Consider the following 72,089-nt stretch of genomic DNA (forward strand, 5'->3'; position numbering starts at 1 on the left):
AAGGGATTTTAAAACACCAGTTCCAGTTAATAATGCGCTGAGAATCATGGGATCTACTCCAATAGTAGCTGAACCTCCCAGAGCTGGGGTGTATAACATGATTGTGAAGGATGCTATCCTGGACACTGATGTTGTGGCATGTACACTTACTGCGAATTCTTTATGTGCTAAAGTGCTAGTAGATTCGGGAGCAACTCGATCATTTATTTCTCAAGATTTTGTTGATAAGTTGAATTGTCCAGTTGAATTGTGAAATGAGATTATGACTGTAGAATTAGCAAATCGAGAGCGTGTATCTGTTAACCAAGTGTGTACGGACTGTGAGATTGATATTTCTGGCAATAAGTTTTGTACTGACTTGATACCATTTAAGTTAGGAGAATTTGACATTATTTTAGGAATGGACCGGCTATCTAAGCACGATGCTTAGATAGACTATCGTAACACGAAGGTAAGTTTAAAGACACCGGACGAGAAAGTGGTGACGTTTAAAGGTCAAAGGCGAGCAAAAAAGTTCTGAACGATGATTCAAGCTAAGAACTTACTGCGACAAGGATGCGAGCATTTCATTGCTTCTGTGACAGATAGAAATCAAGAGCCGGAAAAACTCGAAAATAGTCCAGTGGTCAATTAATTTCCAGACGTATTTCTAAATGAGTTACCAGGACTTCCTCTAGATAGGGAAATTGAGTTCGCAATCGACTTAGCACCTGGAACGGAACCAGTATCCAAGGCCTTCTACAAAATGGCGCCGGTTGAAATGAAGGAACTAGCAAAGCAATTGTAAGAGTTGTTAGAAAAAGGAGTGATTAGACCCAGTGTGTCCCCATGGGATGCACCAGTACTATTTATTAGGAAGAAGGACGGAAGCATGACACAATGTGTTGACTATCGAGAACTCAACAAGCTTACTATCAAAAATAAGTATCCATTACCTTTAATCAACGATTTATTTGATCAGCTGAAAGGGGCAAAGTATTTTTCTAAGATTGACCTGAGATCCGGGTATCACCAACTGAAGATTAAATCTGAAGACATACCAAAGACAGCTTTCAGTACAAGGTACGGTCATTATGAATTCTTAGTGATGTCTTTTGGATTGACCAATGCCCAAACAACACTTATGGATTTGATGAATAGAATTTTCAAGGAATATTTGGACAAGTTTGTCATTTTGTTTGTAGATGATATTTTGATATACCCGATGTCAACGAAAGACCATGCGGAGCATCTAAGGATAACTTTGGCAATTTTGACAAAGGAAAAGTTGTATGCCAAGTTTTCAAAGTATGAGTTTTTCTTATAGGAAGTTCAATTTTTAGGGTACATAGTAAGTAATAAAGGGATCAAAGTCGACCCAACGAAGATTGAAGCTATTATAAATTGCGAAAGGCCAAAAATACCAATAGAAGTGAGAAGTTTTTTTGGATTGGCAGGATATTATTAAAGATTTGTTCAAGATTTCTCGAAACTAGCGACACCTTTGACAAAGCTTACCAGAAAAAATGAGAAGTTTATATGGAACGAGAAGTGTGAAGAAAGTTTCCAGGAATTGAAGAAGAGATTAATCACGGCACCTGTATTGTCACTTCCATATGATCAAGGAAATTTTGTAATCTATAGTGATGCTTCGCATAAGGGATTAGGTTATGTTTTGATGCAGCACGATAAAGTTATTGTATATGTGTCTAGACAATTGAAACCTCATGAACAGAAGTATCTTACTCATGACTTGGAACTAGCAGCAATAGTATTCGCCTTGAAGATTTGGAGACATTATCTATATGGAGAAAGATGTGAGATTTACACGGATCACAAGAGTTTAAAGTATATATTCACTCAAAAGGAACTTAATATGAGACAGCGAAGATGGTTGGAGTTGATCAAGGACTATGATTGCACTATCAACTATCATCCAGGAAAAGCAAATGTACTGGCAGACACATTAAGTAGAAAGGAAAGATTGAATGTGTTAACAGTACTAGAGGAGTTATATAAGGATTTCAGAAGTTAGAATTGGAGGTCAGAATTTGCAAGCCTAATGAAGCAAAGATGTATAGTATGACCTTTCACTCAGAGTTGTTAGAGAATATAAAGAAGCGTCAAGAAGTAATGGATCAGGATATCAATTGTTTGGTGGGAGAAGAGTTATGCACTTAAAAAGACGAGCAAGGTATTCTCAGATTTTCTTCCAGGATTTCGATTCCATCAGTGACGAAATTGAAGAATGAAATTCTGCAGGAAGCTCATAATTCAAAGTATTCAATCCATCCAGGAAGTACCAAAATGTACAGAGATTTAAAGGAAAATTATTGGTGGCCAGACAGGAAAAGAGAGATTGCGGAATGGGTTAGAAAATGTTACACGTGTCAAAGAGTTAAGGCGGAGCATCAGAGACCAAGTGGACTATTTTAACCGTTAGAGATTCCAGAGTGGAAGTGGGAGCACATTGTTATTGATTTCATAGTCGGTTTACCAAGGGGAAAGCCAACCATGACTCCATTTGGGTTATACTGGAAATACTAACTAATTCAGCTCATTTTCTGCCTATTAATGAAAGATTTTCACTGGATAAATTGGTTCACATGTATTTAAAAGAGATAGTAGTTCGTCATGGAGACCCTGTACCTATTTTATCTAACCGAGATCCACGATTCAGTTCAAGATTTTAGAGAAGTTTTCAAGAATGTTTGGGAACCAAATTGAACATGAGTACAACTTATCATCCACAGACTGATGGCCAAAGTGAAAAAACCGTCAATATAATTGAAGACATGTTACGTGTTTGTGCAATTGATTTCAAAAGAAGTTGGGACGAGCATTTGCCCTTAGTAGAATTTGCTTACAACAATAGCTATCACGCCAGTATCGGAATGCCTCCCTACGAAGCTCTTTATGGACGCAAATGTCGATCACCAGTATATTGGGATAAAGTAGGAGAACGTAAGATACTTGGACCCAAGTTAGTACAACAAACAAAAGAAGTTTTCGAGGTTATTAAGAAAAGCTTAATTGTAGTGCAGAATCATTAAAGGAAATATGCTGATCAATCCAGGAAGGATATGTAATTCGAAGACTGTGATATAATCTTGTTGAATGTCTCACCGTGGAAAGGATTGTCTAGATTTGGAAAGAAAGGGAAGCTGAGTCCTAGATACGTTGGACCTTTTGAAATTCCGAAACGAGTCGGCAAGGTAGCATACGAAATGGTGTTACCCCCGCATATGGAACATTTTCATAATGTTTTTCATGTGTCAATGCTTAAGAAGTACACTCCAGATTCTAGGCATGTGATAGAATATGAGCCGATAGAACTTCAGGCAGATTTGTCGTATGTTGAGAATTTGATAGAGATTCTAGAGAAGAGAGAAAAAGTGTTAAGAAATAAAGTTGTAAATTTAGTAAGAGTATTGTGGAGAAACCCAAAGGTTAAAAAATTAACCTGGGAACTAGAAATGATATGCGAGAAAAGTACCCTAATTTGTTTACTTAGGATATTCTGGGGACAGAATCCTTTTAACGGGGTAAGGATATAATACCCTGGATATATCTTGAAATTATTTTTGTCAATAAATAATTATTATATGATTATTATATGAATTTTGGTGAATTATTTGATAATTGGTATTGATGTTTGGATCTTTATAGGTGATAAAATTTGAGTATTTTAATTTTTATATGTTCAAAATAAAGTATAGATAATTTGGATATTTTTCTATTAATTTATATGTTATTATATGATTTTATAAAGGATTTATAGAGTTAATAAAATATTTTTCAGGTAATTATAAACTAATTTGTATAACCGGGAATTGTCCAAGTTCAACCGCTTTTACGTTTTTACAACCCGGAAGTCTCGGGAAAACTCCTTCCTAACCAAATTTGATTATTCCGAGAATTTTCCGTGTTTTGACTTTTTTTATCTGGAGTATAGTTTTACTCGTGCAGCTCCCGGCGCAAAAATTTTGATACAATATTCATTTCGGTAAATCAATAAAAAACCCGTATTCTCGAGGAACGAGATATTTTGATTAAAATATTACATTATCTTCTCGTAGGTTGTAAAACAAAAAACCCAGTTTTGATAATTATCCTAAAACTGGTACTAAATTGGATCGATTTTATTATTACTTAGCGGCTAAGTAATCTATTTTTATATCCGATATGATCCAATGGGGTACCAATATTCCATAAGTATAAATAGCCCTTACCGTATTTTTTTTTTGCCACAGAAATAAAATTTTATTAATACTTCAAATCATTCGACAATACATCAATAAACTCCGAATGGATATTATCCACTCTCCATACACGATCAGAAATAACACAAGTATGCCTCGCTAAATAGTTAGCCACCTTGTTTGCAGACCGTTTGACAAACTTTAAAGACACATTTCTATCTTTTAACTCTTCTAGTAATTGTTTGCATTGAGCAATCACCCTTCCAAAATAAGACAGCATGACAGAACCACTGCGAATAGCCTGGACACACACGAGGCAGTCTGTCTCAACCACTACCTCCATCCAACTCTTCCTCTTTATCCAGCTTAGTGCTTCCTTAATACCTAATGCTTCCACCACTTTTGAAGCCAGCTGCCCTCCCTCACACCTGGAAATTGCCTCTATTAACCCGCCCTCATGATCACGAGCCACAACAGAAAAACTAAAGCACTGAGAGTTATCAAAGATAGCAGCATCCGTATTGACCTTAATCATATTATCATTTGGAACACACCAGTGCTCATCACCATCAATATGAGTCATAAAACCAAGAGATGGATCAAAAAACTTGTCTTGAGCACTATGCCATTGACTAAGGATTGAAACTGCTGACTCTACTATCTCAGAAACCACCATGCCCTTATTATTCCACACCAAAGCATTCCTTCCTTTCCACAGAGACCAACACAACATAGCCACTAGTTGTAAATCTTTACCTCTGCAGACTTTAAAAACTGAACTAATCCATTCAAAAAATGAATAAAAGACATCTACTGTGAACCTGATGCCTAAATTATCCCAACATGACTTTGCAAACGAGCAGCTGATAAAAGAATGACATACACTTTCCTCCTCTAAGTTGCACACTGGACAGAAAGCATTAACAGATACCTTCTTAACCCTTAGTTGGTCTTTTGTTGGCAAGCAGCCTGTTATCGCCCTCCAGAGAAAATGCTTGACCTTCGATGGAATTTTAAGATTCCATAACTTTCTCCAGAACCCCGAATTGTAACTCACCTAATAACCTCCTTTAATATCCTGTAACAGCAAGTACGCACTCTTAACTGTATAATTTCCCATTCTCTCCTTACACCAGTACCAAGAATCCACTCCTGTAGATTGCAAAGGGATACTCATAATCAGATTAGCATCTCTGGTGTCAAAAATGTCTGTGACTACCTCTTCGTCCCAACGTCTTTGACCTGGAACCATTAAAAAAGAAACCATTTGACCTTCTATAGACTCGCTAGTCGAATAAACATATGGATCCTCTTCATTAGGCAACCAGGGATCTAACTTGATACTCACCCTAGAACCATCTCCCACTCTACGATACATCCCTCTTTTCAACAAAACTTGAGCCTCCAACACACTACGTCAAATAAAACTCGGGCTGTTTCCCAACCCATTAGATAAAAAAGTACCATTAGGATAGTACCTTGCTTGAAAAACTCGACTCACCAAACTCTGAGGGTTCATAATCAGCCTCCATCCCTGTTTTCCCAACCGAGCTACGTTAAAGTCGTGTAAATTGCGAAACCCAAGACCACCACTACCCTTACTCTTACACATACGCTCCCAACTCATCCAGTGAATCCCCTTATTCTTCTCAGACGAACTCTTCCACCAAAACCTACACATGATCTTCTCCATATCTCTACAAAGCTCCAATGGCAATAAAAAAATGCTCATAGCGTAATTAGGAAGAGCTTGAGCCACTGTCTTCAATAAAATCTCCTTCCCGCCCTTTGATAAATACTTTTTATCCCATCCTTGAATCCCGTTCTGCAACCGATCTTTCAAGTATCCCAAAATAACAGACTTCTTTCTCCCTAAAATGTTTGGCAAACCCAGATAATGAGTATTATCGTTCACTTCATGAAAGTTCAGTACTTCACAAACTTTTTCCTTCACCTCCGACTTTGTATTTCTGCTAAAGAAAATCGAAGATTTTTCTCGATTAATCTTTTGACCTGAGGCTGTTTCAAACTTAGATAGCATGTCCACAATGTGATTAGCAGAAGCTTCATTAGCTTGACAGTAAATGTAACTATCATCTGCAAAAAACATATGTGATAACGACGGAGCCCCTCTTGCTACTTGAATCCCTTTAATCAACCCCCTTCTTTCATAATCTCGAATAATAGAAGTAAATCCTTCAGTACACACCAAGAATAAATAGGAAGACAGAGGATCTCCCTACCGAAGACCCCTCTGTGGAATGATATCACCAAACTCCCTGCCAGCATGACTAATTTTGTACCTTGCAGAGGTAACACATGCCATAAACAAATTCACTAATCTACCTACAAATCCCAACTTCGTCAAGGCTGCTCTTAAAAATCCCCATTCTACTCGATCATATGATTTGCTCATATCTAACTTAAGGGCCATCCAACCAGTTTTCCCTTTTTTTTCCTTTTCATGTAATGCATCACCTCATAGGAGATCATGATATTATCCGTAATTAAACGACCTGGAACAAAAGCACTCTGAGATTCTGAAATAGCCTTATCCATCACTCCCTTAAGTCTGTTAGCCAGCACTTTAGACACTTTCTTGTAAACCATATTACACAACGAAATGGGTCTAAGGTCAGTCATATAACCCAGACTTTTCTTTTTTAGAATAAGCACAATATTAGTATCTGTTAAGTGCTCATCAAAACTGCAAGTTAAAAAGAAATTTCTCACCAGTTGAATGATGTCGTTCCTCACAATATTCCAAAATTTTTGGTAAAAAGTTGGACTCATACCGTCCGGACCTGGAGACTTCTCTAGATGCATATGAAAAAATGCATGTCTCACCTCTTCATCATCTACAGGTCGAAGCATTTCCTCATTTTGAAAACCTGTTATCTTCAAAGTCATACAATTAATCACTTCTTCCCACGATGTATCTGAGGACTTGAATAAATCTTCAAAATACTCTACCATAGTATCTTGCAGCCCTGAATCCCATTCCACAACCGGCCCCTCACTGTTATGCAGCCTACTGATATGATTAACTTTCCTTCTGGTCTTAGCCGTTGCATGAAAATATTTGCTATTGCTATCACCTTCCCTAATCCACAGTTGCTTCGACCGTTGTTTCCAAAAAACTTCTTGCTGAATATAAACTTCTGACAAGTTCTTTAACTCTTCATGGTACTTTCTAACAGATTCTGGATCCCTACGCCCCTTCAAAATTTTCAAAATCTTTTTAATATGACTAATACGCCTCTTGAAACTGCCAGTAACATTCTTACCCCACTCCTGAAGCACATCTGAGCATTTAGATATTTTAATTTGGAGAGATTGCCCCTGATATAAACTCCATGAATCTTCCACCAACTTCCTGCACATAGGTTCTCGAATCCAAGCGTAATCAAATCTAAACCTTTTAACTGAAACCGAATGAACCTGAATAAAAGGTTCAAACAAAATAGGACAATGATCTGAGGTCGTGACTTCCAGGTTTGTTAATCTCGCATCCTTATAATGATTCATAAAGTTTCTTGAGATCAAAGCTCTGTCTAGTCTAATTTCCACCCAATTAGCAGACCCATGCCCTCTTTCCCATGTAAAAAGGTATCCTCCCATATTCATATCAGTCAATTCGCACCCTTCAATGACCTCTTGGAAGCCTTGCAGTAACCAACTTGGATATAATCGTCCATCTTTAATTTTTTCTTGACTTAAAATATTGTTCATGTCCCCTATCAAACACCAAGGAAGAATAGACTGACTAGCTAAAGACCGAATCAAGTTCCACGTCTCCCTCCTTTTAGCTCTATCTGGCTCCCCATATATACCCATAACTCTGAAAAGTTGCCACCCCTGCATTAATATGTTAATGTTAATATGATTTTTGCTAAATGAATTCAGTTACATCTCCTCCTTATTATGCCAAAGAAAAGCAATACCACCACTATGGCTGTGGCACCCTCCAAACCCGGGTCAGAAGTTTGGGGTCCACACACACACCTTATTTACAACCTGCTTATAACAATAATAAAGATAATAATAATATGCAGTGACCCTACTTACCAACTACCACGGACAGCAACAGGTTAAAGTATGCATACAAGCCAAACACATCTACTTATATTACAAACCATTCAAATCCCATCTATTCAAACTCGAAACTGAGTATTAAACATTATTACAAACTTTTACAAACGTAATTTATCCCAAAAGAAGCCTACTAGCTCAGCTTCCTCAACCTGAACCCTAGCTCTCGCGCTGGAATGGGGTTCCTCGCTATCAACTGGTTCCTTTTTAACTGGAAAGAATATAAACAACATCGCACAAATGAGCTAACTAGCTCAGCAAGTTACAATGACAAAACTGAGAATAATGATCATCAGGTAAATATGGTTATGATATCAAATGTACAATGGATTATGATTCAGAATTGGATATTATATTTTCATTTTAAAAACCAAGGTTAGGCTGCTGATCAGTCACGCACTAACCCCGAGCAAAGCACACAGCACTGCTCTAACTACTGGATCCAAGGCACACATTGGCCTAACTTCACCATTATATGGTCTGACCACAAATTTGGTCCACAATTTTATAAAAACAATCCAATTCTACCATAATAACAGAATAAACAATAATAAACAATAACCAGAATCATTAACAACATTTGATGTTCCATAATGAAATGGTTTTAATCTGCATAAGGATCAAAAGAGCATTTTCAAAGTTTGGATGCTAGGTAATGAAAGAATTGGATAATAATGAATCAATGTTTCAGGGTTTCAAGGATTTGGTCTTTCAAAGCATAAAGTACAATGGTTTGAGTATGTAGGTAACTCGATTCAGTGTATAGTATTTAGTTTGTATGTATTTGTGGAGTAGTATCATATATTTGAGGTTCGTGATTGGGTATACAACAATCAATGGTCTAGAAAGAATCAGGTTACGGCTCAAGATCGATAACTAGAATCAAGGTTTAGGGTTTAGTGCTTCCAAGCACTTGCAATATAAAACAGGAATATCAATCACGATAATATCTCGAGAAAGGTCAGAACACTTGCCTGATATTTGTTTACTACACTGCACTCATTTCCAATCCCAACCGTCTTACTCCTCAACTACCTGTTTCCCTTTCCTACGCCTTGCCTCTTCTGCTCACATATCATAAGCATCTATCAATAATCAACTCATACGATTCTATTCAACACATACTTCTATCTACCCTTCGTTTCACCCAAATCTGATTAACGGATTGAAAGTTATGCAATAAACATGTGAACATCGAATACACAGACCGACAGTCAACCAACAAGTCACATATAACACATAATACGTCACATAATCAATGATATATCATTTATAAAGAAGTTTCGGGTCATAAATAGGCTTCCAGGTATTTGAAATGATTTTTAAAATATTTTTCGGAATTAAAACGGGTCATTGGATCAATTTCGGGGTAATAAACAGGGTTCGGTTGGCCAATTCTGGCTTCGAAACAATTTTATAATAATTATCGAGCCTTGGAAATAATTTAAAATAATATTTTAAAGCTCGAAACTATTTTTCGGAATTTTTAAATCATTTTTAAATAATTAAATCTAATTAAATAATTAATTAAAATCAATTAATAATTAATTAAATCAATTAATCAATTAATTTTCGAATTAATTGACCAATTAATCAATTAAAAATTAACTGAAATTAATTAACTAATTAATTCAGATTTATTTTCGAATTAAAAATAAATTTCGGAATTAAAATAATAATTTTTGGTATTTTCAGAAATTAAAACGAATTTTTAAATATTTTTAAAACAGGAATCCAACTTTTGCAAACTCTGGAAAGTTCAGGGACTGAACTTCATCGTTTTCAAAAGTTGGGGTACTAAACTGCAATTTTCCAGCCTTTCACCGGAAAACAGTCCGGTTCGCCGGAGAACTCAACTCTGGCCTCCTCCCACCACCACAAACTCCAAATTTAATCTATACTTCACAAGGAACACAACCATACCATCAATTCATTCCAATCATCCCGGAGTTAGCCGGAAAATGATCAAGAAACTCGTCGGTTTCCGGCGAGTTCGACGAAAACTTTAAAACCTAACTCCCTCTTCTACAGACCTCGTTGATTCATGAAACTTGTACGACTGGATTGCAAATTTCATAGAGAACACAACCCACTATACCACGACATCTATCTATTCCGGAATAAGAAATCCCCAAATTTCAATTAAGAACATTCATACGGGTTATAAACCCTAATTTTAAAATTCGAAAATCAAACTCAAATTTGAACATGTTATTGAACTCCAATCAGACGTATAATATATCAAAATCATCAGGAAAACAAGCTCTACAACATGCAATCATCAAATCATACAAACAATCATCCGAACAAAAATTCATATTTTTAATAAAATTAATTCGAAAATAAATAAAAATATAGAAAAATATCCTTGATTTCTGCAGTAAAACGAAGCTCAGAATCTGGTAGAACACTTCAAAACCTTTGGATTAAGTACTCAAGCTTTGAAAACAGAGATCGGTAATGCCTTCGTTTTGCTGTTTGATTCTTAGAACAGTTTATGAAATTATGGGTTTTCTCAGAAAATTATATAATTATCTGTTTGCAAATGATTTTGATACAAAATAAAATACGGAAAAAGGCTATTTATAATTACGGAAAATTAGTATCCCGTTGGATCATTCCGGATATAAAACGGTACGTTTATTTATAAAAACTGATCCAAACGGTATCGGTTTTCGGGATAATTATCCAAATCAGTACAATTTGTACTGCGGTCTTGGTCTCAGCGCCTGGTTACACGTACTACGAGGTGATAATTGGGATAGTTTAATAAAAAGCTCCCGTTTATCGAAAATACGGGTTTTATTGATTTACCGAAATGAATATTGTATCGAAAATGTTGCGCCGGGACCTGCACAGAACAAACCGTACAGCGGATCGAAAAAGTCAAAACATGGAATATGCTCGGAATATTACAATTAGGTTAGGAAGGAGTTCTCGGAAGAGTTTCGGGTTCCAAAAACGTAACAACAGATGATGTCGGTTGGTTCCCGTTTTTATAAAATAGATTTTAAATACTCGGAAAAAGATTTTATAAATTTCATATAATTCTTATAAATTCATAAATCAACATAAAAATGATTAGGAAGATATGACAATTATCTATATTTTATTTTGGGCATATAAAAATTAAAATACTCAATTAATATTATTTTTAAATATCCAAACACAGATAACACTTAACAATTAATTCACATAATGAATACTGAACACATATTAATTATTTAATAGCAAAATAATTACACGATATATCCCGGATATTACAATGGCCCTGAGCTTCCACCGTAATACACCATCAAAGCCTATCGAATTCTTAATCTTCTCTACACTATCTTTCTTACATAAGATTTCACACAAGAACACAAAGTTGGGTTTCTTTTGGAAAATCATTTCCTTAAGGAATTGAACCTTCCGCAAGGTCCCAAGCCCACGACAATTCTAACTTATTAGACTCATAATGATAGGCGAACTCCATTCTCGGAGCCCGCCTCTTTTCCGTTTTTTGAAACTTCAGTCTCTTTTGCATTTATGTTCCCAATATTTTCCATATATATTACTTCATCCTCATTTGTGTCTACTCCCAGGTCTGTATTCAAGCCCAATATGCCTTCCTGACCCAGCCCATCATCCGTTCTCCTTTTTTTATTTTCCACAATAGCTATTCCTTTTTTATTGGGACATCCCTTATCTATAGCCGTATCCTCATTCAAATTGCCATATTTCGCGCTAACAAACTGATTCCGAAAATTCCCTTCCCTCCCACGATCTTCTACACCCTTATTTTTCTCCTGAGAATACTGACCACCATTATCGTATCCTTGATTCACGCTACCTGTAACAACTCCTTTCTGCGTCCTATCACCGCCTTCATACGAATTCCGATAATCTTCTTCTTCTCCGGTACGCAACCACCTTTCACCGATTAATTTAGTTTGTTTCCTAAATGGTGCTTTCATCCAGATTCCATATGGTTTAGTGATCTCACTTTCAGGAGTATCGAACAAACGACCACAGTATCGATCCGAATGCCCCAATAAGCCACATATAAAACAAAAAGTTGGAACATTTTCGTACTTAAAATTAATCCAGAACCACTCCTCCCCAGCTTTACGCACTTTCATATGACGTTTTAGAGGCTTTGACAAATCAATCGTAACCCTCACCCTCATATATTCCTTCCATACTCCATTAAAATTCTTTCGGCAGGATTCCACATACGTACCAATATAATTCCCCACCTCTTTGACAACTCTCTCTGACATAAAACCTGGCTGCAAATCATATATTTGAACCCACAGATCCAGTGCATTTAACTTTACATATCGTCGATTTTCCCCATTCTGCATACGACTAATAATTAAGGCCTTCCTATTAAACGTCCATGGACTCCCATCAATCACCCTTTTTATATCTATCTCATGATAAAACTGAAGCAAAAACAGATTAACATCCAACTCTCTGATGAAACTCCCTTACCAGGCTTCCATAGTGCTGCTAACGTTTGTTGCATAGCAGGGAAATCAATTGGACCTTCAGCGATAAAACGACCCACTAAACATAACTTTGCATCGAAACTCTGAGACTGCTTTAACTGCTCCTGTCCCCCAATGTCCTCTAAGCCAATCCATCCTTCCTCCTCATCCTCAAGAATGATATTATTCATAGTTTGTGTTATATTATTTATCGACGCCATTGAAAATTGTGAAAGACAAAATGACAATAAAACTAAGAAAACTGTGGACACCAAACAAATAAACGAGAGAGACTATTTGACCATGTCAATAGACAAGACTTCAGAAATAATTTTTAGGTGAAAAATTCGTACCTTAAATAGAATGCAGTTTAATGAAAAGTATCAAGGAGATCAGCTGGGAGACACCCTTACCGTATTTTATTCTACACAGATTACCATAAGCAAACAGTTAAATTATATAATTTACAGAAAAAACCCTAATATTCGTTGTATTCTTCAAAATCAAACCCAAAAAGGAAGGTGTTATCGAAATTGAAATCAAGCGTGTGAGTAACCGAATCGAAGCTTGTGAAAAGTACTTTCAAATTCTACAACTTGTTTCACTGCAGAAATCAAAGGTATTTTCCTACTTTTTTATTTAAATTCGAATTAAATTATGATTAAAATATAAATTTTTAATTTTGATATTTTTTGTGTGATTTGATGATTACATCTTGTAGATAATTTTATTCTGATCATTTTGGTCTATTATATGTTAAATTTGGAGTTCAATGACATAAAGAAAACCGAGTTTGATTCTCGAATTATTAAAGTTAGGGTTATAAGGGTATGAATGTTCTTAATTGAATTTGGGCATTTTTTATTCAAGGTTTATTAGTTTATTTGGTTTATAACAATGAATAGATCGTATAAAAAGGAAATGGATGGTATAAGTTTGAATAACAGAGGGTAAGTATTCGATTTTCCGGATGATACGTCGAATGTTTGCACGGATTGTTAGCAGAATTGGGCTCCTGGGTCATCAAATAATAGTTCCCGTGATTCTTATGCATTTTTAGGTGTGTTTGCTGGCCGCCGAAATAGCTCCATGGCGGCAGTCATGGAGTTCCGGCCGACGTGGTGGAGAAGAAGGGGGATGGTAAAATTACCATTTCACCCCCTATTTTACAAAAATCACGTTTCTGTCCTTGGAGTTTTCAAAAATTACATTTCATTTTAGTTTATTTTCAAAAAATTAATTTTAATTATTTAAAATTCCAAAATTCATTATGTTTATTCTTATTCTGAATTTATTAATTCAAAAATAAATCTGAATTATTTAATAAATTAATTTCAGTTAATGATTAATTATTTAATTGGTCATTTAATTTAAATATTAATTGATTATTTAATTTAAATAGTTATTAATTAATTTAAATTAATTATTTAATTAGATTTTATTATTTCTTTTGATTTAAAAAATTCCGAAAAATAGTTTCGAGTTTTAAAATATTATTTTAAATTATTTTCAAGGATCGATAATTATTAGTAAATGATTTTAAAGTCAGATTCAGGTACTTGAACCTTTTTATTTATTTATGAAATGGTTTGTTGACCCATTTTAACTCCGAAAAATGTTCAAAAATCGTATTAAATACCTGGAAAATCATTTTAACCCCAACTTTTCTTTGAAAAATTATTTTTATAGAATATCTTACCTACTATCTGCTAATCGGCTTATGTGAATATTATTTGACGGTTTTTATCGTAACTTTCAATACCTAAGTCGGATTTGGGTGAAACGAAGGGTAGATAGAAGCTTGTAACGAATGGAATAAGATGAGAATAAGTATTGATACATACTTGTGATGTCTAATAGAGGAAGCGAGGCATAGAAACGGAAAGCAAGTGGTCAGTGAGTAAGGATAAATAGATGAATGCTAGTGAAGTGAAAGTGGATTGAGATAAGACAAGTATTTCTTGAATCATCCTGATATATATTCGGAATAGTTCTGTTTTATACTGTAAGTGCTTTAAAGTACTTAACCCTAAACCCTTATTTGATCTTTGAGCCGTAAACCTTATTCTTTGTAAACCATTGATTGTTGAATCTCCATATACGAATCACATATATACACGATACTACTCCATAAATACATATATACCCTACACAGATCATTGAAATGGTTTTGTTTAACATTCCAACCTTCATACCTTATACATCAGAAGACTAATCCTTGTAACCATTAAACCTTTGTTCTTCTATCATCTTATTCATTTACAGGCTGGAAGCCAATCATTGTACCTACCCTGTTATACCTTTATGATGTTTACAAATGACCCTATGCTTTGGGATGAATGTTGTTTATGATTCTTCTTATTGATTTACATTGTTTATCATATTGTTATTATAGAATTGGATTATTTTTAAATGTGGACCAGATTCGTGGTCAGACCAGATTCGTGGTCAGACCAGATTCGTGGTCATGTTAGGTCAATGTATGCCTTGGATCCAGTATATAGAGCAGAGTTGTGTGCCTTGATCGGGGTTAGTGCGTGACTGATCAGCAGCATAACCTTGGTTTTTAAAATAAAAGTGAATATCCAATTCTAATCATTGATTATCAAGAAACTCGATTCCTTATATCATTTCAATTGATCATTGTTTAATCTCAGTAATGCCACTATGACTTGCTGAGCTAGTTAGCTCACTCTTCTGAATATGTTTATGTTCTCTTTAGTTAAAAAGGAAATAGTTGGTAACAAGGATCCCCAGAAAAGTGTGCGATCTAGAATTCTAGGTTGAGACGGATTAAGATAGCGGAAGACTTTTTTTTATTTCAAGTTTATAAGTTTGTAAGAATGTTTTATTTTCAGTTATAAGTTAAACTAGTTGGGATTTGGTCCATATAATATAAATAAGGTTGTGGCTTGTGTGCATACTTTAACCTGTTGTGATCCGTGCTTATGGTAAGTAGGGTCATTGCATATTTTATTTTCATAAATAGGTTTATATAAGGTGTGTGTGTTGTGAACCCCAAACTTCTGACCCGGGTTTGGAGGGCGTCACACAGCTTCTAAGAGCTTTTCTACTTCTTGGTTGATAGCTTCCTTCTTTTCAGGGGTAAAACCTTTTTTTGCTTCACGGTCTTTCAATTTTGATCCACGTTCAACTTCTGGGTGATCAATTTCGGATCTATACTGGGTATATTTGTTGCCGACCATGCTAACACATAATTATTTTCTTGTAAGAACCTTACTAACTTCCCTCTAAGGGGTTCCTCCAATGATGCTCCAATAAAAGTCACTTTCTTGGGGTCCTCGAGATCCAAAGGAACCGGGATCAAGTCTTCGGCTGGTTTTCCTCGCTTCTCGTCACTCTCACGGATATCCAAGTCTTCAATAGGCAAGATCTGCCCCTACTCCATATGCCCTCAGTGAGGCTACATAACAGCTTTTGGCCATCTTCTGGTCTCCCATCTCTTCTCATATTTGGTCTCTGATCGAATACTTGATCACAAAATGGTAGGATGAGGGGACTTCCTTGAAGGCATATATTCCTGTTCTTCCCATGATCGCATTATATGTTGATCCAGCCTTAACCACCACAAAGTTTAGCATCTGAATGGCCTGTCTTGTCTCCTGTCCCATTGTTAGACACAGCTTAATTATCCCTTCAACGGGATGTTTCCTATTATGGATGTTATGACAAGGGGATCGTCATGGGAAATTTGACCCCTTCCAAGTCAAAATCGTCAAATACCATTGCTACTCATGTCCTAGTCCTTTTTGGAGCTTTCCCTACTATATGCATTACTTCTCTAACATAAGTTTTCCTTCAGTTTTTTGATGAACCAGCAATAGTTGGTCCTCCGAAAATTGTATTTATCACTAGTCTTCAGGGTTGAGGATTTCTCCCCTTATCATCCTAATCCCTCCTACGATCATCAAAGTTCCTTCTTCCAATATTGTTTCTTTCTCCTCTTTCTCTGTCTCTAGTATACTTACTCATTCTCCCTTTTTGAATAAGGAATTCAATTTCATCCTTCACTTGTCGGCATTCATCGGTGTCATGACCAACATCTTTGTGAAATCTACAATATTTGCTTTATCTGACTTTGAAGGATCAACCATCAGGGGTTTAGGCAAAAGAACATCCATGTCTTTCTCAATTTCCATCAAGATCTGGCTCCTAGGAGCGTTCAACCTAGCATAACCAATAAAAATTTATCCAGGCCCTCCCTTCTTCGGGGTTGAGTCAATGTCTTTCTCAACTCTAGGATACTTGTCCTTTGCATTGTATTTTTAATTTGTTTTCTCTTCTTGCTACCAGCGGGCTCCGTTGAGAATTGGCTAAGTCGAGAATCAGGATCTATCTAACAATCATGATATGATCAACTATTATGATATGATTATCCGTTGGAAGCTTCATTATCATCCGTTGACAATATTCAGTCATCCACTGATATATACAAATGATTATCAGTTGAAGCTACAACATATATCCGTTGATCAGGCTATCCCTTGAGAATGAATTGGATGATAAGTCAAGACTGTGAGATAAATCAGAAGGTGCTGATTTATAGGATCGTAGTTGATTTAGATATGTATAGAAACTATTCGAATAATATTATAACATATCTTGTAATTGATAGAGGATTGATTGTAGCTGTGTAGTATATAAACACAGAATAGGTTAACACTTTAAGTGTGGAACTCGAGTATTCGCATAACCTAGAAGATCTTATGAATATTGTTCTTGGGAGAGTTTTGTAACAGTTTATTAAAGATCAATATAAACTATTATTTGATTCATTAGTTCTTACTTTACTTTCATAATACATTGATTTGTTAGTAATTATATCCAACCCCCCTAAAACAAGTACTTTACTGGGTAACAAGTGGTTTCAGAGCGGTCAAATTAACTGTTAATTTGCAAAGGTCAAGATGTTTGGAAGTAAGTATGAAAGCATGATAATTCTCATCCTGAAGAAAGATGATTACTCTACATGAAGAGTAAAGATGTTGACGTTCCTTGAAGCTATTGATGATGCATATGTTGATATCATTAGAATATGACCTCCATACACTATGGAAATTGTAGCTATGACTGTAGATGCTCTTGAAAACTATGTCAGGAAGGAAAGATCAAAGTGGTCAAATCCTGAAAAAGCTGTAATGCTTAAGGATATTAAAGTCAAGAATATTCTACACAATAGTTTGGACAATATGATGTCAAACAGAGTGATTGCCTGAAAGACTGCGAAGGAGATATGGGATGCCTGGAAGACATAGTGCCCAGGTACAATGGCAATGAAGAAGAACAGAAAAGCTGTTCTTGTGCAAGAATCTGAGCAATTTGATGCCAAGACTGATGAGTTAATTACTGATATATATGATAGATTTCAGACAATGTTGAATGATCTATCATTGGTAGAAAAAGAATATGAAAGAGAAGACTCAAACACCAAGTTTCTGAGAGCTCTTCCAGAAGATTGGGATACCCAGGCCTCAATAATTAGGCACCAATATGATCTTGATTCTCTGACTCTGGATAAAGTGTGTGGGATGCTGAAAACTCATGACTTGGAGATTCAGCAAATGAAAAATAGAAAGGGACAGAAGATGATAACTATGGCTCTTAATGTTGAGAGTCATAAGGGCAACGAAAAGATGAGTGAGAGGTCTAGGAGAAGGAACATTGCGGAAGAGTTAGATACTGATGATGTATCAGATGCTGACACAGATACTGATGAGGATTTTGAGATTGATCTGGATGATTCTCAAGTTGTTGAAATGGCTGCAATGCTTGTGAAAGACTTCATAAGGATGAGGTTTGCAAAACCGCAGAGGAAAGGTGGTTTCAACAAAAGGTTTTTTGGTAATGGAAAATGCAGGTTCAGAAAGGGTGATGGTCAGTACACCAAGGGAAGGAAGGTTGACAAGACCAAGGTGACATGTTACAATTATAATGAAAGGGGACATCTGGATATTGAGTGCCCCAAGACAATTGGAAAGACTTTGGTCACAAGAAACTCTAACAGAGACTGGATAAACTCATCAGGAACTGACAAAGATGATGAAGGCTATGCACCCATGGCAACTCATTGAGAGGATGCCCCTGGAACGGATAAGGTACTTTCAGTTATATTCCCTGTTGATACTGATAATTTATCTGAACTAAAAATTTTCTTATACTCTTTGCATGTTACTTTTAAAAGTAAGACTATTGAAAGTGTTAGTTTGATTGCTGATAATAAGAGGCTGAGAGAAAGAAATGATTTTTTGGAAGCTGAGTTAGTTTGCATGTATGAGAATAAAAAAGCATGTAAGAAGGCACAACATAAGAAACTCAGATGAACATCAAGTATGCAGGACTAGAGAAAGTTCTATAATAAGAAAATGAAGTGTTTAAAATATGGATGACTTCAGGAAAGAATGTTCATAATTTCATCAGTAATAAAAACTGGAAAGAATATCTAGGTCATAATAAATTTAATGATAGAAATATCAATAAATCCATTAATAACACTCTGTCTATGAAGTTGGCACTACCTCTAAGAATACTGCTAAAAAGAAAGCTGAACTTAGAGTCCTAAAAAGAAAGAAGATCCTAAAATGCAACAAACGAAAAGCAAAAATATAGGACTTCTCTCTAAGAGTCGGTTAAATAGGAAAATTTGTGAGGTAATTTCTATGACTCCCAAATCTAGGTCTAAGAGAGGTAGATTCGGAAAACAAGGAATAAACAAGGCAAACAACTATAACTACATTCTTGATGCTCCTAGGAAAGCTTGTTTTAATTGTGGTAATGCTAATCATATTGCTATTGATTACAGGATGCCTAAAAAGAAAGTGTCTAAGATTCCTGAGTCTGTATTAGTGGTAGATTAGTACTATACAAATCAAAAAATCCTTGTTTCCATTATGATAATAGTTGGAATTCTATTTACACTTGTAAAGATTATCATAGTTTGTATCACAACAATTTTGATTCTTTACTAAAGTTCAATAAAATTGATGCTTTAAATAGAACTGCTAAACTGAATGTGCATACATCTTATAGAGTCAAAAATGTCAAGACAAATCCTTACAAGAAGTCTGCTAATGTAAAAATACGTAAGATCTCTAAAAGGACCCAACAAGTGTGGGTTCTTAAAAATTCTGACTGATTTCCATATTTATTATTATAGGGAAACAAGAAGAATGTGCTTTTCTTTGATAGTGGATGTTCAGCACATATGACTGGAACTAAATCCCTGTTGTCAGGATATGAGGAGAAGGCTAGCCCAATGGTTATTATGGAGATGGAAATCTAGGAAAAATAATGGGATATGGCGATATAATCATTAGAAATGTCATCATCTCAAATGTAGCTCTGGTAGATGGAAGGAAGCACAACTTGTTGAGCATTAGTCAAATTACTGACAGAGGTTTCTACGTCGCGTTCTATGATACGCACTGTGAAGTAGTTCATAAGATCACAAAGAAAACTGTCTTCAAAGCTTACAGATATGGAAGCATTTATGAAGCCAAACTTTATGCAAATACTGATGGCCCTGAAACTTGTCTGGTAACCAAGGTATTAGTAGATGAAAGTTGAAATTAGCACAAGAAGCTTTCTCATCTCAACTTCAATAATCTCAATGACTTGGTGAGAGAAGAATACAATCATGAAAATGTTGTACTTGTGGACTAAAATCTTAAATCAGGAAAGAAGGCAAATCCTGATGATAATACACAAGTTTAGGGGAGAAACGTAAATCTATCAGGAACTGATAGCACAGTTACAAGGGGGTCTTTGCATGGAACTAATCATGTAATTCACATTACTAATAAATTGTCAATTTCTAACAGATTGGTCAATAGAGAAAATATTCTTGATTTTCCCAATAAATAATCAATGCAGATGCTGAGGGGGAGAAATCATGATTAAATTCTTAATTTTGGATTACAAATTTTATCTCAGTAAATGATGGACAAGACATGATTTTTTTTAAAAAGGACAGTAATATTATTTCTTTCATGATTTTAATTGTTATAAAGTTGTTTTATTCTCTCTGAGTAATCAAGATAAACTTATCATCAGTATTTGTTTTATATTGGGAATAAGATCATGTAAAGAGACTTTGCTTTATTTGCCTAGATACGTGTAAGATTATGCATGCAGTATTCATTATTACATGGTTAATCAAAGGTGTCTCTTTAGATTTTTCCATTAGGATTTAGCTATAAAATCAATCTTCCTATCTCTTAGAAACCTCACACATTACTCAAACGTTTCACTCTCTCTACATCAAAGCTCTAAATCAAAATCTCCAAATCTTCACTCATTATTTCAATGGCTCACTTCTATACTAAAAAATATGGAGTATATTTGTCGGTTCTTAATCCTGAAGAAGGAAGACTTTATATTGATCCTTTCGGACTGAGAGTCCTAATTAATGGTCAAATTTTTCACCCTGCTAAAGTTCCACATACGATTTTTAATCATCTTTGGTGGGATGATCAGCTTGAGTTGCATCTTTTTAAATTAGACGTTCATTACGAAGAGATGCGAATGGCTGAGGAGGCAGAGCAAAGTCGACTCGAACTCTTGGAGTTATAAGAGAACATTATTTCTCTTACATCATCCATCTCTCGCATATACTGTAGGCGAGAGATGAAAAACAAGGAGGACAACAAGAAGGCGAAGGAAGAATAGTTATAGTTCTTAGGAGTTAGGATTACTTTATTTTGTAGTCTCTCTTGAATTTAAATATTATTATTAATGAAAATTCTCTGTTGTTTACTATCATGTCTCACTGTCATTACTGTTCTTCTTTTGATGTTTGCATGTGTGAATACTGTTGATTTCATATTTTTTGCTTAACATTCATATTTCACATGTGTACAACTAACTATTCTCAAGCTATTTTAATATTAACGAATAGATCAAGCACACAGGTTTTTGACAGGATTCAGATGATATTATACAGTATTTCCTGATAACAACAAAATGGTATTGGTTACCCTAGGTTTTACAATTTATTTTTACTTGTCTTTTACCTGTTGAAAGTTTTGAAAAAGATGAACTTTTGATGATCTTTCAAATCAATTTTAAATCTCTCACTGATTTAGAAAAAAGGAAAGATACTTTTAGAAGAGGAACAGTTTTACCACGAGAATTATGGGTGCTTTTGTCTAACAAAATGCGTCAAAAATATAGTTTTCCAAATCCCGACACTGTGGGACAGGGCATATCCAACCTTATTCCTGACCAAAGTGTCTAATTTTCTTCCATTAAATCAAAACACTCTATCACCTCTGGCAAAATCAAAGAGAATAGCTAAGACTGATGTGTCTAAGAGACAATCACATCTAAAGGTTGGTCCTATTCACCTAAATCTTTGGAGCACAAAGGTGGTGCAAGGAAGAAAAGTGTTTCATCAATAACAAAAATCAAGGAGAATGCAGGTAGAAAGAGAAGGCAAATTAGAGCCGGTGTTAGCTGGTTGATGAATCATCAGACACTGAGAGCGATAGTGATGATCAAATTATATTCAAGAAGCCCGCTAGACCAGTGGAGCTTACTGGTGCTAATGCAGAAAAAGGCCAAAGTTTAATTGCAGCTGTTAAGCCTAAGGAAAAAAATTGATGAAGGCAACATAAAAGGTTCAAATGATATCAGATGGTCTTACAATGTTTACTGATATTGCTCTAGATCAAGAATCTACACATCCTGACAAGTCATTGTCAAATGATTGACAAGTCTCTTGCAATTCCTGACAAGATAGTGACAATTCCTGATCAGAAAGTTAATAAATCTCAAACAGCCAAGATAGTTGAACTTGCTAAAGAAGTTGGTCTGCAGAAGTCTATAAAGAGAAAAGCACATACTTTCACAGTTTATAAAGGTAAAAAGACCAAACTTCAATCACTGCAAAAGGGGTACAGTACACAAGAACCATCTTCATAAAGTAAAGATCCACCTGTTAATGCCCCAGCTACACAAGAACCACCTGCTAAAAGTGTAGGTGCAAGCATAACATCATATCTGACTATTCCTGACATTGCTCAAGGAAGTCATATTTATGTGGCTAATGACATTCTGAAGACAGTACAAGACAAGGAAGCTCATCAAAAGCACATTGTTGGATTGTATGTCATTATAAATGATCCTATCTTTGAGGGAAGCACATAAGAACCTTCAGTTCAAAGGATTGAATAAGCTTCTACACCTCAAGTCACACAAGAACCAACATTTTAAAGTACTATTGCAGACTTAGTATCAAATCCTAATATGGAATAAATTCCTGACAAGCAGCACATTCTTGACAAAAGGACAATCCCTAATGAAGCTGTTCCTCATTCCACAAATCCAGATGTAATGATTACTTCTCAAGATAAGATTGAAATCATTTTTGTACAACCACCACTACAAGAAAAATGTTAATAGACATCACACATTAGACATCGGTCACTGATGCCACTGATGTCTCAAACATAATTGACATCACCCCGTGTTTATTCGATGTCTTTCTATTTTTAAGACACCGTCTATTTGAAAACCGATGTCTTAAGTTGAGTTTTTTAATATGGAATGCGCGGCCTCCTCAATTCTTTTCCCCCTTAACAAAATTTTTATTCCCTCCTTGACAATTTTAGGTTTCCCCCTCTCAAATTAAATAAAAACTAAAAACTCTCTCATTCTCACTCCCTCTCACATCTCTCTCACATCTCTCTCACAGCTCTCTCTGTCTCTCACAGCTCTCTCTCACAACTCTCTCTCACAGCTCTCTCTCCGACAAGAACACACCCTTCTCATCACTCACTCACTGTTACTCACCACCTCTCACCACATCTGCTATGCTCTCTTTTTCTCTCAGCTTTCTCTACTCTCTTCGCTCATCAGCTCTCTCTCTTTCAATTAGGTTATTTCTCTTTTCATTTTCATATTATAAAGTAAAATTAATTGGTCTTTTTTGCATTAATCGAAACCCTGGGTTTTTAAATCGAAACCCTAGTTTTTTAATCAAAATCCTTTAAATCGAAACCCTAGTTTTTAGAATTGGGGATTTTTTACAATAAAATCCAAATTGAAGTACTGTATGGTGTTACTAATTATTTTGAATTTGTTTTATACAGGAATTGCAAATCAATCATGATACGTGGCTTCAAGTTCTGGATATTCTTTCTACCACACAAAAGCTAAATATGAAATTCTTTGCGATCTAGGTCCGTTTAATGTCATACTTAGTTTTATGTTTTTTTACTTTGATTTGTTAGAATTAATAAAGGAGAGATGGCTCGATATGACAGAGCAATGAACGTGTTCTCACCGGAGGGTCATCTACTTCAAGTGAAATACGCTATCGAAGCTGTCCGTAAAGGTAACGCCTCCGTCGATGTTAGAGGTAGTGATACTATCGTTCTCGGTGTTGAGAAGAAATCACATTTTACTTAAATATCCTGAAGCCATTTTGCTTGATGACTGATGTTATGTTTGATTTGGTATTTATCGGGTGGTTAATTTGGTTTGATGATTTTTATAGCTATGTTGCGGAATTGTAGAGGTTTTATATTTTTGTAATTGGAATGTAGTATTTTAGGCATGTAAGAAATGATGTTATTTTGCTTGATGTTTTTGATATTATGGTCTGATTAGTGGATTTTATTTTTCTTGTTATATTCCGTAACTGTAGTGATTTTAGTTACAGTCTGCAGGTGGGTTTTAGTAGTGAAGGAGCATATATCTCATGGCCTAAATGGAAATGGAACCTATAGAAATCATTTCATGGTAGCACGTATAAAACATGAACAATGATAACTGACATGGAGTACCTTAATTTGCAGATTGGTAATGCATACATAGACGAGGAAACTCAATTTAAAGGAACAATAGATTACTACTGGTCACATGCTTTACTATCTATTGCATGTGCCTTACTACTCTAAGATTGATACTGACAGTATCACGTCTGAAGGAAAGAAAAAAATAGAAGGGAGGGAGATAAGAGACTATAGTAGTAGATCTGATAGATTATTGGTAAAAGATGATGAAAGATTTGTGAAGGTGAGTGGAATGAGCAATCACGTGAGAAGGAACAAGTTGTAAAAATCCATGAAAGACAAATAACTGTAACATACATATTATGATTTTTTTTGTCAGGTGTTATGATTTAAATGTTAATCAAATGAAGTAACAAATTCATCTTATGTGCTATCTATTTCCATTTTTCCAACTGAACATATTAAAATTTACTGCTTTAAAGCTCTTTGCAATATACAGCCCGATTGATCCATCTTGTTTTACATTTCAATACCTTATATTCATGAAGGATTCCCTGTTACCAAAACTAATTATTTCCTATATCAAACCAAATGAGTCATCTTGATAGTGTATCTCTTTTTTGTAATGAAGCCCGATATGACTGTATTTTGCCTGACTAAGCTGTACTTGTTCAATCCTACCTGCATAGTCTATCATGCTGAAGCTACAGCTCCTGGTGTATCACTATGCTGAAAGACTTGTATTTTTGTTGATTGTTTATTTATACTTTTGTCCTCAGGTTGAATATGAAAAAATGTCTGGCTGGCAATCTGATATTTCTTCCATCAGAAACTACTCTGATCTGCCAAAGGCTGCACGTGACTACATGGAAAGAATAGAAGAGCTTGTTGGTGTACCCGTTCATTACAAGAGATAGATGCCCTCATGTCACTATTCCTCCAAAGACATGGGAATCTTGCAGGTACACATATCTAGTAGATTGTTAAATCACAGCTTATCATCTAATCTTAAAATTATTTGACTTACAATTGGTACTCTGACTAATTATATAACGTTGTTATCTGTAGTGGTGTAATTGATTATACGGAAGCCCCAACAACAGTCTTGCCAGTTATCAAGGAACTTATGAACAGTGGCATCTGTGTCTGGCTATATAGGTGAACAAGAATTTTGCAATCCATTATACCCTTCAACCTACCTTATCCATACTTCTCTTCCCCTTCATATGTTTTTACCCTTTTTTCATTCCATTTTCCGCAAGCAGTTGGTATCTTTTCTATAGTATATATTACATTTGAAGAAAACCTAATTTTATACTGCATATTGTGCTATCTAATCAAAATAGAGTAATCTGAGCTGTTTGAAATGTGTAAAACTTGTATTTCTATTGTTTGCGTTTTTGTCTACTGAATTTACACATCTGAGACATGTTAACAAAATCATGGAAATTTCTTAATATCTCTTAAACAGTGTATAGAAGTAGAACTATATTATGCTTACTACACATTCTTTTTAAATTCTTCTGTTTTCTCCAGCTGACAGGAGAAAGAACGTGTTGTGTATGTTGATATGAGTAACCTTATTATTTGCCACTCCATGTATTATGATAATCTGCTTTGTTTCAGATGCATTGGTTCGTCAGGCATCAATGATTCTTAAGTGTAGTATATTGATGTACTACAAAAATAGCAGGGGTAGAATGTACCGTAAGCAGGTGAGCCAATGTACACTAAAAACAAAGGACCTAAAAATATTTATGTTAGTATCACCACATAATAAAAAAAATTGTGAAAGAACTTCATACAAGATATTAACTCTTTGCAGATTATATTTCTTTTCTAACTGTAAATGTTTTTCAAGGGAAAAATGTTAACTTTAGTCGAGTATGTTGTACTGCTATACCGTGCTTTCCTTCCGGCTCCAGTTTGGTATCGTTTCTTTTCGAACAATGAATATGGAAGCCTCTTTTCATCTCTAATTGCGGGGCTGTACTTGACTTTTAAGCTCATATCTATCGTTGAGAAGGTATGATTCTCTATGTGTTTGATGTATTAAGTGATCTTTGTTTTCTTATATATTGTTCCTGGTTTAATTATATCTAGTATGTAAAAGTAACAAACTGGGAAACTAATGTTAAGTTCTTTGGGTTTCCCTCAGGTTCATTATTCTCATTGGCCCTGTAGTGTTTTCCTAATCCTAGCAAGTATTCAGAGGCGAGAATCAAACGAATGGGTCACAGGGGCTAGGTCTTGGCCATCAGGCTACTTCCTCCTTTTCATGAGGTTGTTCCTGTGTGTTTTAAACCATTACTTTTATCCATCTCATACTGCTATACTGCTATGGATGTTTTTCCTGCAAACAGGTTAATGAAGATTTTATAAAGCTTTGTGTAAAAATCCATGAAAGACAAATAACTGTAACATATATATTATGATTTTTTTTGTCAGGTGTTATGATTTAAATGTTAATCAAATGAAGTAACAAATTCATCTTATGTGTAGTGGCATCAGTGTCTGGCATCAGTGCAGCGGGGACACGGATGGCGTAGTGTCAGTGACAACAACAAGATATGCCATAGACTATCTTCAAACTATAGTCAAAACACAATGGTACCCCTGGTACACTAAGGCTGAGGTACAAATACTACATTATCAGCAAGCACACACAAAACCCTTCCTCTAGTTGTCAAATCATGAATCATTAATTTCTTCGATGATGTTTTTCAAGGTGGGAGGATATGCAGTTGGATACAAAAATTTGACATTTGTGACTGTAAGGGGATCCCAACATTTTGTTCCAAGTTATCAGCCTTCTTGTGCACTTGCTTTGTTCTCTTCCTTTTTGGCTGGAGAGCTTCCTCAAACAAATGTCTCCAATATCCTAAACACTTCCTCATGAGGTCGCCATCCGGAGTCTATTATTACTAGACTAAACATTACTGGCTATGCAATAGGTATATAACTTACGATCATTATACTTTTGGATAAACTTTGCTTGTATAAAGTTAATAACATGCAGTGTTTACTTTCCTTGCTCATCAGATGTTGTCCAGCAGTTAATGGAGCTCTTTTAGAAGATAATATGAAAGACGAGTACAGAATGACTCAGTGGCATCTGAGTTTTATCTGTAAATGTTAGGCAGCTAATCGTTCATATACATCATGTCTTACTTTTATGGTCATTAGTGTTTAGGTGTATGTATAGTAAACCTGCTATGCAGGAGAGAGTTTAAGAGATATTACTACTGATTGAAGAAATTTTCAATATACTGGCTACCCGTTTACATGGTCTTACATAAATCTTGTTTATTTCTTTTTGTGTTAGCAGTGTTTAGCACTTGACATGTATATAAGAAAAGCTGATGTCAAAAAAGATAATGTACATCACTTTAAGGTAAAACACTGATGTCAAAGAAATCCAGGTTCAAGTCTAAATGAAACATAGAAATCACTTTGTTTAAGATAAAACTGATGTCAAAGTGACATTATAAACATCAATTTTAACCAAACAAAACTGATGTCAAAAAACGCAATGTACATCAGTTTCAGACAAATAACTGATGTGAAAGACTAACATGTTCAAGTCTAAATGATACATATACATCACTTCATTCTAGAAAAAAGTGATGTCTATATGCTAAATTAGATATCACCTTTCATTAAAGAAACAGATGTTTAATATGCCATTTTACATCACCTCTGTCAAAATTATCGATGTTTTTGTGACAAAAAACATAGCTCATGATGTGTTTAACATGTTTAATTAGGTGTAATTTAGTTATTAAATAATTTATTTATAGCATTTTATGTAAATAATCAACACATAGACATCTATTTTTTAACTAAAATCGATGTCTAATCGAGTATAGACATCGGGTATCCACCGATGTCTAGAATAGACATCACCGACATCAACATCGGTTGTGAAACAACATAGACATCGGTCAAAAAGCGATGTCTATGGACTTTTTTCTTGTAGTGCACTCACGGATATACCAATGGTTTATACTACTCAAGGTAAAAATTCTTTACACTCTATTTTATATGATGTCATGAATATGATTAAACCTTTACAAAGCAATACCTCTAGTCATATGATCACAGATAACTCTTCTCAGCCACCTTTTATTTTTGTAGGACAAACTTATATGAGATTTTCATGTGATAATGAGAGAAAAGATTTAGTGAAAAAGAATTAAAGAGAGGCAGGATCCTTACCTGGAAAAAGGAGAGGTAGATGAGTGTCAGGATTTAGTTAATCTTGGTGAGGAAACTCTGACTATTAAGAGTCATGAGATGAGTGGTGTAAGAAGTGATGAGATCACTTTAAAAGAACATAGAGATTTAGGTACTCATGGTTCTTTTCTTACAGGATCTACACAGGTAACTAAGCCTTCTAAGTCAAATCCTAATTTAAAGCCCAAACGCATAGTTCCTGATTTTGATTTTGATTCTGATATTTATGAGAAAACTTCTGGTGATCAAGATGATTATGATGATTCTAATGATGATAATCTTGATGATGTTGCTTTGAAATCTAGTATTAAAGTATCTAAATTGTCTACTTTTGGTTCATCATCCGGTCATGCTTCTATTCTACATCCCCATAAGGCTCATGAATGGAATCATTCTTGGAGATTACCCAGTGAGAAGAATCTATGGAATCTACTTAGACTTTAGCTGATCATGATGTTCAATTAGTTTTAAATTCTGATATGAAAGCATCTATCAAGTCCACTAGAATGTTAGTCAAAGGACTGTATTCTTCTGTCTTTGCCCTCAAGCAATATTATGTTACTCTTAGAGAAGAGATTGTTGATCTTTCTGTGACTATTAAAGGTACAAACAAACACAGTGGTTTGATAAAGAGACTGTTTATCTTGGAAGCAAAACAAGATCACATGTCTGAGAAGCTAACAGCTTTGGAAGCTGGTCAGAATGCTACAAATTCCAAGTTGGATGTTATTTTCTCTCTTCTACAAAGTCTAGATGCCAAAAAGGGGAAGATAGTACCGAAGACAAAATGTCAACCTAATTCAGTTTTGAGGAGAAATACCAATTCTGATGATGATGGTGACAAACAAGAGAAGGAAACCTTTGATGCTGTGAAAGTTCCAACTGGAACTGGAATTCAAAGTCAAAAGACACAGTCAACTCAAGTCTCTAAAGATAGATCATATGGATCTAACATAGAAGCTGCTCTTGTTACTCCAAGTTCAAATCCTGAAAACAAAGATACAAGTTCTTATTCTTTTTCTGACATTAAAAGATTGATAGTGACTCATGATTCTATGAAAACTGAAGAAGAAGAAGTTTTATTTTGGATGGATTTACAGATTCTCTCTACTTATGTTGAAGCTGTTAATGCTGAAAATTTCAAGGAAGGAGAAATGGTTTTTGACAGAGAAGAAAGGGCACGGGAAGGAAAAATCAAAATTGTTGTTGACAAAGCAGATCAAGTATACAAGAATATGCTTAAAAGATCTAAGAGGAATATATGGAGGAGTACAAATGTGAAGATGTTACATAAAGAGCATAAAGGAGAGCTCTAGTATTTCCAAAGATCAAGAACAAATACAAATGGAGAAAAATTATGATCTTATTTATAATGATAAATTGAGCTTTACTCCTGGAGGAATAAGGATGGATGCTTTATTTGGTTCTAATACCATGGGAGATAAGAAGTCTTGGTTAGTACAAACGAAGAATCTCAAGTTGATTGAACCATTCACAAGAGCTGGAATAGGACATCATGAAGCTAAATTGACAACTTGTCAATTTAAAGATGTTGAACTTCACACATGCTAATAGACCTGGTCAGGAAGTAACTGCTGATTATCTAGATAGACTTGAAGCTGTGAAGATTATTCTTTACAAAATGATGGTTCTGAATCTAAACAGAAGATCTTACTCTTACTGCGAAATGATCAAATTCAAGTTCTTTCACTTGATGAACTGATGATCATGTCTATAAAGGAATTGAAATACATTCAATATTTACTATTAGTTGAAGATGAAACTTCAAGGTTATGGTCAAACATGATTCTTTCCAATATCAGAATAAGGATACTGGATGATGGTCAATATTATTTTAGATCATATGTTCCTACATACATCAAAATCAGAGGATAAGAAGTCAACATGTAGAAAGAAGGAACTGTTATTGAAAATGTTGTTACTCAGAGGCATATAACCATGATTCTTGATAGAAGAAAAACTTGTTATGTATCACTAGAAGACATGATGACAAAAAGAGCTCAAATCAGAAATTGAAGAGTTGTTATCAATCAATTATTTGATAAAACAGAGTATGAGAAGAATTTGAAGATCAAGTTAGAAGATATTCTGTTAAAAAACTATTGATGATAGAGTTAAAGCTTTTATTCACAAATACTGTAGAATTTATCACGGAATATGAAGATCAAAGTATGAAATAAAGTAAGCTTTACACTACTTAGTTTTTCTATCTGGTTTTTGGCACTAGACAATTATATTAGAATTTATGTTTATTTTGCAAAGCTTAAACAAGGGAAGATTATTGAGAATTGGAAAAGTCCAGAATCAGGATCTAACAATCAGGATATGATCAACTGTTGTGATATGATTATCCGTTGGTTGCTTCATTATCATCCGTTGATAATCTTCAGTCATCCGTTGATATATACAAATGATTATCCGTTAAAGTTACAACATATATCTAATTATCAGGCTATTCATTGAGAATGACTTGGATGATAAGTCAGGACTGCGAGATAAATCAGAAGGTGCAGACTTATAGGATCGTAGTTGATTTAGATATGTATAGAAAATGTTAGAATTATATTGTAACATATCTTGTAATTGATAGAGGATTGATTGTAGTTGTGTATTATATAAACACATAATAGGTTAACACTTTAAGTGTGGAACTCGGGTATTCACATAACCTAGAAGCTCTTAAGAATATTGTTCTTGAGAGAGTTTTGTAACAGTTTATTAAAGATCAATATAAACTGTTATTTGATTCATTTGTTCTTACTTTACTTTCATAATACATCAATTTGTTTATTAATTATATCTAACCCCTCTTAACCAATTACTTTACTGGGCAACAGGCTCATTGTCTATCACCATTTTTCTCATGCTTTCCTCCACTTGGATATATTTCCCTGCTCTACTCTGGAGCTATAGCATATTTTCTGTTGGCCTCTTGGCCAAAGAAATCTTGAAGAACTCATCCTTGGTTCCTTCTTGTACCGCTATTGATATGGGCCTAAAGTTAGCCTAGAAATATTATAAATGTTGAATTAATTAGACCAGATACGGTCCAATAACGAAGCCCATTTAATGAGGCCCAAAGCCCAAATTATTTATTAATTTCGTAATTAATAAATAGGGAGGATTACCAGCTCATTAAATAAGTCCTAACGATGATGTAATTCCATAAAAGATAGCCTCAAAGGCACCTACACCAACTAGGAATCTCATTCCTCTATTCTAGGACTTCAAAGTCTATCCAAAGTCTGAGAACTTGATCAACAAGTCTCCTATCCCTAGTCCAATTCAAGGACTCTCAACATCTATATAAAGGAATATACCCCTCAATCAGAACTACATTTTTTGGCTTGATTCTCTAATTCACAGAGATACGTAGGCATCTCGTAAAGGCAGAGTTAAGCTACGAAACACGAGAGCAGCCATTAAAGGCCTTGAGCTCCCGAACCTTAGTAATAATTACAGCAAATAATAACCTTAGTTTTTTATCCATAACATTTGGCGCCATCTGTGGGAAGTACAACAGTAACCATGGTGAGAACACGGAGAACAGTTAGAGCCCTTAGAGGAGAAACACCAACGGGGACAACCCAAGTGATTTCTTCAACTGTGGAGGTGCCTCCTCACTCAACCTATGCAACCACACAAGGAGAATCCCAGATAGGGGCAACTGAACCTTAGCCACAAGGGACGATCCCCTCGGCTACTCAAGGTACGAATCCTCAAGTTCAAAAAATACATGCACCTGTGAATTCTCGACCAGTCGGGTACGAATATTCAACTGTTGTTACTACTAACCCCCCTTATGGGATGCCCCTTTACCCCGAGGTTGGAGGAAGTGGACATGCTGGGCGGAGTGAAGCACGAGGGCGATCGGCCCCATACATACGAGGTTTGGCTCCTATCCCTGTGGATCGGGAATTTTCTGGTCCTTACACTGAGAGAGACTCTGAATCTTCGGATGATGAAGTAGCCCCAAGAAGGAGACGTGCTGGCAAAGAGCCGATGGCTGATGGCAGGCAACGCCCTCAAAGCACCCAAGGGACGAATCCCCAAGAAGTGCAGGAAAGAATCAAGGCTCATAAGGCTGAGATTCAAAGGCTGAGGCGCGACCTGGAGGCGTACCAGACCACCAGACCCCCGGCACCTCCTAGGGGGAGAAATCCTCCTCCCATCATAGACCTGGATGGTCCGGTGCAGAGAAGGGCTATTGTCCCAAGGGCTGATCCAAGCAATCTTCTTCCCTTTGGCGATCCTGATGATCCTACTCCACCCTTCACTGTTGATATAATGAATGCCCATATCTCTAGGAAGTTCAAGATGCCAACAATAAAAGCTTATGATGGTACGGGAGATCCCGCTAATCATGTTAGAACATTCTTCTAATGCACTGCTGTTGCAGCCAGTGAATGATGCTATTAAGTGTCGGGCCTTTCCTCAAACCCTGTCGAATATGGCTCAAAGGTGGTATAGTCGCTTGCCCCCAAATTCTATTGGGTCGTTCAGAGAATTAAGCCAGGCTTTCATCAGTGGGAGAGTTCATGAGAAAAGTTCAGCATCTCTTATGAGCATTGTGCAGGGAACAAAAGAATCCTTGAGAGATTACCTGAATCATTTCACAAAAGAGGCTTTAAAAGTCCTAGACCTTGATGATAAGGTAGCCATGATAGCACTGCAACAAGGAACTAGGGATGAGTTTTTTAAAATGTCCTTGGCTAAACGTCCCCCTGAAAGCATGTTGCAGCTCTAGGATAGGGCAGGGAAGTATATCAAGGTTGAAGAAAGCATGAGGAAGACCGTAGTAAGTAATGAGCCCACTAGAGGCAAGAAGCGGAAAACTGACCTGGAATATATTACTAAGGACAAGTATCCTAGAACCGAGCAAAATTCTGATTCAACCCCTAAGAAGGGAGGACTTGGGCAAAAGTTCACTGAGTACGTTAAGCTGAATGCTCCTAGAAGCCGGATCTTGATGAAGATCGAGAAAGATAGAGATATTCGTTGGCCTAAGCCTTTCAAAGCTGATCCTGCCAAGCTAGATAAAAGCAAGTATTGCAGATTTCACAAAGATGTTGGTCATGACACTGATGAGTGTAGACAGCTAAAAGACAAAATTGAGTTCCTCATTCGAAAAAGGAAATTGAACAAATATACTGGAGAAGGAGGGGATAGAAGCAACAACGCGAGAAGAAACTTTGATGACCGAAGGAGAGATCAAGAAGATCAGGGGCGAAATCTCCAGAGGACCTTGCCCCCGAGGATTTGTGATCAACACAATTTTTGGAGAATCAACTGCTGCTGGGTTATCCAAGAACTCCAGGAAAGCATATGCTCGAGAAGTTATGCATATTGTTGGGGAAGCTCCGAAAAGGGCCAGGACGGGAGTAACAATGACTTTTGATGATGCTGATCTGGAAGGTGTGAAATTTCCCCATGACGACCCGTTGGTCATAACCCCGATTATAGGGAACAGCCCGGTAAGAAGAGTCCTTGTAGATAATGGTGCTTCAGTGGATATTTTGCTCCATGACACCTTTTTAAGGATGGGATATAATGACTCCCAATTGACCCCAACCGACATGCCGATATATGGATTCGCAGGAGTGGAATGCCCCGTAGAAGGAATAATCAAGTTGCCAACAACCATAGGACAGGAACCAAGGCAAGCAACTCAGATGTTGGACTTTGTGGTGGTGAAGGCTAGTTCGACCTACAACGCTATCATGGGAAGAACAGGGATACATTCCTTCAAGGCAGTCCCTTCTTCTTATCATTCAGTAATGAAGTTTCCAACTCGAGATGGGATTGGAGAAGAAAGAGGAGATCAAAAAATGGCTAGAAGCTGTTATGTGGTCTCTTTGAGGGCAGATGAAGTTGGGGGGCAGGTTCTTCCTATTGAAGATCTGGATATCCGAGAGGATGATGAAAAAAGGGGAAAGCGAGCAGAAGACTTGGTTTTAATTCCTTTGGCCCCCGAAGATCCTGGGAAGGTAACTTTTATTAGAGCAATGCTCGAGGAGCTCCTTAGAGGGGAGTTGGTGAAATTTTTGCAAGAAAATAGTGATGTTTTTACATGGTCAGCAGCTGATATGCCAGGCATAGACCCGGAACTGATTACTCACAAGCTGAATATGGACCCAAATCGGAAGACGGTAAAATAAAAGAAAAGAAGTTTTGCTCTGGAAAGGCAAGAAACTATAAAACAGGAAGTGGAGAAGCTCTTAGAGGCTGGTTTCATTGAGGAGATTCAATTTCCCGAGTGGTTAGCAAACCCTGTAATGGTGAAGAAGGCTAATGGAAAATGGAGGATGTTTATGGACTTCACTGATCTAAATGATGCATGTCCTAAGGACTGTTTTCCGTTACCAAAGATCGATATTTTGATAGATACCACTGATGGGCATGAAATGCTGATCTTCATGGATGGATTTAGTGGATACAATCAGATCAAGATACACAAGGACGACATTCCAAAGGTATCATTCATCACCGACTTTGGTGTTTATTGTTATCTTGTTATGGCGTTTGGTCTCAAGAATGCAGGAGCCACCTATCAAAGGTTGGTAAATAAAATTTTTAAGGATCTAATTGGCAAGACTATGGAAGTTTATGTTGATGACATGTTAGTCAAGAGTCTAGTAAAGACTGATCATATAGCCCATTTAAGGGAAGCTTTTGAAGTCCTGAGGTACCACAAAATGATGTTAAATCCTACAAAGTGTGCATTTAGAGTTGGATCTGGAAAATTTTTGGGATTGATGGTCTCCAAGAGAGGGATCAAGGCCAACCCCAATAAAATAAAGGCAATCCTGGACATGGAACCACCAAAAACTATCAAGGATGTTCAGAAGCTCACATGAAGGGTTGCTACATTAGGACGATTCATCTCCAAGTCAGGAGACAAGTGCCTATCATTCTTCAAGTCACTAAAAAACATTAAAGACTTTGTATGGTGTGAGGAAAACCAGAAGGCTTTCGAAGAATTGAAGAAATATATGACGCATGCCCCGTTGTTGGCCAAGCTAGTTTTGAATGAAGTTTTATTCTTGTACTTAGCTATTTTAGAAAGTGCCTTGAGCGCTGTATTGGTTAAGGAGGAACTGAAAGTCCAGAAACCCGTATACTATGTCAGAAAAATTCTACATGGTGCTGAGTTGAATTATTCAACTATTGAGAAATTTGCTCTAGCCTTGGTAATGGCTTCGAGAAAGCTGCGTCCTTACTTTCAGGCTCATCAAATTGAGGTACTAAAGAATCAGCCCCTGAGAAATATCATTCACAGTCCCAAGGCCAGTGGGAGGTTGATCAAGTGGGCAATAGAGCTGGGAGAGTTCGATCTCAAGTATAAGCCACGAACGACAATAAAAGCCCAGGCACTAGCTGACTTCGTGGTGGAATGTACCATACCCAACCGAGAAGTCGGGGGTAGGAAGATAACATACCTCAAGACAAGGAAGTTGATAAGGGGGATAAAGAGAAGGTTAATAAGGAAAAAGAATACTGGGTTCTCTATTTTGATGGAGCATCAAAAATGAATTCAAGTGGAGCAGGTTTGGTTTTACAAAGCCCTGATGGGTTCTTAATTCAGTATGCCATGAAGCTAGACTTCCCAACCACAAACAATGAGGCAGAATATGAAGCTCTGATAGCTAGTCTTGGCTTAGCAGGGACACTTAGAGTCAAGAACTTAAAAGTCTATGGAGACTCGAAGTTGGTCATATCCCAGGTGAAGGGAGAGTTTGAGGTAAGGGATGAGACGAAGGCTAAGTATGTCCACCTAGTAAGGGCCGTGATGACCTAATTTGATGAATGCCATGTTGAGCACATTCCAAGGGAAGAAAATTCTAAGGCAGATGCGTTGTCAAAATTTGCTTCATCTGAGATGGAAGAAAGTTCTGGAAGTGTATACTATCGCGTTTTAAAAACACGGAGCATTGATGTTAAGCTTGTGGCTCCAATAGGCCTGGGGACGTCACGGATTGATCCCATTAAGGCTCACATTCAAACTGGCAGGTTACCAAACGATGTTACTGAAGCACGAAAATTGGCTGTTCGAGCACTAAGATACTCTTTGATAGATGGAATTCTGTATAAAAGATCTTTCGTGGTTCCCTACTTAAGGTGTCTCAGGCCCGATGAGGCTCGCTTGGCTCTTGAAGAAGTACATGAAGGCATATGTGGGCAACACTTGGGGGGCATAGCATTAGCTCATAAGATAACCCGTTTAGGCTTCTATTGGCCAGAAATGATGGCGGATGCCAAAGAATATGTGAAGAAATGTGAGCGCTGTCATAAGCATGCACCTGTTGTTAGATAACCCCCTGAGATGCTGACATCCGTCAACTCACCTATCCCCTTTGCTATGTGGGGAATGGATATAGTTGGGCCTTTCCCCATGGCCACGGCACAAAGGAAGTTTTTGATTGTAGCCATCTATTATTTTACCAAATGGATTGAAGCCAAGCCCTTGGCTATAATCACAACTAAGCAGGTTGCACAATTCCTGTGGAAAAATATCATGTGCCGGTATGGAATTCCCCGCATCCTAGTCACTGACAATGGAACACAATTCAACAACGAAGAATTCAAGAGGTATTGTGAAGAAAACGAAATTGAGTTACGATTTACCTCTATAGCTCATCCGCAAGCCAATGGGCAAGCGGAAGTGGCAAATCGGATAATCCTGGATGGACTAAAGAAGAGGATCGAGAAGTCGAGGAATAACTGGGTAGATGAAATACTCCCAATACTATGGGCCTATAGGACTACCTGTAGAGTCACGACTGGAGCAACTCCCATCGTGTTAGCATATGGGGCAGAAGCAGTTGTTCCCGTAGAGATATCACATTCCTCTCCCAGGGTTCAAGCTTTCAATGCTGAGGAGATTGAGGAAGGGCAAAGACTAGCCTTGGATCTAATTGATGAAGTGCGAGACGAGGCACATGCGAAAATAGTGGAGTATCAGAAAAAGGCTTCGTTCTACTACAACCTAAGGGTTAAAGAAAGGTTCTTCAAACAGGGTGACCTAGTCTTGAGGAAGGTGGAAGCTTCTGGTGTAGGGCAGAAAGGGAAACTTGCCCCAAATTGGGAAAGGCCATATAAGGTCAAGAGTGTACAAGGTAGAGGAACCTACAAGCTGGAGACTATGGATGGTGTTGAAGTCCCGAGAACTTGGCATGCACAAAACCTGAAGGTTTACTATGTGTGAAGCCATTAAACATAATTCTCACTTGTCAAGGTGACAAGTAGGGTGAAAAGCACCTTGAAGCTTTGATTGCTTAGAATTTACATGTTTTAACTTTATTTTTTAGGATTATTAGGAGTGGTGTAAGGGATGAATCCCAAGAGTTGCCATAAACTTGTTTTACAATTGTTTAGTTCATCTTATTATAGAACTGTTTGGTGCATACTATATATGATTAAGTTTGCTTATCTATTTTAGTACAAGTACGAGGACAATAGGGGATAGCTTTTAAAAGGCTAGCAAACTAACAGTATAAGTACTTGAAAAGGATAGTAGAAAAGAAAACAAATAACTTAAAATAACATAATAAACCCTGAAGGGTAATAAGTTTCGAATACGACTAAGTCAATACATAGAAAGCCACGATGGGCCAAATGTCAATGTTTCCTTCATCGGCAGCAGTAGAAGAAAGAACGGGCATAGGATCAGCATCTCGAGGAGAAACAGCCTCCTGAACACTGAAGGGCCGTCACCAATCCTAACCCGCTTGTCATGGTGGGTCTCAACAGCAGAGCCCTTGGCAGCACGGGCCTCCCACTTCTTGAAGATCGTGTCCAAAGCTGCCCTAGCTGCAGAAAGATACAGGCACGTAAGAAGAAGGACAAATAAGGAATTAAGAAAATGGAACAAAAAGGGGAAAGAAATACCCTCGGGACCAAGGTCACTTAAACCTAAACCTTGCAAATTACCCTCTGAAAGGATGAGAGCGCAATGATGCAAGTTATCAGCTGTGATGGCCTTGATGGCCGCATCCTCATCTATCCCCAATTTTAGGTCTCTTAAAGACCCATCTATACTTTTTGAGAAGTTGGGCCTGAAAATATGGTCCCAACCCTCCTCGGAATCCAGAAACACATAAAACCACTCGCTCTTCCATGTTGGATACGAGTCAGGGTTGGTGCCAGAAATAAAGCAGGAGCGGGCCAAGGATCTATGAACTATTTTGACCCATTCTTGGTCCTCATAAGCATTTACAAATTTAAATAAATAACGAAAGACACAAACATTAGGCTCAAAACCGTGTTTACGAGATTGGGCCATATAACAGTGAATAAAATGCCAAGAATTGGGTGTGAGTTGGGTCGGACAGACTCGGGCCTCAGCCAAAAGGCGAAAAACGAAAGGATGAGGAGGAAGGTGAAAACCAGCATAGAAGGTTTCCTTATAGACCCAAATGGCCCCAGGCTTTGGGTAGCAGGCCCTATCATTTGGGCCTGGAGCCTCGGCCCTATAAGGGTGAGAAATGCCAAAAAGGCGGGCTATGGTACCTACTTGTTCTGGACCAAATCTAGAAGGATAATTATATGCATCTAAGTGTAACATGTTAGGGAAGGCTTGCTCGAATTCGGTTAAAAGATCCCTAAGAGAAATAACCGAGGAATGTACAAGAGATTTTTTACCTCGGCTAGCCCTAGATGGACGAGCAACAGCTTGGGGAACATGGGAGTGAGATGAATCGGAATCCGCCATGGATGAAGACAGAAACCCAGGATGCTCTTGAAGGTAAGCGAATAAGATGAAGATTCAAACAGAATCTTCAAAATAAGCCCAGAAAGCGGTGGTGTAGAAAGCCGAAAATCGCTTTGAGGTGGCGATTTTTGAGAAAATAATTGCAGAGTAGAAGTGAAGAAATTTTGTGAAAGTGAAGTGTGAGAAATGAACTCACACTCCACCCCTTATATAGAAGAGCCTGAGGATGCACAAACGTATCTGGGCCTAAAGAAATGGGCCTAATAAAGGCGGGAAGCCCATAAAATTTGAATTTTGAAAAGATCTATAATGTTCTAAATCAAAAACCAAAGTTCATTGAATGAATCAAGGCTCGAAAAGCCTCAACCATGCCCAGAGTGCATGATTCCTAGGCGTGGTACCAAACATGTCTCCTAGGCGTGGGTACACAATGCCTATGATCTACGAACAAATAGGCCCTCAACAATGCCCAGAGTGCATTGTTCCTAGCCGTTGTTAGAAGTGTGGCTCATAGGCGTGGATCAACAACGCCCAGGAAGCATTGGTCTTCAACAACGCCCAGGGTGCATTATTCCCAGCCGTTATTAGAAGTGTGGCTCCTAGGCGTGGATCAACAATGCCCAGGAAGCATTGGTCTTCAATAACGCCCAGGGTGCATTATTCCTAGCCGTTGTTAGAAGTGTGGCTCCTAGGCATGGATCAACAACGCCCAGGAAGCATCAACCTTCAACAACGCCCAGGGTGCATTGTTCCTAGCCGTTGTTAGAAGTGTGGCTCCTAGGCGTGGATCAACAACGCCCAAGATGCATTGGTCTTCAACAACGCCCATGGTGCATTGTTCCTAGCCGTTGTTAGAAGTGTGGCTCCTAGGCGTGGATCAACAACGCCCAGGAAGCATTGGCCTTCAACAACGCCCAGGGTGCATTGTTCCTAGCCGTTGTTAGAAGTGTGGCTCCTAGGCATGGATCAACAACGCCCAGGAAGCATCAGCCTTCAACAACGCCCAGGGGGCATTGCTCCTAGACGTTGTTATAAGTGTGGCTCCTAGGCGTGGATCAACAATGCCCAGGAAGCATCAGCCTCCAACAACGCCCAGGACGCAAGTTTCCTAGACGTTGTTAGGAAACTGTCTCCTAGGCGTGGATCAACAACGCCTAGGATGTATTGAGCAGCAAAAGTTCTATTTTTCTGATTATTTAATTAGAAAAATGGGTTAAAATAGGGAAAATTGCTAAAAAATTCCCAATAAATAGGGAAAATAGGCAAAAAAATCCCAGAAAATCAGGAAAATTAAAAAATAATTTCCAAAAATTATTTTTGTTGAAAATTCTTGAAAAAATTAAGGAAAAAATCCCCGGAATTAAGGGAAAATTCCTGAAAAATCGGATAAATCCCAGAATTAAGGGAAAAATTCCTGAAAAATACCAGAAAATTCCTAAAAAGAAGGAATAAGGTGAGGAAAATAGTAGAAATGTTCTATAATAGCCTTGAAGCTGCATGCAAAGCAAATCATTGTAAATGTGTAGGTCGCTCCACACTTTACGCAAAAACGATACCCTGTAAGGGAACAAACAAACTTAACTTCTACAAAACCTTTTACGGGTTCCCAGAAGTTGGGGGGAAAATGATATGGGCCTAAAGTTAGCCTAGAAATATAATAAATGTTGAATTAATTAGACCAGATACGGTCCAATAACGAAGCCCATTTAATGAGGACCAAAGCCCTAATTATTTATTAATTTCGTAATTAATAAATAAGGAGGATTACCAGCTCATTAAATAAGTCCTAACGATGATGTAATTCCATAAAAGATAGCCTCAAGGGCACCTACACCAACTAGGAATCTGATTCCTCTATTCTAGGACTTCAAAGTCTATCCAAAATCTGAGAAATTGATCAACAAGTCTCCTATCCCTAGTCCAATTCAAGGACTCTCAACATCTATATAAAGGGATCTACCCCTCAATCAGAACTACATTTTTTGGCTTGATTCTCTAATTCACAGAGATACGTAGGCATCTCGTAAAGGCAGAGTTAAGCTACGAAACACGAGAGCAGCCATTAAAGGCCTTGAGCTCCCGAACCTTAGTCATAATTACAGAAAATAATAACCTTAGTTTTTTATCCATAACAGCTATCATAGCTACCTTGTCATCAAGATCTGGAACTTTCAAGGCCTCCTTTGTGAATCTACTCAAGTAGTCCCTAAGAGACTCATTTGCCCATTGTACTATACCCATGAAAGAAGCAGAGCTTTTGTCATGCACCTTTCTGTTGATGAATTTCTTGATGAAAGCTTGATTTAAATCTCTAAAGGACCCAATTGAGTTTGAAGGCAAACGACTGTACCACCTTTGGTCCATGCCTAATAAGGTTTGGGGGAAAGCCCGACATTTGATTGCATCATTCACGGGCTGTAGCAATAGTGCATTAGAGAAGGTTCTGACATGATTAGCGGGATCTCCTTTTCTATCATAGGCCTTTATAGTCGACATCTTGAACTTCTTCGTGATATGGGTGTTCATGATTTCTGCCGTGAAAGGAGGGGTTGGCTGTCCGGGTCTCCGAGGGGGTGCAACTCAAACGGGTTTCCCCAATGGGCATCCACTAATTTTCTCCTACGAGCTTCCTCCAAATCGATGACCTGGGTAGTTCCCCTAGTTCCTCTTTCCCGGTTGGCCCTTGTTGGCTGCCTAGCCTGACTCCTCTCTATATCCCTCCTTAGCCTTAGGATTTCTGCCTCATGGGCATGTATCCTTTTCTCGAAAGTCTGAGATGCCACTCCCTGAACTTCTTGAAATTCAGGTTTCCTGCCCCAACGGGCTCAATGCGTCTACCTTTAACGAGCTCTTTATCCCTTCTTCTCCTCTTATGATGGGCATCCTCATCAGTTGACTCTCCACTTTCCTCTGTAGTATATGGTCGTGATACATCTTTTTCAATGGTGATTGGTTGTAGACCTCTAAAATAATTAGGGTCATCCCAAGGCTGGGATCGAGGCGGTAGGGGTGGCCTACTTCCTCTAGCCTCCGAGTAGATCGGCATCATATAGGTGGAATTTAAGGGTGTGTGATGTACTATAGTTGACATCTCAAAGCCCACGAATTGAGTTCCCAAAGGTGCATTTAGATTCGAATTTTGAGGATTCGCCCCTAGGACTGGGGGTGGCTGTAATTCAGATCGGGGATTCAAAGGATCCATTGTCACTTGGGAGTAAGTCGAGTTAGTGGGAATCTCAATGGCAGATAAAATTTTCTAGGTTGTCCCAACCGGTGTTCCTTCAGGGACGTTGCTTCTGCTCCATGTGTTCAACATGGTTGTTGTGTACCCACAGATGGAGCCAAATGATATGAAAAAAAATAGTGGGTATTTATTGAAAGGGTTTGTGAGCTTCAAGGCTCTATTTGACTGCTCTCGTGTTTCAATTCAATATGCCTTCACAAGATGCGTACGTATCTTTCTGTATGCTAAGGATCAAGTCAAAAAATATAGTTCTGAATTACAGGGTGAATCCCCTTATATAGGCACGAGATGCCTTTGAATTGGATAAGTATTAGGAGACTTGGTCGGCAAGTCTCAGATTTAGAGTGGACTTTGGAGTCCTAGAATGTATGAAATTGATTCCTTGTCCCATGAGGTTTCTTGGAGGCTAATCTCCAAGGGATGATATTCTTATTTGGACTCTACTTATTAGCTGATTTTACCCATATTAAATAATTATGAAATTAATTAATATTCATTGTTTTGGGCCCTTTCAAATGGGCCTTTTTTGTAGCCCAAACCGGGTATAATAAATGTGATATTAATTATGCAATCAGGGTTTATTTTATTTCCTATCATATATGTTGAATGATTTTCCAGTAATTACGGTTTATATGTGTCAGACTTGGGAGTTTTGATGATTAATATTCTCAGAATGAGTCAAATATTATTTAAATATTTTTCACGTGATCTATTGGTTATTATATAATTTTATAATGAGTTACAGATTTATTTGACGATTTTACTAATTAATTATTAATTATTGTGATTATTCGAAAACCTGCAACATCAATGGTGTAGGAAATCAACAAACCGAAATATTTCCGAAAAATGATTTCTAGACTAATGTGGTAATTCTGAGTATTTTCCGTGTTTTAACTTTTTCGATTTGGAGTACGGTTTTATCTGCAAAGATTTCGTGTCAGATTTATGAGTATTAAAATATTATTTTATCATCTCGATATACGTGCAATCTGGATAGTATCATTATCCAAGATATTTTTATTAAAGTATTAGTTTTTATTAAAGTACGTGCACTTGGGTGTTCAGAACCCCAAACCTTTATTAAATTCCCCGGTTTTGATGATTATCCTAAAATGTGGACCGTTTGGATCAATTTTAATTATTCTTAGCTATTAAGTATTGGATTTTTATATCTGACATGATCCAACGGGGTCCTAATTTCCCATAAATATAAATAGCCTTCACCGTAATTTATCTTTATACAGATAAACATAATTATATAGTAAATTTTTATAATTATCCAGAGAAATGAACGGCGTTCTTCGTGTTCTTCGCAATCGAACGGGGATTTGAAGACGTTACTGGAATCCGATGGAGGCGTATGAATAGTCAAATCAAAGCTCTCGACGAAATAGTGATACACGTATCAGAATTTTTGAATAAGGTTGAATATTTATTAATTTCGTATTTTTCATTTAAATTCAATTTTTAATTTTGAGGAACTGTTTGATTCTTTTGTTGGTTGATTATGATTCCTGAGGTTGCAAGGATCATTTTGGTATATAAATTTCATGATTTTGGTGTTGTTTTGATTGAAAACAAGTTTTGAGTTTTTGTCCAAATTTTAATTCGAATTTTAGAGTTGTTCTTGAATTTGTTATTGATTTTGAATACATGTATAAATTTTATGCATTTCAGGCTTCGTTTTGATATATAGTTCATCAAATTTGTTTGAGAAATGAGTGTTCTTGAATTTGGCCAGATAATCTTGGTTGTTTGATCGGTTTTTTATAATCAACCGATCGATTGTTGATATTTCCATGGTTTGACCTTCGGAAATTCATATTTGTTCGGGCTTGGAATCCTGGCTTTCTATTGAAACGATTCCGTAAATTCCCTTGTCCACTTTCCCTTTAGGAAATCTCTCTTTCTCCTTCGATTATCATGGCCTTTTGAACTATGACCGTATAAGTTGTCAACTCAAACACTGCTACCCCACTGCAGATCCATGACTTCAACCCTTGTTGAAAACTTTTAGCTCACTTCTCCTTGGTACCCACTTGCTCTGGCACAAACCTACCAACTCTATAAACTTGGCTTCATACTCAGCTATTGACATGTTCCCCTGCTTCAATTCCAGAAACTTTATTTCCATATGATTCTTCATGTAGCGGGGAAAGTACTTCTCCAGAAATAACTCAATGAACCTATCCCACGTCAGAATATCAGTACCCTCTAAAGTCTTCTTCGATTCCCACCAATAGTTGGCTTCTCCTTTCATAAAATAACTGGCAAAATCAGTTTTCTGATCTGCCTCGACCTTTACTAGCGCAAATGTTTTCTCCATCTCTTTTAGCCATGTCTTGGCTTTGGTAGGATCTGCCGAACCTTCAAATTCTTGGTAGTTTCACTGACTGGAATTGCTTTAAAGTAACAGTAGGCATGATAGGTGGTTGTACTTGTGGGACAATATGAGGTGGCTATTGCAAAATCTGTTGTTGGAATTGTTCTTGTTGTTGTAGCATTTGTTGGTGCATCATAACCATCTGATGTTGCATCAACTGAAACATCCGGTTCATGGTGTGGTTGTTTTATTCCTCAGTGTTGTTATTAGATGTCTCAGATCTAGTCTTTCTTTAGGGGCCATTATTCTGGTGATAAGACAAGCAATTCATTTAATAATCCATTAAACAACTGATAATAAATAAAGAAATAATTTAACTTTTATTGGAACAGAAAGTTTAAACAATTCGAACACGTTATATATATATATATATATGTTCCACTGAACATCATTATCAAATTATTTGCTTGTCCTTTCACAAGTCAAACATAATTTAAAAACATGAAAGAGGATACAAGACAGTTAAGAAAATGTAAATACTGTAATACTGAAGGTTAAAATAAATAAAAGAAAAGAGGTGGAAAAAAGGTTATTCTAAATAACAACACCAGCATCAGGTGTGAGTGCTTGCTACAAAAGTCTGTCAAATACTGCTGCCGGATAAAAACCAAAACATTGAGATAGACATGCCTAATCTCACTACTACTATGCATGCCTCTATATACATATATCACATATCATACAACATCTCTGACTATCCCTCTCTGTCTCAAAAACCTGGTATATTCGATCTATCTCATGACGGATCGTCTCCAAAATCGACTGAGCAACTCTAACTGACCGATGAAACTCTGCATAGGTATGGGTGCCCTCATGTATCCGCTCTCCCAACTCTCGGGAAGCTCCATGATGTATCTGTCTCAATCCCTCTCTCAAGAAGTAATTTGGCTGTAAAGCTACTAGCGGTCCAGTCTCTCACTGATCAACCAAACCAAGTATCTCCCGACACTATGCCCTCCAGAACTGCATGTCCTCATGCATACTAGTGAATTCATGATAAGGAACTGTATGGGGATTTCCAATCTCTCCCTCTGATCCTCGGGAAGGTACCTCAGCGATATCTTGCTGAATGATCTCTGGCATTGGATCCATTGGCATCACAGGCTGGTCTATATCCTGTTCTGTCATATACCCTACTGGTGGCATCTTAAAGACCTTGGGAATAGGAGCATACACTGCTACAGGGGCTGGAAATAATGCTGGCTGTAGTTGGGCTCCATAACCTGTGGATAAGGATACTTAAGTGGAAACTGTGGCGGTATCTGAGGCTCAAAATACTGCAGATAGTCTATCGGATCAGGTATGTCGGGTACTGGTGGCTCAATAGGTACTGCCGGAAGTATCTATGCTGATGGCCCTGCTGCTACCTGCCCTCTACGTCTACGATCAGATGAAGTCTCCATCTAATAACATAGTCAAAACACAAGAAAAGGGTCAACTTTGTATTCCCTGAACTTAAAGATACTTAACCTATAATCTAACAAAACCCTAAAAATCCTACTCTAATCATATGTAATCTTCATATCCTATCTTAGTCCTAGTGGTCTTGTTTCAGGGTTCAAAACCTATAGCTCTGATGCCAAACTGTAACGCCCTCCATATACGGGGTTTAGATCTTTGGGTTACTTGCCAACTACCAACACAAATCAACATGTACAATGATTATATAAACATATATCTAACCCCTTTCAAACTACTACTCAGGATCTTTAAGGTTAAGGTATGAAGACAATAACACAACACTACTTTTATTACATTTTTAAATTCAAAATCTTACAACCCTCTCTTTATTACAAACCAACTAATTAAACATGTTTTAAAACTAAGTTCAATTTATTCAAACACACACAATATCTATCCACACTAAACCCGTTCTGGTAGCTCAAAACTCTCTTCCTGAATTGGGATTAGCACCCTTGGTGCCAGAGGGTCCTGCCTTTTCACTCGCTTCTTTACTACCCTAGTGTGGATAGGCTTCATTCTCAGCTTTTACTTAAAGATAAAGTGAGTAACAACAAAAAGGTGAGCCATAATTGCTCAGTAAGTCCGCAATATGTATATAGTATAATAAGAAAGTCAAGTGAATCTGATATGAATAGGTAATAAGATTCTATATGTATCTATGTATTTATGTAAAAGATAAATAAGGTTGTTGTCGACGATTATCAATAAACTAGACTAGACACAAAATCAACGTTCGCACATATACCCTGCTGATCAGTCAGGATACAGTGCATATCTATACCTACCTGTATAGATTCATTCGGGTACCCAGGCACTATGGCCCAATAACAGGGGTCCGATCAGTTTTTGGTAAATAGGGTCCCGTCCATCCCTGACCCTTATCGTAACCATCCAGTCCAAAGATAAGCATCCGGAACAATCGGTATGCTTTGATGAATCCCAACATCAAAATATATCAGGATATAGATAGTGTGTGATCTATTGGCATATAAATAGAGTATTCAATGTATCAAGGGTAATCAAAAGTAAGATAAAAGTATGATTAAAGACATTAATTGTGTTTCAGTAAATATGAACAAAGGTTATCAATATTCAGTGTATCAAGAATTTGAATCAGATATAGAACTAAACATAACAATTCACTATTCCGAATTTAGAATAGGGGAGAAACTTTTCTGGTATACGATCTATTCCAAATCTATCACTACTATCTATCACAAGCTTGGACTGGCTCGTTGGATTCGTATCTATCAAGGAAAGATACCAATTTAATTGACTTATACCTCAATCGTATACCAATCTGAATCCACACAGCCCTTATTGTCTACCTGTACGATAATAATTCACTCGTATAATAATTAACTACCATTTAGGACTTGATTAACCACATAAATCACATAGCACATAAGTCAGATAGGCACTCTAGGCTTTAATCTTTTAGAATTGAAATTGAATCATTACTCGCATTATTGAACAATATCAGACTCGGATCCTAATTTTTAGAATTTATTAGACTCATATTCCTAATTAATCAGGTCTATAATTAAATAAATATCGAAATACGACTTGTTTTCGAAAGGAATTGGGATTTAAAACTATTTTTATCGGAAACATATCATTGTTCTGAATTTAGGAGTGTTCGTTTCATTTGAAACGGATAAACGGTTCAATTAATATTTAGTTGATAAGAATAATTCAAATAATATTTAAAATAATAATTATTCAAATTAATTAAATATTTAATTATATTTTAATATAATTATTTTGGAAAAACATAATTAAAAATGATTTTTCCATAATTATTGGGATTATAATAAAATTAATACAAATTATCTAAATAAACCGATTAATTATCAAAATAATTAATTAATATAAATAAATAAATAATAAATAAATAATAAATAAAGTTTTGGATTTTTGAAAATAATAAAAACAATTCAGATTTATTTATAAATAAAACCGAATTTTAGAATTTATAAAATTAAAAGTAAAAATCCAGGTTGTGAAGAACAAGAAAAAGGTCACTGGCCGGTCTAAAATCCCGCGACGTAAACCCAGTTTTCGGCGATCCAGTTTCGATCCTACTGAATCGATTTCGATCGATTAAGACCCTAGTTCCATTCCCAGTCATCCAGGAACACAACCCCGGTGATGTTCTTCCTCGACCACCGTCCCCGTGCAGATTCCGGCAAAAAAAACCCGAGAACTCTGACCGCCGTCCCCGTTCTCCGACGAGCTTGATTTCCAGCCGATCCATGTACAGTTTGGTTCGAATTTCACAGGGGTTCGATTCTAAACATCATTCTAAACAACAATCAAGCATCAATCACACATCATAACCCCTAGAACTGAAATTTCGATCAAATCAAGAACAATTCCGGCCAAACATCTCAGTTCTTTATTTGTACATGAAATTACATGTTTAATCTGTCAAATTAAAGCTAATAACTAGTACAATCTAACCCCTATATCCAAACACAGATTCATCTATAATAAAAAATGATTAACTAAAAATTCACAAAAACCCTAGAACATGAACTATCAATTCAAGCTTTCGTTTGATGAATTAATTGATACAAATCAATCATAAATCATCATATAAAGCTATTCAAGTAATCAATTTGATCAAATAACCCTAGGATCAAAACCCCCTAATTCAATCATAAGCCCTAGAATTTAAAATTGAAATTATATGCATCAAATCATGAAATTGATGGTTTAAACATGTAGAAAAGATCAAGAGGGTCAGTTTAGATACTCACATGATATGATTTGGATCTCAGAAACTCTCGATAATAAGCTTTGATTCTTCAGGCTTCAAGAACCCTAATTCCTAATTTCTGCAGAGAAAATAGTTTGTTTTCTAATTTTTTTATAAATAATTAATAAAAATTAGGCTATTTATAATTAAAAAATCCTAATTAAAATTTAGGCCCTAATTATATCTCAAAATAAAATTAATTAGCCCTTAATTAATAATTTACGGGGAATAATTTTTGAATTTTTAATTTCAAATAAATACAATATATATGTCAAAATTTCTGAAAAATTGTGAATAGTTCAAAAATGCAAAGAAATGAAATATTTGAAAGTCCTATGATTTTATAAAAATAAAATTATGATTTTTGTGGGGTTTTGAGCACCCGTAGGAGCCCGGAAAAGTTATTTTTCATGAAACAAAATATTTTCTAAATTAAATGGATGTTCTGAATATCAATATGGTATACGCCATATTATCCAAAATAAGGCCAATTATTTTATATGAAATATCGGCTACTAAAACAAAGTTCGGGCCGTATAACTTTGATATAAAAGCATTTAACACGCAATAAAGTATCTGAAAAACACCTCGAACTATACGGAACACATACAGCACATAACAACTAATATTTTACAACTAATCACACTTAATGATATTATAAAACCTATAATACCCATTTATTATGATATTAAATAGTTATAATTTCTCAGTCTTTACAGTAAACATTTCTGAGTCGCATAAATATCAAAAAGTTGTATATCGGCTCGATTTCAGTTTTAAACGTACCGAGTCGAATGTTGTCATAAGCTGAGTCATACATTATATGAATTATGTGATATGTGGAATAGGTGTTTACATGTTATATGAATTATATGTTGATAAGGGTGTCACTAAACTGGTTTAATCGTATATTTTGATCCGTAATTTGGTTTCAGACGAAACGAAAAGTGAATAGAAGCGTAAATTGTCTATTTTAATATTTTGTAATAAAATGATTGAGTCGTAAATGTGAGTACATGTCATTGGATATGCATAATGGGATTATATATGATCTAATTATGTATTAATTGACGATTATGTGAAGTATATGTTTATTTTTTGTGTTAAAAATGTGATAAGTGAATTATTTTCGTGTTCCGATTGATATTGAAATTCAGTTTGATTGATTGTTGATTAAAATAGAATAACAGGGGGATAGTCTAATAACTAGATGAGATAATGTCAGATTTTCGATATGAATTATACAAATGTTAGTTTATAGAATATTGTGTCTAAAATGGTTTGACTGTAAGATAGAGTTAATGCATGAGTATGTATTAAATGATAGTTGGTAAGTCAAAAAGGTCATATAGGTTGACTTGTGATTATGTGTTAAGTGTTTATCAGTATACGTGATATGTATATATGGAAGGGGATAGATACGGGGTTGATAGTTATAAATTAAAGTCGATAGACTGTTTGGTGATTATAGTATTGTCTTATTCTCGTTAAGGATCCGGACGAGATGTGCAATATTGAAGATGTACAGAAGGTTAAATGGTGTCGCAAAGTGAGTAAGGAATAAGTCGAGAAAGTAATGATGTGCAGTGAATAAAGTATAGTCAGAGGTTATCGGTGAGTTACGATATGCATAGATTGTGGAATTGGAAAGATGAGACTGAGTTGTGAGTTTCGAATCAGAATTAAGGCAAGTTTACTAAATCTTTTCTTATATATGTTACATAGATTTTGATATTTCTTTCAAGATTATGGTATCATATTTATGCTGTGAACCACATTTGGTAAACCTTTACTTCTGAGAATGAAACCCATGAATTCTTTCTACCTTCAAGTCTCGAAAAGCCAAATACTTTATCGTATCCTATGAACACATACCCTACGATATGTTACCACATCAAAATCACCAGATACATTTCATACAATGAATACACACCCTTATATACCTGATTTCGTTTCATGAATACGAAACCTTTGTTATTACAAGATTGAAACTTTTGTCGCTTATGATTTGATTGTCAAATGCAAATGTTGTTTTTAGTTAAATATTTTATAACTGTTGATTATGATTCCGTTTATGGAAATGAATATTTTTATTAAATTGAATTATTATAATTTGATTGTTTTTATAAAATATGTGGACCAAATTCATGGTCAGACCAAATTCGTGGTCAGACCAGATTCGTGGTCAAATATAGGCCAATGGGTGCCTTAGATCCAGTATTGAGAACAGGGATGTGTGCCATGTTTGGGGTTAGTGTGTGACTGATCAGCAGCCCAACCTTTGGTTTTTAGTTAAAATGAGATAAGTCCAATTCAATAAATTCCTTTGAATGATTGAATTTCCCAGTTTTCAATTGATAAAAAGATTTGTTATGCCCGTAATCAACTGTAGAGGGGGGTGAATACAGTTTATGCAAATAATTCGACAAAGCTTCAACAGAATCAACAAATTTTATATTAAAATATTAAAACTGATTAAAATGTACTCTCTCGAAAGGATGAACAAATATCCTTGAGAGTTGTTGGGTTATGCAAATGATATAACAATGTTCGCAATGCATATAGCACAAACCTAATATGTGCTTTATATAGAGCACAACTATACAATCAAATAAGGAATTCTATTCTATTACAATAAGGAAACCTATCCATGTATGATTGCTTCTGAGATAAAGTTCTTCACCACCTTGAATTAGTGTTTCCTTTTCCTTATCAAAGATTAACTTATGTGACAAATACTGATTACATCATCCGTTGACATCATCATCTGTTGATATCATCATCCATTGATATAAGTTCTGATTTGAAATTCTGATAGTTTTTGTTGATATCATCAATTGCTTCTAACAATCTCCCTCAACTTGTTCATTATGAAAATATGGACAAGTTCCAATTGATGATGTCAAAACTATCTAAATGCAGAAATCCAGTAAGTATATTATTTCTTACTTCAGTGAATATCAGACTTTACTCTTCATTCTGAACTCTAACACAATCTGGAAAATATTAAAGAAACTTTCTTAGCAAATTTTCTTCTTTTACATCCAAATACCATTGCATCCTCTATTTATGTTCTCTGAGTTCATCTATTGATTCATCATTCTGATAGATGGCAGCCTTGAGATTATGTAACTTTGAATTCCCGGGAGATATATCATCCAGCTCCAGAAATTCAATTTTATTTCCATCAGGATTAAAGATTAAAACTTTAGCCCCGAGACTCATTTCTATCTTGGCTCCTCCAATAGTCATATACACAGCATATTTAGTTTGATCAATGTACTTTGAAATGTAGTTAGATTTGTAAGGCATTCCTCTCTGCTTTAACTGTATCAGTTTCCTTATGAATTCAGACCGTCTGGCAGTTACAAAATTAGTTACCTTGCAAATTGTAGCAATAAGTTCCAATTCCTGCCATGGTTTGTCTCTTAACTGTTCTTGATTCAACCTTAAGCTTCTCCCAGACTCCAGAAAATAAATTATTTTCTCTTCAACATGATCAATAATAATTTGCACTGATATGATCTTTTGTAAGTCTTCAAGCATTACATTGTCTCTAGTTTCTGTCAAATTTGAATGCTTTCTTAAATTAAAGTATCTACTACAGATGGATCAACATTTAATCTTCCAAGACTACTTGTGATTCCAGGTCTTCTAGAGTGAGAACTTCCACTATAAATCTTCTTTAATGTTTCAGAAGAATCTCTTCTAGGTGTTGGTTTTTTGCTTTTCCATAGTAGCTTCTTCTTTTCTTCAAATGTAAGTTCTGGCTTATCAGAGACTGTGTCTTCAGAATCAGCATCTGATTAGGTTTTAGAAATCAACAACATGAGCAGAATCAGAGGTTGTGATTGGTTGAATAACAACTTCTTCTTTAACTTGAGCAATGTCAGAGTTTAATTTATCAGCCTAGTCAGCTCCATAAATCTTCCTTCTTTGGTGAGCTTGGCTGATTTCTTCTTCTTCAGCAATTTCATAAGTATAAAAAGATTGAGTAACTGTATAGATTGGATCTATCAGTATTTGTGATTTAGTTACTGTAGATACTGATTTCTTCTTTGCAACATCTTTGGCTTTAGACTTTGAAATCTTTGACTTCTCTCATATCTTCTCTTTCCCTTTATGCTTCATATCAGCAGTTAAAATAACTTGAGATCTGAAAAACCTTTCAGCATCTACCTGACTTTCCTCCCTTATGACTATACCCTTGGTTGGTCTGTTAGAAGGATCATCTTCATAAAGTTTGTAACGTATGGGAAATTACGCTTGTATTATATTGTATTAATGATAAATTATATGTTTTAATATGTCATTTATGTGTAATTAGCTATAAAACCCTAACTGTAAAGTGTTGTATGTATTCTATATTGTCCGGGTATTTTTAGGGTATTTTGTAGATATTTTATTTTGTATTTAAAGCTTTCGTATCAAAACTTATACGACCCGAACTAGGTTTTAATAGCTAATATTTTAAATAAAATAATTGGCTTTATTTTTCTTAGAACGGCTTGTACCATCGCGTTATTCTGAACATCTAGATATTTTAAAAAATTTCATGTTTCGCGAAACATGACTTTTACGGGCCCCATTGGGTGTTAAAAACCCACAAAAATCATATTTTTATTTTTATAAAATTATAAGACTTTCGTTTATACCATTCCTTTGTATTTTTGAATTATTCACAAATTTTGAGAAATTTTGGCATATATATTGTATATATAAAATATTTAAAAATTAAATTTTAATACTCAAAAATTATAAAATTAGGGGGCAATTAATTTTAATAAATGTATAATTACGGCTTTAATTTAAATTAGGAGTATTATTTTTCCTACTATAAATAGTTAATTTTTATTTTAATTATTATTAATTAATTATTATTAATTAATTATAAAAATCCTGTAAAAAATCTGAAAATTCTCTGGTTTCCGGGTCGGGTTTTGAATTCGGGTTGAACAATCAAACGTTGATTTTGATCCGATTTCTACACCAAATCAAGCAGTTCGAGTACTCAAATCACATGTCTTGATCTGTTTTTTCTGTTTTTACCATCGATTTCATGTTTTAATTCGTTGTTTTTTATTTTCGATTTCTAGGGTTTATACCCGATTTGATACTTTTTGATTCTGGGTTTATTTGTTGAAGTTAATGTTATGAATAGCTTTGCCTGATGATTCCTGATTGATTCCTGTTAGTTAATTTAATAAACGATAGCTGTGAATGATAATTCGATTTTAGGGTTTATGTTCAATTTTGATTTAAACGTTTTTGATTTTGAGAAAGCTGAGGTATGTAGGGTGTTAGGGCTTTGATTCTGTAATGAACAAGCTTTGATTTGAGCTATTAAAATCAAGGTTTCATGTACAAATGAAGAAAATTGATGCTTCGCCGAAGATGAAGTCGGTTGGATCTGAAAAGTTGATTGAAGAGTTATTCCGTGATGTTGTATCCAGAATTGGATTGCCAGAATGATTTAGAATTGATACCAGCTTAAAAAAGAACCAAACGGTTCCGTTTTTGGCCTGAAAATGGCTGGCCGGAAGTTACTCCGGTGGCCAGTTTCTGGGCAAAATACGGTGTGTTCTTCACGACCCGGATTTTGACCCGTTTGACCCGATTGGATTACCCGATTTTGATCCAATTTTGTCATAGTTTGGTTTCTGACACATGTTTCTGGAAAATTATTTTATTTTTATTTTTATTTTTATTAATTATAAAATCAGTATTATTTATTTTTTAATTGATTAATTATTTAATTAATTAATATATATTAGAAATAATTCTGAAATATTTTCTAAAAATCAAAATTATTTATTTTTTAATTATTTATTATTTTTAATTATTTATTATTTTTTAATTATTTAAAAATGATTAATTATTTTTATAATTAATCAAATAATTTTCAATAAATCATAATAAATTTATTTTAATTCCAAAAATTATGTAAAAATTATTTTTAATTCTGATTTTTCCCAAATAATTATTTAAAAATATTTTTAGGGTTCAATAATTAGTAATAACTATTTATATTGAATAATAAATTGATTTATCTGTATTTATCCGATAATAATTGAACCGTTTATCCAATTCGAGTGAAACGAAAGCCCTTTTACTTAGGAAAATGAGTTGTTTTCATTAAAAATAATATTAAATCCTAATTTCCATTAGACACTAGTTGACTTTCGATATTTATTTAATTATAAGCCTTATTGCATATAGAGACGAGTCCGATAAATTCCAAAAAATAGGATACGAGTCAGATAATGACCAGTTAAGGGAATAGCGAGTCGATTTTGATTCTAATTTTTTTTAAACCTAGAATGGCTATGTGGCTTATTTGCATTATATGGTTAATTGAATCTTATCTGTTGATAAATGGTAAACGAGTCAATAATACGCGTATGGGTAGACGATAGGAGCTATGTAAAGTTGGTTTGAGACGCGATTGGGATACAAGATGACTAAATGAACCTATTTCTTTGATAGAAGCAAAGCCAGCAAGGCGAATCGAGCCGGTGATAGACGAAGGTGAAGTATTTGGAATAGATCGTGTGAAAGGCATGTTTTTTTCCCTATTACAATTTCAGAATAGTGAAACTACTTCAGATTCTTATCATTCTTGCACATTTTTTATTCTTGTTCACAAACACTGATACACAATTATTATTCCTTAATTCATATTTTGTTTTGATTCCTGGTTTCTCCTTCTTCGTTGAATCCTCTATTCATATTCCAATAGATATACACTGTGACGCCCTCAATCTCGGGGTTAGGAAATAAGGACCCACACATCTCTAATCTAATAATTAAATAAGCATAAACCCCGATTAACTACTAACAGGATCAAACCGGATAAAGTATGAGACAATATTACAACTACCAATCATAAAATATAACTTACAACCCCAAAATAATATTAAATAACCATAATCGATTTTGTCTTGGAACCGACAGATAACCCATTGTATCTTTACAACTCTCTGGCTAAGCGCTTGCTCACTCAAAAACACCACTGCCTGCTCTGGCAACCGGAAGCCCTCAACACGATAGGGACCACCATGTACGCTCTTACAAGCAGTGCGTCTAAGCGTGACAATCTTCTTGCTTAACTGTCATGGTTAGATTAAAATAAAACATATGAGTATAAAACTCAGCAAGTAACTATAAAGCAGTTCTACGATATAAAATCCACAATATACTTTAAAAACTCAAGGCATTCTACTTTATCAGTTCTAGGTGGTAGATTTCCATCTTTTGGGTTAAGAAAGGGTTATGAAGGAAAAATGTGGGGCTTTCAAGGAATAAGGCTCAAAGCAGGGTGAAAGCCGATATTCATCACAAATCATTAAAGGATCAGGACAGATCTTTCAGAAAGGAAAGCGACAATATTTTCATTATATGGAATCAATCATATGATCAACAGATTCGAATCAGGGTTCACGAGCTTTAAGCTTTACAATATCACAATCAACTTTTTTCACAACAATATAAACCATTTTTCATTTTCAAAGAATCAATTACTGAACAAGAAGTTTCAGTTCCATTTAAAATAGTCAATATAGAACCCTTAATTGGATCACTTTATCTTTCATTTCATTATAATATGGGTGATCAGCCCGTACCGACCTCCATTTGGTCTTTAAGGTACCAATCGGCATAATTTCAGCCTTAAACTGGACTAGCCCCGCTAGCCTCTTACAATGACTGGACTAGTCCCACTAGCGTCTTACGTCCCATCCAATCCATCAGGAATTCGTTTGGAAAACCTTGAGTTGGAAAAAGTAGGTTTTCTAAATTCATTTTATCATTACCAAGAATATGAAATCATTCGGACTCTTTCGACTCAAAACTCTTTCTTAAATCAAATTTCAAGAAATCAAAGTTAAGGAAATGAATCAAGGACTAGCAAGGAGCAATTCTAGGGATTTTGAATCAAGGATAACAAGGTACTTAAATTAGAAGGATCCATATCTGCTTCAAGGATTAATAGGAAATATGGTGATCAAGGAATATGGACTCATTACAAGGGGTTCGTAAAGGTAATTATAGGGTTTATAACAGTTCATGGCTTAACAAATAACTAGAACAAAAAAGACAGGTTACCAAAGGGTTGAATCAATAAGCTTATCAATAACAGTTTAACAAGATCAAAGACAGGGTATCTCAAATCATTAACAGGGGTTCATTATTTAAACAGTTCCATACTCTACATGGTATGAACAATAACCTCTTTATAACCATTTTCACAAGTAATGAGAGTTACTTGCCTGAATTCGCTTTCCTGAAGGTTAAACTACTGCCACCTAGTATACCCTTCCCTTTCCTAGCCTGAATGCCCTCACGCTCCGAATCTACAATAAAACCAAAACCTTAATCAGTTTCCCAACTCTCGTTCCCGAAACGATCACTCAATACGATAGCTTGATTATACTCTTGACTCAAATATACGAGTATAGCTTATACACATAAGCACATAGCACATAACACATTCCTTTCTCGAAGCCTTTATAACTTTATGTTCTCATCGATCGACTCATACTAGTTTAACTATAACTATTCTTTAAATCACAATAGTATAGCTTTTACGAGTACATGATTTATTCACAACTAAATCTTTTGCGACCATAACTGTGACTTAAAGTTCTTTAATAACAAACCACTTAATTTCCTTTTCTTTTATTCCTTAATTCGAACCACAACAACCACAAATAAATCACATATCTCCTAGAATTTCACATGTAATTACTTAGCAAGGTATTGGAACCAAATCATTCACTTTTCTACTTATATGCCATTCGGCCATACACGTAAACACAACCACGTATACTCAATTTCAATCTCATATAATCAAACACAATAAACCTTTTTGGTATTGTTAGGTCTCACACACTGTAGAAGGGGGTTGAATACAGTGTTTATCACAATCAAATAGAATATAAGAACACAAGTAACAGAAAATAGATTTTATTCAACACAATAAACTCTATTACAATATGGAACTGTCCTCTCTCAGTGATGAACAAATTACCACGAGAGCTGCTAGGGTTACAATGAATAATAACTTCGATTATGATTACACATATAGTGTAAACCCTATGTCTGTGTTTATATACTACACAGTTACAAGATAAATTCTAATTGATATGGAATATAATTCTGCTTCCTAAAATATATCAACTAGTTATGTTTTCTTCTAAGTATTCTATTCTTCATAGAATTCCTTCTTCATGCATATCTCTTCTTGCGTTTGTCTTGATCTTCTTTCCTTTCAATCAGCCGCCTTCCTTATCTGAACGCCTCCTTAAGTCCTGATATTATCTCCTGATAAATATCTCCTGATAACTTAAGTTTTGACAACTTAAGTTCTGATATCTTAAGTCCTGACTCCAGTATAAGTACTGATTTCCAGTTTAGTACTGATTTGTCCTGTTAAGTAAGATCTGAAAACTAAACATAAATCATATTAGACATGACATTATCAAATATATCTAACAATCTCCCCCAACTTGTAAATTAGCATAATATACAAGTTTAACAGATATTTGATGATGTCAAAAACATTAAGTACAAATGCATGAAAATTTGACTAGATAACTACAACTTACAGTCCCTGTAGCTTTACCATCCTCAAGGTCTGATAACAGCTTCAGTCTGTATACACATCAGAATTTAGGCAATTATAGATCTTTGACTTGTCTTCAATTACTGACCTCTTTGATATCAGGAGTTGTTCTGAGATAGTTCTTCAACAAACATCTCTCAGCATATTCAAGTTCATTGACCATCCTCCTTTTAGCATTCTTCAATTCAACTGTATCTTCACCAATTTGAAAGATAACAGCCCTGAGATCATTTATTCTAGCTCTCCTTATATCCTGATCTAGTCTGATCAAATATGTCTTGTCAGACTCAAGATTAAATTCCACAGCCTTATAACCCAGAAAAGTAGTTATAATCTTAGCAGAGTTAGGCTTCATCTCGACAATATCACCTTTGTGATCTCTGTATGTGCTGTCAGACTTTACAGAGTAAAGCTTCTTCTGTCTTTGAATTTGAGTCTTCAAATAATTTGCAGCACTATCTGTTAATCTGTTCTTCACTTGAAGTAGGAATAGAACATGTTCCAGTTCCTCAAAATACTTCAGTGGTATAGCCTTCTGCCGAATATGGTATGCCCTTCCATCTGTCATAAAATATAATAAGATGTGTTCTTTTAAAAATGTATGGTAAACCATTTGTACAGATTCAAGTTGATTCAATGTTTCAGGAGTTGCTCCAACACCTGGTTCACTGAAAGAAGTTGGATCATTGGTCGTGTTCTTGACTCTTCTTTCATCAGCACTACCCAATCTAGATTTATCACTTGCTTCCTTTCCTGTAACAACTATTGCTTCAAAACCACTTGTTGCAGTCTTCAAAGATAGAGTCTGTTTAGCTTTGGTGAATCCTGGTAGGAGTATCTTTGAAGGTTTAACATGAGCAACATCAGAGGTTTCCTTTTCCTTATCTTCTGATATCAAGCCAACTTGAGCTATGTCAGAGGTTGCTTGCTTCACTGTCATATCAGAACTTACTACATCTTGACTGTAAACAATATGAGCCATGTCAAAGGTTGTTTGAGAAATCTTCCTTTTCATCAGAGTAAGACTAGCATCTTCATCAGATATTTCTTCATCCATGGCTGGCACATAAACCTTTACAGGTTCATCAACTTTTTCTTTGACCTTGGACCTTAGATCTATCTCCACTTGTGATTTGACTTTAGTTACCTCAGAATTTATCCTTTCTTTTATCACAATGCCCTTAGGCTTAGGAAGTTTCTTTTCAACAACGGAAGCTTTAGATTGGAGTTGACTTTTTCTGCTTTAAGTCTAGCTTCTTCTTCCTTTAGACGCTCAAAGTCCATTCCTGGATTATCTTTAAGAAATAACTATTTTGAAATTTCCTCATCAAGTTCCAGATTTTCACCAGAACTTATCCTTTTACAAGTATCAGAATTTATTCCTCTCCTAGTATCAGAACTTGTTCTTTGACTTGTAGTTCCAGCTTTGCTTGATGAAAAACCTTTTCCTTGACCATGACCTCCACCCATTCCAGAGCTTCCCTAGTCATCTTTTCCATCATCATTTCCCTTCAGTGTCTTAACATATTTGCATTTGGACTTAATCACTTTCTCCCCCTTTTTGGCATCAGCAGGTAAAAGAAGAGAGACAAGCAATTCCACTGAGGATTGGATCTCATTGAGTTGAGTTTGATGAGAAGCTTGATTCTTCAGAATTTCATCAATCTGAGCCTGTTGCTTCTCCTGGGTTTTCTCAATGGTGTCAATTTTGTCAAAGTTTGGTTTGAAAAACCTTTTCTTGTCCAGCTTGACAACCAAATCTTGCTGATTTATGAATTCTTGAATTTTGTCCACCTTGGCCTGATTTACAAATTGTTGACCTTGAAGGTGCTTTGTACTTAGTGCAGTAACTCTTAGCCGTGCCTTGAAATCATCATTGACTAGCATCTCATCAGCTTTGGCCAAGTGCTCAGCAAGTATGTTGGAAGTAGGAACAAAATCAACTTTGTTCCATTCCTTAGTCCACTCCTTTCCTCAAGGAGTTTCACTTTAAGGTACTGGTGCATCTTCTCTAACAAACTTCTTGATTAAATCAGCTTTGTTTGGAGCTTGTTGAGGTGCATGTCCTGATGGACCAGCTGCATCAGCATCTACATTTGCAGCAGCTTCACCAGTAAGTTCAGCATTAGCAGCATCAGAACTTACAGAGTCAGCATCATCAGCATCCTCTGATAAAAGAACAGTATGTGAGGCTATTGAGGCTTCAACATCATCCTCTAAGTGCTGATCTGCAACTAAGTTCTGATCAACAGCCAAACCTTGATGCCCACCTAAAATCTGATTTTCATCATCTAGATTCAGAATTGGTGTGGTAGGAATATCTTCATTAAAATCAGCATCTAGAATGGGTGTTGTTGGTGGAGTGAGTTGAGTTGGTGGAGCTTCCAAGTACAGAACCCCAAGCACAATCAATTTTTGAATATCAATCTCAGCACTTGTACCTGGGTCTTCAGTATGTACTGGATCAATTGCAGGAGACACAGGAGGTATAGGCACTTGCTCTGAAATATTCCCTTGTTCTTGAATAGAAGACTTTTGAGCTGATTCAACAGTAGGAAGTAATTCAATTACCAGAGGTTCTGTCAGGATCAGAGATTCCTGACCTCCTTCCTTAGCTGCTTCTTCCAGAGTTGCTTCAGAGAGTGATGATACACTTACAACCCTCCTGGCTCTTTGCTTTTTAAGTCTCTTTGCAGAATTAGAGACTTTGGGAGCTTCATCATCAGAATTTAGCTTTCTAAACCTTTTGAGGGGCCTAGAACTCCCAGTTTCAGTATCCTTCTGAGAAGAGACCTTCTCAGCTTCTACTACAACAGGTTCTGATATTGGAACATGTTCCTCATTGTCTGACTCATCTCTCAGAACAATTCTCCTTATCTTCTATTGAGTCTGAGGTACTATCTTAGTCCTCTTGGGTTTGGAAGATGAAGGTTTCACAGGTTGTGCTGAAGGTTGAGGTTGAGATGACTGTGATGGTTTGAAATATGTCCTGATTGAGGGTTGAGTAGGTTTAGGTTGAGAAGTTGGAGGTGTTTGTGTAGATGTGGTATGTTCTGATGGCTGTTGTGTTGGCTGTGATGTGGGCTGAACATCAGGGTAAACAGATTTGTAGGTTTGTGGATCAGCATTTACCAGTATCTGTTTCACTAACTGAGGTATTTGTAAGGGTTTAACCACTTGTTTCTTATTGTCAGCATTTAACAAATCATTAAAAGCCCTTTTTGCAAGCTTAAAGGGTGGAATTAAATCAGTGGTAGGTTGGGGTTCATCAGCACAACAAAATGTATATATAAGCTGACAGAATCTAGCAAAGTATACTACATTCCTATTCTCTGTCATCCTATCCCCTATAAAACCTAGCACAACACTTGCAAAATCAAAGTGAGTTTGATGAATGAGAGCATACCCGATTTGCTGACTCATGATTGGAATAGCATCAAAGTTGGAGCATTTATTGGAGAATGCCTTAGTGATACAATCAAAGAAAATACTCCATTCTTTCCTGATATTTGCTCTTTTCAGTTGTCCAGGCTTTCCCAAACTTTTCTCATAGCCCAAACTGGCCATTAGCTGCTGTAGAACAGGGTCCTCCACTGTTGAGAATGTACAGCCTTCTGATAAGTGGAGAGCTTTGCGAACTGCCCCAAGAGTAATTACATGTTCAACATCATTTACTTCAAATACGATGCTTGAAGTACCAGTAGCACCACCATCATCAAAAATCCCAGTCCGCCAAAACGTCAGTACTTGTTGGCTTGAAATGGTTTGAGGTTGGGTCAGAGCATACTCAATCTCACTATTTGCTAAGAAATCTTGCACAAAGTGCAAATCTGATGGAGCTTCATCCTTGTTCAAGATTTCAGCATAGTTATTTGGTACAAACTTAGCTCCATCAATAATTAAATCCTTGGGCGCCATCAGAAATAAGTGAGAATCTTGTTTGCCTGAAAGGTGTTTGATGAAATCTCTGTATAGTGAACCGTCAGAAAATGTGAGAGAATAAGAAAAGAGAGAGAGTGAAATAGAATAAATATATGAATAAAAGATTTGAAAATCTTTTATCTCTTTTACTTAGACAACCCACGTTACAGCAGTTAATGAGGAGTGGAACAGACCTTTACACATGTCAAACATGCAGCAGTTAAGGCAAAAGTTAATGGGCACGGTAAATAAGCAATTATTACTTTGCACGTTCAGTTTTTAAAAAAAAAACGTTCCCACTAAATAAATGATTATTAGTGCTTTATCTCACATAAACCAATATTCTGAAAAAAATGTGACCATTGAGGTAATGACCAAAAATAAACCAAGTAAATAAATACTGCCACGTCAGCATCAGAACTTGATTATTATCAGAATTTAAAAGTCATCAAAATATGGATACTTAACTCGAAAAGTGAATGTTTATTCCTGTAATTCTTTACACAAATACTGATATGGGTACATCAGAACTTATCATCAGAACTTCCATCAGAACTTGTCCTCAGAATTTATGCAACTAACACTTAAACTGTTCATCCAAAATAACATTTATCACCACAGTAATTTTCATCATTCATATGGAGTGTATGTGTGTGCTTTAAGCTAAATATCAGACAAAGAGTAAAGTCTGATTCACTTCAGTACATCTTAGAAATAAGGTATAACTAAGAACTTTGCTTAAAATATGTCATCATTCTGAAGTCTACTATAGAATGAGTACATGCATGAGTCCACCTCAACTGTTTTATTCTCATTTTATGCATCTTTTAAAATTTCTTTTTACAGTGGCTTCTCAGTGTAAGTGAGTCACAACTGCTTATCAGAATTTATGCTATTATCAGAGTATTGCTCCAGTAATCAGAGAATGTGAAAAGTCACCAAGAAAATTTTATTTTGCTTTTCTAATGCATGTTACTTAATACCAGCAATGCACTTAGGTCTTCCCTTCCACAATTTTTTTACTCTAGATCTCAAAGGAGTACCTGATTTTTATTTCTTTTCTTTTCTTTTGATAAATGAGGCTTATCAGCACTTAGTACATCCACCAGATTTACTAACATCAGAACTTAACAGATTAGAAGCACTATTCTAGTTTTTGACTTAGTAATAAGATACACAAAGTAAACTTTAACTAAGCTCAATATCAGAATTTGCTTGTGTTAAGAGATTTCCACATAAACAATTACTTCAGACATGGGATATCAGTATATTAAAGTTTACTAGGTCAGCATCTAGCACAGTTATCCTCATTGGATTGAATAGTTACAGAAAGATTCAGATCACTATCAGAGTTTAGAAATTCACATCAAACAACAATCAGCACTTTGAAAATTTTTCAATTAAACATGTGTATACACAAAGATAGTAATATCTATAAATACTGATCATAAAGTCTGATGTATCGGAACATAAACTAAGAAGATTTAGAAAAAGAACCTGAAACCATTCCAAGTTCATTTACCAATCTTGTAAAGGTTGCTTCACATAGTGGTTTTGTGAAGATATCTGCTAGTTGTTGATCTGTTGGAACAAAATGCAATTCCACTGTACCTTCATCCACATGTTCCCTTATGAAGTGGTACCTAATGCTGATGTGCTTTGTCATTGAGTGTTGAACTGGATTACCTGTCATAGCAATAGCACTTTGATTATCACAGTAAATAGGGATTTTAGAATATGTTAACCCATAATCCAGAAACTGATTCTTCATCCAAAGAATCTGTGCATAACAGCTTCCTGCAGCAATGTACTCTGCTTTTGCAGTTGATGTGGAAATTGACTTCTATTTCTTGCTAAACCAAGAAACTAATCTGCCTCCAAGAAATTGGCAGCTTCCACTTGTGCTTTTCCTGTCAATTTTACATCCTGCAAAATCTGCATCTGAGTAACCTATTAGCTTAAAGTCTGATTCTCTAGGATACCACAATCCCAGATCAGTTGTACCCTTAAGGTACTTGAAAATTCTTTTCTCAGCTGTTAAGTGAGGTTCTCTTGGATCTGTTTGAAATCTTGCACAAAGACAGGTATCATACATGATATCAGATCTACTTGCAATTAGATAGAGTGGTGAGCCAATCATACCTCTGTAATCAGTAATATCTACTGATGTACCAGTATCCTTATCCAATTTTGTTGCAGTGGCCATAAGAGTGAATGCACTTGAACAATCTTGCATTCCAAATTTCTTCAACAAATTTATGGTGTACTTAGATTGACAAATAAATGTTCCTTCTTCATTCTTCTTGACTTGAACGCCCAGAAAATAGCTAAGTTCTTCCATCATACTCATTTGATATCTTGACTGCATTAGCTTGGCAAACCTTTTACAAAGTCTGTCATTTGTAGAACCAAAAATGATATCATCAACATATATCTGCACCAAAATTAAGTCCTTTCCATGGTTGAGATAAAACAATATTTTGTCAATAGTCCCTCTGTTAAATCCACTTTCCAGAAGAAACTAAGCTAATGTCTCATACCATGCTCTTGGAGCTTGCTTAAGGCCATAAAGTGCTTTGTCAAGTCTATAGACATGATTAGTAAATTTTGAATCTACAAAACCTGGAGGTTGTTCAACATATACTTCTTCTTCCAATTCTCCATTAATAAAAGCACTTTTTACATCCATTTGAAAGATTGTAAACTTTTTATGAGAAGCATAAGCCAAATATATCCTTATGGCTTCCAATCTAGTAACTGGTGCAAATGTTTCATCATAATCAATTCCCTCTTGTTGAGAATACCCTTTTGCAACCAGCCTTGCTTTATTCCTTGTAATTATGTCATCACTCTCAGTTTTTTTTCTGAACACCCACTTTGTACCAACAACAGATCTGTTCTTTGGTCTTGGCACTAGGGTCCAGACTTTATTTCTTTCAAATTCATTTAACTCTTCCTGCATTGCTTGCACCCAATCAGCATCTTGAAGAGCTTCTTCCACTTTCTTTGGTTCATTCTGAGAAAGAAAAGTGTGATAGAGACATTCATTTGATGTAGTTGTTCTAGTTCTGACACCTGCATTAGGATTTCCAATAATTAAGTTAGGTGTATGTGCTTTAGTCCACTTTCTTGCAGATGGAAGGTTTTCTCTAGAACTGGATGCTCCCCCATGATCCATGCTTTCTTCATCAACCTTTTCTGATGCTGCCCCTAAAATTATACTCTCTGAGTTGGATCCTTCAGAATTGGAGTTCCCAGAATTATCAGAACTTGGCCCATCAGAACTTGATAAATCAGAACTTGAAGAGCCTGTTGTAGGTTCTAATGCTTCTTGAGACGTGGTTGTATCTTCAGTATGCTCCCCCTGCACAGGTGCATCTTCCTTTGGCGTAGTCACCACAGTTTCAATAACATCAGAGTTTAATCCATCAGAGTTTGCAGTATCAGGATTTAGACTGTCAGAATTTACAGAATCAGAATTTAAAACTTCATTCTCAAATCTCAGCTGATCATGATCATTGAAATCTTCAAGTCCAATAATCTTCTTATAATCAAAAGAGACATTGATAGATTCTATGACAACCCTTGTTCTTAAATTGTAGACTCTGAAGGCTTTTGTGGAAAGTGGATATCCAACAAAAATTTCTTCATCAGCTTTTAGATCAAATTTGGATAGCTATTCAGGATGAGTCTTAAGAACAAAACACTTGCATCCAAATACATGAAAATACTTCAGATTTGGCTTCTTTTTCTTCACCATCTCATATGGTGTCTTTCCATGCTTGTTAATGAGTGTTGCATTTTGAGTAAAACAAGCAGTCTACACAGCTTCAGCCCAAAAATAGGTTGGTAACTTTGCCTCATCAAGCATAGTTAATGCAGCTTCAATAAGAGTTCTATTCTTTCTTTCAACAACTCTATTTTGCTGTGGAGTTCCAAGAGCAGAGAATTCCTGCTTGATTCCTTGGTCTTTGCAGAACTCTTCCATAATCAAATTCTTGAACTCAGTGCCATTATCACTTCTTATGATTTTCATAAAGTCTTTAACCACTTTATCCAGTTGTTTGACATGATCAATCAAGATAGATGCAGTTTCACTTTTTGTGTGCAAGAAATACACCCATGTGTATCCGGTGAACTCATCCACTGTGACCATAGCATATTTCTTCTTTGCAATAGACATGACATTCACTTGACCAAATAGATCAACATGAAGTAGGTGATAAGGCTCAAGAATTGAAGATTCAGTCTTGCTCTTGAATGAAGATTTTCTTTGTTTTGCCTTTTGACTGGAATCACAAAGGTTATTAGGAGCAAATACTGAATTTGGAAATCCTCTCACAAGATCTTTATTGACTAGTTCATTTATATTGTTGAAATTTAAATGAGAGAGTTTCTTGTGCCAATCCCAGCTTTCTTCAATTGATGCTCTACTTAACAGACAGATTGCAGAACCATCAGTACTTGTTGAAAGCTTGGCTTCATAAATGTTACCATGCCTGTATCCTTTCAGAACAACTTTGCCTGTAGATTTGCTTACAACTTCACAGTGTTCTTCAAAGTAATCCACATGATAACCTCTGTCACAGATTTAACTAACACTCAGCAAATTAAAAATGGACTAAAGATCACCCTTTTGAGCTCATCATTGGTAATGCATCTTCTAGAGTTCAAACAAGGAGAGGAACTCAAGAAGAATGTCTATATAGAAGCTTTCTTTCTAAGGAAGAACCAAAGAAGGTAGAAGAAGATTTGTTGGATCTTGATTGGATTTTAGATATGCAGGAGGAACTAAACCAATTTGAAAGAAACAAGGTATGGAAGTGGCCCAAACCTAAAGGAAAGAATCCAATTGACACCAAGTGGGTATTCAGAAACAAGATGGATGAAAATGGCATAGTGGTCAGGAACAAAGCTGGATTGGTTGCTAAGGGCTACTATCAACAAGAAGGGATATATTTTGATGAAACCTTTGCTCCTGTTGCAAGACTTGAAGTCATCAGAATCTTCTTAGCCTATGCAGCTCATGCCAATTTTAAGGTCTATCAAATGGATGTCAAAAGTGCCTTTCTGAATGGAGATTTGGAGGAGGAAGTCTATTTTAGTCAGCCTCCTGGTTTTGAAGATCCAAATTTTCCAGAATATGTCTACTATCTTTTGAAAGCACTTTATGGATTGAAGCAAGCACCTAGAGCCTGGTATGACACTTTAATGGCTCTAGTACACTTGTTCAAATTTATGTAGATGATATTATATTTGGCTCTACAGATGAAAAACTTTGCAAAAAGTTTGCCAAATTGATGCAAAGTAAGTATGAAATGTGCATGATGGGAGAACTAACTTACTTTCTTGGCTTACAAGTTAAGCAAGTTAGTGATGGAATATTCATTAGTTAAACTAAATAAATTTATGATCTTTTAAAGAAATTTGATCTAATGGATTGCACATCTGCAAAAACTCTCATGGCCACTGCAACTAAACTTGAATTAAATACTACTGAAAAGTCTGTGGATATTTCAAGCTATAGGGGCATGGTTGGCTCACTTCTGTACTTAACAGCTAGTAGGCCATATATAATGTTTTCTACTTGTCTTTGTGCTAGATTTCAGGCTGATCCTAGAGAATCTCACTTGGTAGCTATAAAGAGAATTTTCATATATCTCATGGGAACAACAAAACTTGGCATTTGGTACCCTAGAGATTCTGGTTTTGATCTAACTGGTTATTCAAATGCAGATTATGCAGGTTGTAAAATAGACAGAAAAAGTACAACATGAACCTGTCAATTTCTAGGGAACAAGCTTGTATCCTGGTTCAGTAAAAAGCAAAATTCAGTTTCTACTTCTAGAGCTGAAGCTGAATATATTGCTGCTGGTAGTTGCTGTGCAAAGATTTTGTGGATGAAAAATGAATTGTTGGACTATGGTCTACAAGTGGACAGAATTCCCATTTTCTGTGATAACAGAAGTGCAATTGTCATCACTGAAAATCCAGTACAACATTCAAAAACAAAGCACAAAGACATCAAGTACCACTTCATTAGGGAACATGTGATAAATGGTACTGTGGAATTTCATTTCGTTCCAAGTGAAAAGCAGCTTACAGATATCTTTACCAAACCACTTGATGAATCCACCTTTTCAAGGTTGGTAAGTGAGTTAGGTATGCTTAATAATTCTTGAATTACTTCTGATATTTTTGCAAGTTATAATGCAGCCAGAAACTTAATTGATTTTTCTATTTTGGATGGAATTTTGGCTAAGTCAAAATTTACATTCCAACGGATGCTCATTATCCATCGAGTTTGATCATCCGTCGGAATATTATTTATTAATAAAAACCAATTACTTTTCTGGATCATTTTACAACCCGACGGATAATTGTTCTATCCTCATCCGTCAAATTATCTCAATCTTAGACGTTAAAACTCTGAATATTATCTATCGGGTATACTTACAGTTTGTAAGTATAACATGACGGATAATTGACAGAATTTTGACAGTTTATTTATTTTTAAACGGCTATTTTGGGCTATTTTGATTGGTTACTTTATTTCACTTTATTATTTTTGACAGTTTATTTCTGAGATAGTATAAAAGAAGAATTCATTTTTATTCTATTCTTTTATCATTCTCAAATCAATTTCTCTAACTCCTTTCTTCTCCAAAGCAAATTCTCTCTCTGCAAAATTTCATAATTCAACAATGGCACCAGTAGTCAAAATTATGTCTCAGTCTGGGTTTATCTATGAAAAGAACAACTTCGTAGCTCTTGTGAACAAGGAGATTCCACAATTTGGAGACTTTCACCAAATGATGGACTTTGACTGTAAAATCAGTTATGCAATGCTGGAATCACCCACAATCTACTGTGAGGTTGGGGAGGAGATATGGACAACAGTAGTGTATCATTCTATTGACAAGACCATAACTTTCACTCTCAAAGGTAAGCAGTTCTGTATCAATAGTGACATTATCAAAGCATGCTTTAAAATTCCAAATAACCCTACTACTGTTCCACACACTGATAATAATTTAGTTACCATGCTAAATTCTATGGGCTATGCACTTTCAACTTTTAAGTTAAGTGAGATTAGGAGGCTAGGTCTTAGAAAGGAATGGAGATATCTGTGTGATGTGGTAACTAAAGTATTTTCTGGTAAAGTGAGTAATTTTGATTCTGTTAACATTTCCATTCTTAACATGATTTATATGCTAGTTATTGATAAGTACTTTAACTTCAATGACTTGATCATGTTTGAGTTAGGTTATAAGTTAGGGAAACTTAATAAGAGAGGTAAAAGTGTCTATTATGCTAGATTCTTTATGACGCTTTCTAACCATCTTACTGATAACATTATTGTTGAGAACCCAACCAACAAACTAAATTGTTGGGTTCAAGAAGGAAGAATCATTGCAGATCTCAATATAGCAAGTAACCACAAAGAGGTGCCCCTCTTGTACTTGCTTATCATGGAGGGCCCTCAGGTAAGTGAGGTAAGCACCACTGTCTCCACTCTTCCAACCTCACAAATTTATTTGCCTTCAAGTGTAGCTATGGCATCTGTGTCAATGACCCAACATATGCCTACCCAAGCTACAACAATATTAATTTCAAAACCCAAAACAAAGAAAGCCCCCTCTGGTTTCTCTAAAAAGAAACCAGTTGCAAAATCTACCAAACACAAAGAGGGGAGTGTGAAGGAGAGTGAGCTAGGTGAGGGACAGGGTGAAAATCAAAGAAACCCTAAGGATAAGGCTAGTGATATTAGTGTACCCAAAAATAGCTGAAAGGCATATGTCATAGCCTATTTGTTTATTTGAGGATTTAACTCAACTCAAATATGAATATAATAAGTAAATAGTAGATCCACCGTCAAAGAGATCTCTCAAAGTAACATCTGTCAAAGGATTCAGAAACAATGTTCATCTACAGACTTGAGGAATTACTTCACTGGAAGAAGTTCAAGAAATTGATCAAGCCTCAGTGATATAAATCAAGATTATGGATTTAATCAAGTGACAGAGATCTCGTCAGGGTATCAATTAAATACAGGGATTTAATCTGAAGAAAATCATGTTATCAAAGTCAAGACATGAAGAAACATCATAGAAGTTAGTCATTCATGAACCAAACAGTACATCGAATGTCAACATTGAAGTGGTGGAATTGATTCATAATTTTCAGTGATTTTCAGAAGATTGTCAGAAGAGTGGTTACTGTTCAAGAATTGTTATGGGTTAAAAACTAAGATATATTATTGCTGTATTTATTACTAAAGAACGTGAGCTTCAAGGCTCGATTTGACTGCTCTTGTATTTCGTGACTTAATCTGCCTTAACAAGATGCCTACGTACCTTGCTGATTGCCAAGGATCAAGTCAAAAAACGTAGTTCTGATTTGTGGGGTGAGGCCCCTTATATAGATGTTGGTGGTCCTTAAATTGGACTTGGTATAGGAGACTTGGTGGTCAAGTCTCTGAATTAGAATGGACTTTGGAGTCCTAGGAAGTAGGAAGCTGATTCCTTATCCTATGAGGTTCCTTGGAGGCCAATCTACAAGGATTTATGTCCTTATTGGGACTCTTTTCCATAGCTGATTTTCCCCTTATTAATTAATTATGAAATTAATTAATAATCAGGGTTTTGGGCCTTCTTTGTTCCATCAGGCCTGATTTGGTCCATCAGGCCTGATCAATGTGCCCCCCAACTTTTGGGAAACAGAGACTAGGTTTCGCAAAAGTTAAGTTCATTTGTTCCCTTACAGGGTATCATTTTTGTGTAAAGTATGGAGCGACCTACACATTTACAACGATTTACTTTCATCCCTTTTTATTTAGAAATTATCTTAATTTCCAGGAATTTTTCCCCCAATTCTGGGATTTTTCCTTTATTTTCTAGAATTTTTCCCTTTATTCTGGGAATTTTCCTTAATTCTCTGGCTTAAAATCGATCAAGATTTATACCAAATTGATTAGGATTCATACCAAATTGATCAGGATTCATACCAAATCGATCAGGGATCCTGGTCGAAATCGATCAGGATCTTGATCGTACTTACTGTGATATTGCCATTCTGGTCGACTGAATCTTCGATCAGGATTCCTGATCGATTTCTATCAAGATCTTGATCGAACTATCTCAGAAAGTAACACTCTAGTCGATGGAATCTTCGACCATGATTTATGCAGAATCGATCAGGATTCCTGATCGATTTCGATCAGGA

General features: G+C 35.9%; 1 protein-coding gene and 2 long non-coding RNA genes across 3 annotated transcripts; 2 read left to right on the top strand and 1 right to left on the bottom strand.

The window, feature by feature from the left end:
* Positions 1 to 4,245: 4,245 nt before the first annotated feature.
* Positions 4,246 to 5,559, bottom strand: LOC141690404 (uncharacterized). The gene is made up of 3 exons (XM_074495209.1): positions 5,401 to 5,559; positions 5,239 to 5,333; positions 4,246 to 4,960 (listed from the first exon to the last, which is right to left on the bottom strand). The coding sequence occupies exons 1-3, from the start codon at positions 5,557 to 5,559 to the stop codon at positions 4,246 to 4,248; spliced, it is 969 nt and encodes a 322-aa protein (XP_074351310.1).
* A 17,893-nt stretch (positions 5,560 to 23,452) lies between these two features.
* LOC141689973 (uncharacterized) lies at positions 23,453 to 24,094 on the top strand. Its single transcript, XR_012562626.1, has 3 exons — positions 23,453 to 23,639; positions 23,854 to 23,943; positions 24,028 to 24,094. It is a non-coding gene; the product is annotated as an uncharacterized LOC141689973 (long non-coding RNA).
* A 1,307-nt stretch (positions 24,095 to 25,401) lies between these two features.
* On the top strand, positions 25,402 to 26,581 carry LOC141689006 (uncharacterized). The gene is made up of 3 exons (XR_012562225.1): positions 25,402 to 25,460; positions 25,567 to 25,656; positions 26,125 to 26,581. It is a non-coding gene; the product is annotated as an uncharacterized LOC141689006 (long non-coding RNA).
* Positions 26,582 to 72,089: the final 45,508 nt, after the last annotated feature.

This window comes from Apium graveolens, chromosome 10, assembly GCF_009905375.1.
Source record: "Apium graveolens cultivar Ventura chromosome 10, ASM990537v1, whole genome shotgun sequence".
Lineage (NCBI taxonomy): Eukaryota > Viridiplantae > Streptophyta > Magnoliopsida > Apiales > Apiaceae > Apium > Apium graveolens.

Excerpts from the sequence above, each read along its gene's own strand:
- LOC141690404 (XM_074495209.1), bottom strand. The coding sequence starts at position 5,559 with ATGTATCGTAGAGTGGGAGATGGTTCTAGGGTGAGTATCAAGTTAGAT. Across the intron at positions 5,334-5,400 it reads AAAGACGTTGGGACGAAGAG|GAGTGGATTCTTGGTACTGG; the intron begins GTAGTCACAGAC and ends TGCAATCTACAG. Across the intron at positions 4,961-5,238 it reads ATATTAAAGGAGGTTATTAG|TTCAGTTTTTAAAGTCTGCA; the intron begins GTGAGTTACAAT and ends TGAATGGATTAG.